Source organism: Thermobia domestica, chromosome 10 (genome assembly GCF_964235325.1).
Source record: "Thermobia domestica chromosome 10, izTheDome1.hap1.1, whole genome shotgun sequence".
In the NCBI taxonomy this organism is placed as follows: Eukaryota; Metazoa; Arthropoda; class Insecta; order Zygentoma; family Lepismatidae; genus Thermobia; species Thermobia domestica.
This window is the reverse complement of record NC_137463.1, coordinates 70116462-70188550: the sequence shown is the minus strand read 5'-3', so window position 1 is coordinate 70188550 and position 72089 is coordinate 70116462. Positions and strand designations below refer to the sequence as shown.

General features: G+C 36.6%; 2 protein-coding genes across 8 annotated transcripts; both read right to left on the bottom strand.

The window, feature by feature from the left end:
- Positions 1-21386: 21386 nt before the first annotated feature.
- Positions 21387-29445, bottom strand: LOC145662485 (uncharacterized). The gene is made up of 4 exons (XM_081728094.1): positions 29184-29445; positions 26794-26978; positions 24025-24190; positions 21387-22432 (listed from the first exon to the last, which is right to left on the bottom strand). Exons 1-4 carry the CDS (start codon positions 29443-29445, stop codon positions 21942-21944), a joined length of 1104 nt encoding a protein of 367 aa, XP_081584220.1. The 3' UTR covers positions 21387-21941.
- Positions 29446-29462: 17 nt separating this feature from the next.
- On the bottom strand, positions 29463-50916 carry LOC145662486 (uncharacterized). Of its 7 annotated transcripts, none has more exons than XM_081728096.1 (5): positions 50765-50916; positions 37442-37526; positions 33474-33625; positions 30510-30743; positions 29463-29599 (listed from the first exon to the last, which is right to left on the bottom strand). In XM_081728096.1, the coding sequence occupies exons 1-5, from the start codon at positions 50831-50833 to the stop codon at positions 29483-29485; spliced, it is 657 nt and encodes a 218-aa protein (XP_081584222.1). In that variant the 5' UTR covers positions 50834-50916; the 3' UTR covers positions 29463-29482. The 7 variants fall into 7 exon arrangements, with proteins under 7 accessions (XP_081584222.1, XP_081584221.1, XP_081584226.1 ...); XM_081728095.1 differs by having other exon boundaries at positions 37442-37580; positions 50765-50915; XM_081728100.1 differs by having other exon boundaries at positions 50761-50900.
- Positions 50917-72089: the final 21173 nt, after the last annotated feature.

Sequence of the window (72089 nt, the reverse complement as noted above, 5' to 3'; positions counted from 1 at the left end):
GGACGAAGATAACATTGACAATTACGATATTCTCGCCATATAGTATATCTAGAGTTACTAACCGTCACTTTAAACGATGAACTAATTAAAATTGAATTTGAGCTTATTTAATGCAAACAATCCAACGTTTTCTGTTTCTTAACACATTTTAAAACAAGATAACTGTTTACCACAAAATTTAATTAACTAGAGTAGGCGATAAAGCTGGTTGGGATATTTTAAAATGAAGAAAAACCAACAGCACTTTTCATACATTTGGGAGTGATGCTTCCGTATATAAAATGCTAGCATAACTGTAGCTCTGGTACTGTGAGAAGTTATCCACATTTCCATTCCACGGATAATAACAAGAATCAGATGCAGAAGAAACATTAACTGTTGAGTTTTCCTTCAGCTTATAAGAATATTAACTTGCAAACTTGTCTCTCTCCATTATGCGTCTGCTTGACAACTCGTTTTCTCGAGAACAAGAAGAGAGAAGAGAAAAAGAAGAAGAAACAATTTAACTGGTCTTTTGTTCACAGTAACTTTGTTGCGGCAGAAACACATTGTTGTTGTTGTTTCTCGGTCCTTGCTTCAAGCGTGTAGTAGTAACGTCGAGGGAATACATATATAAGAGAAAACAAGAGAGATGGAATGATTTTTTTCTCGAAACACAACATAGAAAAAAAACTCGACAAGAAGAAGATGGAGACAAATCCAACAGCATGGCCGGAAGCAAAGTTTCTATTTCTACTGCTTTTGCGTTCCCTACTTAATGAGTGTTGTCGTGCTGTGCAGTTTAGCCAAAAGGACCATATTTCGTTCAGTTTAATTAAAGTGCATCCATTTTCCAACACTAGTGTATATAGTTCAACCTCTTTTTCTCTCTCTCGGTGTGTTGTGAAGGATCTGGGATGTTTAACGTAAGGCGTGGTTTTGATGAGAAGGGTTTTTCCTTAGTTTTTTTCTACCCTCATCTTTCGTTCTTCTTGGTGTTACTGTTTGGTGATTGTAAAGATGCTACAAGTTTTGCACCTAACAATGTTGCCAACCTGATTTATGAAATAGACACACTTTACAATAGTAATTAGTAAATGTTTTGCTAAAATTTCACTGGGTCCAAACTTCAGAATCGATGGTACATAAGTCAGTGGCTAAGGGTCTCTACAGAAAACAGTTTTATGATCTACTGTCATACCAAGTTCGCTCATGATCAGATTCGTTTTATAGACCGCGTAAGACATATCGAAATTTCTCTAATTTGACAAAGTCCAAATCCCAACTTGCTAGTCTATCACTCGGGATCATATTAGTTATCTAGATAGCGTACAGCATATAAAAACTGTCATAATTTGACAAAGTCCAAATCCCAAGCTTGATAGTCTATCACTCGGGATCATATTAGTTCTCTAGATAGCGTACGGCATATAGAAACTCTCTTAATTTGACACAGTCCAAATCCCAAGCTTGATAGTCTTTCACTCGGGATCATATTAGTTCTCTAGATAGCCTATAGCATATAGAAACTGTACTAATTTGACAAAGTCCAAATCCCAAGCTTGATAGTCTTTCACTCGGGATCGGATTACTTCTCTGGATCTCGTACAACATATAGAAACTGTCCTAATTTCACAAAGTTCAAATCCCAAACTTATAATCTGTCGCTCGGGAACTAAAGGTCTGCAAGCAAAAAAAGATTGCTCATAGGCACTAAATAAGTCAATGTCTACCACTATGCTAAGTTTGGTTAAGATTCTCATTCGTGGATTAGCGGTTAGCTTACGCGCCTTTGGCGTTTGAGACCTGGGTTTGATTCCGGGTGGGAGCTCATGTGGTTCAGATTTCACGTTAATCAATAGGTCCACGTCTCATATAGTCTCGCTGCTGAACGGGACGTTAAACTCAAAATCAACTCAACTCAAGCTTGGTTAAGATTAAATGGGTTCTGTAGATCGCGCACGACACATACTCTGTTTGTCATTCCTATAAAGTGTAGAACGAAAGTTAAACTATCTAGCATTACATCCCATGAGAGTTATGGTTAGGAAGACTGTACAGATTACATTAGATTAGCATGTTGACTATAAAATACTTTATTTCGTGGTGTCGAGACCGGAACTTGGTATCTTTGCAATTTAAGTAACTCCGTACAATGTTAGATCAACATTGAAAATAGAGTTAAAAGAAACCAGAACAATCTTCAGAAAGTTTACAAAAATATGTATTTCTTTAGAATCATATCATTTACTTTACAATTTCGATACCGTGAAATGAAGTAGGACTTCGATCCTCCTATAGGAATTAAAAATGGGACTATGTTTACTGGAGTTATGTTGATCTGTCTACTTGGTAACTTATTAGAATTTGTAAGTAAAAAAAATAATTATATTTGAGTTTGAAGAAACACCTATTTCATGCGAAGTAAGGTAAAAAAAAAAAAGTTTCAGAGGCTACAACCAATCTGTTGCCATAAAAGTAGCTCCAACTTAATGTTCAACTAATTAAGTAATCTCTCACCTACAGTTCGAATTTTCTCATTCAAATAATGCAGCATATTTATTTGAATAAATCACACTGTTCAACAGTGAAAATACTTCGGACATAAAACTAACCAACTCTTCCTAATTTTAGGGTGCTGATAACAAATATGAAATTAGTTTTTTAAGATTGGTTCGGGTTTCAAAAAAATACTTTATCACCCAATGTGCTCTGCTGGGCGAATTAAGGGTTTGTGGCAAGAGGAGCTGCCTACTTATTTCAAAGAACCTCCATTGTTTGACGGTTAGTTTCATTGCTATCCTCAGGGACATACGCAGGGGTGGGTCCTGCGGGTCTTGACACCCCCCCTTGTTTGTAAATTTAGTCTAATTTCAGGTGCAATTTTACAAATTTTTATATAATTTAGCTTCAAATTGTATTTGGACCCCCGAAAAGCTTAGGACCCCTCCCGAAATAAATTCCTGCGTAGTCTCTGGCTATCCATATTGCTCACACTTCATCGCTAACAAAAAAATATCAACCACTTCACGGTTTAGTTTGTATTGAAGAGTTTGCCAGAGAAAACATGTTGTGTAACGTTCTTTTGTAGTTACAATTTGCCATCTCGAACGTAGTCGTGGTGAGATAATAGGTGGGTGGGTGGGTGTTATTATTATTATTATTATTATTATTATTATTATTATTATTATTATTATTATTATTATTATTATTATTATTATTATTATTAATCATTCTATGACTATACCAAGCAGAAACATGTCGCGTAAATGTGTTTGCAGTGCAGAGCAATTGTTGTTTTTAACGAAGTGAAGCCAAAAGTAGAATTTCGCTCCTATCATAAGGAAAGCATATCATTTGTACTTTGGCTGTAAAGTGGGAGATGTGGACAAGAAGTGAGCACCACATATATGTTGTAATACTTGTTCTACAAATTTGCGGGACTGGCTACACGGAAAGAGGACATGCGTGCCATTTGCAGTTCCAATGATATGGAGAGAACCGACAGATCATATTTCAAACTGCTATTTTTGCATAGTTCTTCCAATTAAAGGTCTATTCAAAAAAGAAAAAAGTGGACTGCTACTTATTCAAATATTCCTTGAAATGTTCGTCACTGTGCCACACTCTGAAGAACTAAAGGTTCCACAACTTCCCGTACCTTACTCCAGTGTTTCACCCGATGAAGAGCAAAAGGTGATCAATGTCGACCCAAATTGTCAAATTCTGCTGCAGATTCATTGTATTCCACCGATCCTAACTTCACAAGACCAAAATATCATTATCTATTCACTATATGATACTCAACCTAAATTAAGTTACCTGGGGTTGTCAAAAGTGGAGCAGAACTGCTGGCATCGAAACTCAAGAAGTGGGACGCTTATTCTAAAGATCTAAAAGTGTGTTTTGAACACGTCAGAATCACGAAACAGTATCTTCAGTGGAAAGTGACATATTACGTTGCAACAATGTAGGCCTAACTGGTCTTATGAGTAAACTTAACATAGACGATAATCTCGATGAATGGCGGCTATTCATAGACGCATCAAAACTATTCTTCAAATATAGGCCTATTCTGCGTAAACTTCCACAAATTGCTGAGACTAAAATAAGGTAAGAACACTTATTAGCACTCAAATTCGCTAACTCCTCAATGATCCTGAATTTGATGCAGTGTTAGAAAATGAGGAGAGGATTGCATGAGATTCTTTCCGAAAAGTGGTGACGAATGTTTTGGGAAACGAGCGGTCTCAGAACTATAAGGAAGTAGAGGTGCACCTAATACCTTCTAGCAAGCAATAGGGTGTAAAGTATCACTAAAAATGCATATGTTGCACTCTCACATAGAAAATTACGGAGTAGTCACTGATGAACATGGGAAACATTTCCACCAAGTTATATCTATGATGGAGAAACGATATCAGGGCTACTGGAGCAACTCTGCTCTTGCCGATTGTTTGGACAGAAAATTCCCAATTTTACCCCAATTCCCCCTTTTCTCGTACAACACACACACACACACACACATTATCATGATACCATTTGAAAGCCTGTTTTATCCTGAAGAGAATGACGTATAAGTCATGATACTCAAATAAATAATACTGTTCGGATTCATTTAATTTTATAGTTATCTCACTTTTTCCTATATGAAATTTGGTATTGTCTAGCAGAACTGAGAAATATTTTTTCCGTCACAACTATTGTAGGTATTCCAATGAAACTTGGCACATGTATTACTTATAAACTACAGTAGTTTTAAAGGTATATTATATTTGAGTGTCTTTAGTCGGAGATATACCAGGGTGCTACATTTGAAAAAGGGATTTTTGGACGGGAAATTCCCAATTTTACCTTAAATTTTCCTCTTCTTATACATCATGTACACATGCGCATAGTACCATTTGCAAGTTTGGTTTATTCTGAAGTGAATGACATATGAACCAAGATAATCGGATGAATAGAATTGAAGCAATGGCTACTTAAGTGAAAGACCAAATAGATAATTCAAGAATCTGGGTCAACACTACATAACACACATTTCTATCTATTACACTTAAACTCGAACCAATTCATCATTTTTATTTTTATTTTCGTATTCAGCATTCTCATTTGCATAAGAAAATGTACTTTTCTTTTCCGAAGCATGAAAAAAGTTCAATTTGTTGTCCAGTGTTATTTGAAGAATTAATCTAATGGTAATTTGGTTCGAATAGTTGAATGTTGGGTTTCTTGAAGACTTTATTGAGCGAAGCTAGTAAGCTTACTTTGCAGTCGAGATGTTCCAGGTTGAAACTCTGAGAACGAGAGTTTTAACATACGTTTCCTTCAAGTTTTCTCCTCAATTTGCGCATTCATAACCCGTGATATCTTTAAATCTATGTTCTGGATGATTTTCTACCTCTTTCTAATGGTTGTTGTTATCATTATGGATTCTTAACTATTTCGATGTAAATCGGTCTTGGAGGTTGTACCTCGCACTTAGTGTATTTACATTTTAACATTGTAAAGCAAGTTAAAATGACTCACACTGTGTTCATAGCTTCTTCAGAATTCGATGATCACCTTATTGACGATAGATCTTGGGTAAAGAGTCTGCATGTGATTACCATTCCTTTTCTTTCTTGGAATAGCATATGTTGTTCTTTTTGGATGTTTGTTCTTCTGTCATTTCTTCTTGTCAATGACAGAACAAATCTTGTTTATAGGAGAACCAGAGTACCAGTCGTGAATGTATAGAATGTACTTGTCTATATGAAGGTACTAAAGAGGGAAGAATTCCAAGAGATTTGCTTAGTATAACAAGACTAGCGTTGAATACATACTCATCTTTACGTACTTAGACCTTGTCTTATTGTGCAGAAGTGATGTGCATCTATTCATAGACATGGTAAACAAACGTGGATATGTAATCTATGTGAACAATACTCAAACGTATCTAAAACGTGTTTCAATCTTTTAAATCCACCGAAGTTCTCACACTATAACAGCTAAGTTCGAGAGAGAAAAAAAATATAATATTTTTGGAACAAGAATTCATTTGTTTTCAACAGGAAGGCAAAGGGAAGTTTATTATCGTTTTTGTGTACATTTATGCAAGTAATCGCTTATTGCTCCAAGTAAGTAAGTAAGATGAAATTTATAATCATCTTTTCATACCTGCTGTTTTACATTAGTGAGCGATCAACACGCTTCAGCATCGTACTGTTTTGTAAAAAAGTTAAAACTGTCAAAACAGACAACGGAATAAAAGAATGTAATTAAGATATGCGTTGTTGTTTTATTGATAGAACTAAATTCCTTAATGTTATTTCAGAAAAGTTTTGCTGAGGAAAAAAAAATAGTGGATGTAGCTATGCTTTATCACCAAAAATCACTGTACCAAGATAATAACCATTTTAAAAGAAAATCCTAAATAACGTCTCTAACGTTAAGGGATTTCGAGATGTGGCAATCCTATTACAGGAATTGTAATTCCCATTCTTTTTCTTCTACCCTTTTCCCCTTGTAAGAAAAATATCAAAACACGCTGAAGCATATCTTTAAATATTTTAAATGAAAACTCTAAATACTAAATTTCATGTCTAACTACTAAGAGATTTAGGGATACGCGTATAACCAGTTTATTTTAATAATTGCAACCCTCACCTCTTTTTCTTCTCGCCATTTTTCAATGCAGAGAAAGTATCAAAATACACTGAAACACATCTTTAATTAAATCAAAACTCCAAATTCTAAATTTTTCGTCTCTAACCTTAAGGGATTTTGAGATATGGCCACTTTATTGCATGTGTCAGCAGTGTCGCAAAAAATTGATGCATTTGGAAAACGAAATTGAGTGATACCATTTTTGCGTCCTGTGTCAGCTCCGAAACTATATAGGGCGGGACCTATAGTTTAAAGTGGGATCCGAACCACTATGAAAGAGAAAGATAACAATGAAATGTAAGGTGAAAGTACGACAAAAACTTATCCAATGCGGTATTGAAACTAGTGATCCATAATATGCCAGTAGTCTAACCTCCTAAACCACAAGGCTATTCGGACCGAATAAAAGGAAATGACGTAGTAATAAAATAATCATATTTCCAATGTGAATATGGTAATATTACAAAGTAGAGATGCAAAAAAGCCGGCTTTTTTGAATCGATGTTTTTTTTCACATAAAAAGCCGGCTTTTTTGAAAAAAACGAGAATTTTGGAAATTTTGGCTTTTTTCATTTTCATGATTTTTCTATCTAAATAGCTTTCTTATGGTATATTCTATAGTTAGATAAGAATTCCATGACCTAAATGCCATATTTCGCTCTAAAAATCACCAGGAAGGTGGTTGGAGCACATGCTTTACGAATTAAAGCTAACGTGAAGAATGTAGTATTTGAGGGCAATTTTAGAGGCTATTTAACTTTATCTTAACTTTTGAGTTATCGACATTTTTTTCTTCTCGGGATCATTTCAGTTTGTCATCCGTGTTTCATTTCTAAGAGCTTAATACTCTAGCTTCTAGCGCAAAAGTTAAACTTAGGTTTTTCTATATATCCGTCAAAGCGTACGTTTTTCAACATATCCGTCAAACCGTACTTCCACATTTCTGTTATACTGTAGCTGTGCAACGATTTAGCAATAATTTTCCGGATACAACCTTGAATACTAATTTATACAAATAATCAGTAGCGGATTTAGAAAAGTACTTTCGGGGGGATTTCTCTGATTGTTTCGTTTTTTAAAATGCCCTGATTTTATTTGGGAGCAGCTTGAAGTTTATGAGAACAGGCATAACTAATATTTCGTTTCGTTTATATATTTAGCGATAATCTTCCGAATACAACCTCATTGAAGATCATTTTATACTGAGAATCAGTGGCCAATGTAGAAAAGTATTTTGGGAGTTTTTTTCTTACTAATGTTTATTTTTTCTAAACATTCGTAATTTTTATTTGACGGCAGCTTAAAGTTTATGAGTAAAGGCATAACTAATAGATATTTCGTTTGTTTTATACATTAAGTAATTTTGGGAAACAGGCTTCAGTCCGAGAGACAGCCCCCTAACCTTCGCAAAACCGTCACTGCTGGTAATTAGCAATAATGACGATTTAAAAACAATAAGAAAGGAAGTCGGCCAACTCACAGTACACGCACTATTTCTACTTCACAGATGGAATGAAAAAAAGCTTTTTCAGAATGATCGAATGCTGAGTTGAATCCCGGACTTTCCGATAGAAGCGCAAAAGCTCCACTCAGTCATGTTTGTTGTGCAGTTGTATTTATCTTAAGTTAAATATATGGTCGCTTACTCTGAGGGAAGAACATAGACTGAAAGTATTTGAGAACAGGATCCTGAGAAGAATATTCGGACCCAAGAGGAACGAGAATGGGGAATGGCGGAAGCTTCATAACGAGGAACTACATAGTTTATACGGTTTACCCAACATTGTTAGGGTCGTCAAGTCTAGGAGGCTTAGGTGGGCGGGTCATGTAGCTAGAATGGAAGAAAGTAGAAACGCTTTCAAAGTCTTGACTGGAAGACCAATCGGAAAACGACCATTAGGAAGACCTAGGCGCAGATGGGAGGACAATATTAAGATGGATCTCGCAGAGATAGGAATACAAAGTAGAAACTGGATGCAATTAGCTAAGGATAGAAGTCAGTGGAGAGCTTTTGTGAACGCGGCATTGAACCTCCGGGTTCCATAGGCCATAGAGTTAGTTAGTTAGTTTTAAATATATTCCGTAGTCCTTTTTTTTGGTGGGGTGCTGACTGCCACGGGTGCTGACTGCCACAGCCAATTATTGGTGCTGATTGCCACGACTGGCGCAGATTGCCAATATCAAGGTGCTGACTGCCACGATGGCGTGCTGACTGCCACGAGCCTGAGAGAAAGTTGCTAGACGTAACATTACCGGACGCCAAGAAGCATGAAAGAAACTAGATGTTCCTTAGGATCGTGTTGTTCAGACCAACACCTAACAAAGATAAACAGGTCTCTGTATGTACACTCATGTCCAAAATTATTATTACATGATTATAAATATGTTGTTCTAGTAATATAATTTGATAACGAATTCGCCCGGTATTTCTTATAATGTTAGTATGTGTATAATCGGCAAAGACAAGTATGTGGTAAATTTCATGTCAAAAGAGCAGTAAATAAGAACAATAAAACGAAAATAAAATTTTCTTGTCCATTTAGTTACATTTTATTTTACTCATTATGATTTTCGTATTTATAATTCTTTTCCTATGAAATTTATCACAAATATAAATTTCCTGATTATACACATAATATACGTAAGTATTAAAAGTACTCTGCAAAATTATCAAATTATATTCTTACAAGAAGACAGTTATAGATATGCGACAATAATTTTGGACATGAGTGTACTTTCAGTTTTGTCAGGGAGCGGTGCGTACAAAATTGGTACGATTTATGTATTCTCACTTGAACTCCCTGTGTCAGCATGAACTGTGTACAGCTGTGCAAATTGTTTCGAGCAGCTCCTGAAAGTTCCATCAAAAAAGCACTGCTGGCTGTCCCTCACAAGGGAAGTTCAGGAGAAAGCACTCGCTTGCAGAGAAACTAAGCATGCCATTTGAAGTCCCAATTCATGCTGATTATAACAAGCTAATAAAATTCCTGTACGGTTGAGAACGGTTCGAGATATTCAACTTGGAAGTTTATATGAGAAAATGAGGATATACGCATTTATACGCGTTAAGTACAACATAATTAGTAACGAATATTGACATACGAATTGAAAGCTATCGGAAGTAGCAGAAAAAAAGTGTTTCGCAATAACTAACGGGTTTGTTAGATACAATTAGTCATTACATTGTTCACAATAATCATAGGTTAGATATGAAAATTGATCACTGTTGTTCTGTTTTATGAAGAAATGACGCAGGCAAAATACTCCCTTGCACCATGAACATTTTATATGTGCAATTGTGTTGCATCCGTCAAGAGAACAGTTCGCAGAACCAAAGCAAAAACCAAATTCGACAAGTGATTCAAAAGTTATAGGCCTATAATTTGTTCGTAACCTGCCTTGCAGAACGCAAACTGAAACAATCCAATGTATCGCGGTGATCGGAAGTGATTCGTATGGACACGAACTTTATTTGATTGTTTCGTTAGTACATTATAACGTCCAGATGAAGAAGATTCATACTATGTACAAATCTCCTGCCATAATCTTTGATCGGAATCAAAACACATCAAATAATTGCACAAATCGTGTGCAATTCTTTGGTATCTTCTCAAGCATTAGGTCTTTGCCATCCGTCATGCAACTTGTAATGGACAATTTGTCTGTGAATGGACCCCAGTGGTCAAGCAATAGCAAGTTCAAACCATCAGGCTTCGCCATGGGTGAGAATACTTAACGCATTGAAACGTGCATCCACTCATTTTCTCATATAAATTTCCAAGCTGAATATCTCGAACAATTCTCAACGTACAGGAGTTTTGTTACCTGTTGTAATCAGCATGAATTGGTCCTTCAAATGACACGCTTATTTCTCTGCAGGCGAGTGCTTTTCCCAAACTTCCCTTGTCAGCTGGCTTCAGATCATCAAATCAATTAAATAATACAATAAAACAATTAATATAAACAATGAAATGTGCAAATTGTACATATAACAGAAAAGAAAATCCCTTTATAAACATGCAAGTGTATGTCGTTCCACTTAGTGAGCAACTTTGTAACTTATAGGATGCCACATAACCCTGCGATGATTATTAAACCCTGCGATGATTATTAAATTAATCCCTACTTAATTAATTAATAATCATAAATTTAGTATGAGGGATTAATTCCTCTCTTTCCAAATACAGTTTCTCCCAGGCTCGTGGCAGTCAGCACGCCGTCGTGGCAGTCAGCACCTTCATATTTGCAATCAGCGACAGTCGTGGCAGTCAGCACCAATAATTGGCTGTGGCAGTCAGCACCCGTGGCAATCAGCACCTATCCTTTTTTTTGGGTGGTGGTGGGGTGAGGAGAGTTCCATAATGATATGAAGGGTGTGAGTCAAGAACATGATAACTAACAAATTTTCAATTGCTGAGTTATGCAGCACCAGATAGACAGCAACGCATACAGCTTCGTTTAATCCTTCATGTATAGTTTTATGTGGAAAATTAGCTTTCTGACTTTCAAAATGGATTGTGCAGCAGAAAATTTCTAATTTCTTAAAATAGTAAAATTGTGGGTTGCCATGATCTTGCCTCATACCCTTCATATGTTGAATCCCTCTTGTTAAAAATTCAGAAAACTTGAGGACTGAGTAAACCGTGATGGTGGTTATATAAAAGTGTAGAATTTCAAGAATATATAAAACCAAAAGTTCTAGATGTGCAGCCTTTAAGTGTATCATATAAATCTAAGTATTTTTCTTATGTTTTATTTTAATTTTATTTTGTTCCATAAAGAGAGTATGGAATATTTTTAAGTAAAAATACTACATAGAATTTTGCTAGTTATTTGTGCATTTTTTTAAAAATAAGTAGTTACTTTTAGGGTTGACTGGTTTACACCAGCTGTTTTTTTTCTTTTTTTAAATAACAACTGGTTTAAACAAAAAAAAAATAAATAAATAAATAAAAAGAACGAAAAATGTGAATCGTGTGAAGTTCATGGTGACTTTTCCCCACATCAAACCATCTGCATTAGTTTTATTTCCTTTTCACCTTTTAATGAAGGTGTCCCATGTTCAATATTCGGTCGAACCACAACCCTTCTTTCGTGCGTAAACAAAGTAGCGGTTCGGATGTCACTTTCAGCGAGTCTTCTTCTTGATAACCTCGGTACTACGTAAGGATGTTAAGCCTGAACATACGAAACGAAACCAAATTGTATATTTCTGCATGCCTGAATGCCTGTTGTTTTGTAAAGAAGCCAAGGTTACTTAAATATATTGATATAAATTGGTAAAATTTATCGATTGCCTACGTAGCTTCCAACATTAGCTTAGATTGGACTTTCAATCATATGTACGTACTAAATTTGTAATTTAATACCTCAGTTTTAGCGTACTGATTATGATATGTTGACCTTTAAATTTTACATGCAGAGCAATAACAGGATTTTTCCGTTATTGTTTTACATTTAGAGTAATGACGGGATTTTCCCGATGGCTAGGGCGGGAGTTTCCCAATTTAAGAAATTTGCTGACCGGACTTATTTAAGCTTATGTGACCTCTTCCAGCATAACCCCGTTGTTGCATAACAATACCAAGGCGAAACAAACTTATTTGTCAATATGTAATATAAATGCATAAAGCAAAATATCTAAACTCAAAAAAGCCTGGTTTAAACCAAAAAAGCCTGGTTTAAACCAAAAAAACCTAGTTGAAACTCCCCCCCAAAACGGGGTTTTGCCATTTTCAAAAAAAAAAAAAAAAAAAAAACATGGCTCTTGCCAACCCTACTTCCTTTTGTATGTAGGAGGTTAAAAAAAATCTTATTATAACATTGGTTAATCCTTTGGAATTCATAATGTAGGCTAAATATGTTGGGAAGTAAAACTGTTTGAAATATCTTTTCGAAATTCATGGTTTATTTTCGAGGTTTTATATTATTATCGACATCAACCACTAATTAAATGACTTTTTGTGTTATAGAGAAGCGAAACAAAATCTCGTTTATCAATTTAAAGCAGAATTTTGAAAAAAGCCCAAAATTTCCCAAGCAAAAAAGCGAAGCAGAAAAAACCGAGTTTTTTTTCCAAAAAAGCCGGTTTTTTTACGAGCCCTTGCATCTCTATTACAAAGTACAAACATAATCATATGGCATGTAGGAGTGGAAGTAAAAGAATATGCCACTTAACACAAAAGACATAAACCAAGAAGGCACACTGAGAAAAAAAAATGTAGGTAACGTACTTAAAAAGATAGGTTACATGCGTAATTCCTGTAGTTTTTGGACTTAACGTACAAAAGACGTATAACTGAAAACGCATGTTTTATAATACTTTCTGTATAAGTGTTCCATCTATACGTACTTTCTGTATGAAACAATGTAGGCAGTCAGGATCTCACATACAAATGGACGTATATAACATACAGCTGACGAAGGTAACATAAGTATATGTATGTGATATACAGAAAACTGTTAGATGTCAGACATCCTGCAACGGCATGATGTAACATCTAAGGACAGTGCCTATGTAGCATACGGATAACGTATGCACCGTACTGATTTCTATAGTAAGCAAGAGGATACCGTATATTTGTACAATATACCGCTGTCCGGAGAACAGATTTTTCTCTGTGCACACTTCCAAGTATTGATGAGATAATCTGGAGGACCAGTTTACAGAATTAGAAAACACGTGTTTCTTTCCTTGCGTGTATCATTTTATTTTCGCGAGTTGTCTGCTTATTCACCGGTGCTACAGAAGTATGATGCCAAACTCTCAGATTTTGAAATTTTTGTTCATTTTAATCATAACTTTGGATAATTATATATACATATTTAGGGCCCCCCTCCAGAATTACAAAGTAAGAATGAGTAGTAGCCATGATTACAAAGTTAAGAATGACTGGTGTAGTCTTTCCACCATGGTTTTGCTATTGTAAATATCTTCCTTTGAATTCACTTATCTTAACTATTGATTACATTACGTTTATATAATTACTGTCTGTACTAAAATTTTCACTTCGCTAAAAATCACTACAAATACAAGAAAAGATTGCGTGTGGGATACCAGCGAGCAAGCGCTTGTGAAAAGTTCATCCGCCTCTCGTTGGCCACGTCTGCGACCAAGATGAGGTCATGCGCCAGAGCGACAAGAATGTAGCACTGCATTGCATCCACCTTGTAGTCTTTCCACCATGATCTGAAGGTAATTAATTATATCCTATACGTAACAAGGATTGTTTATGTCTACAGTACATAAAATCATTACGAAAATGAAGAATACTTTAATTAACTTTGCTGAAGAATTAATTAACTTTAGTTAATGATGAATACTTTAATACTTTAATTAAAAATACTTTTTACACAAAGTACCAACGATGATGTAACAATTGAGTAGCATAATCGTATATTGTATCATATAGTTCTCATATTCTAAGGATTCAATGTCTCTCTTAGCAACTTGCGCCTAAAGTGTAACAAAATTGAAAGTAGGCTATGAAATTCTAATATCAGTTTTAATTTTTATCCCCTTAGTTTATTCAACATCTTCCTCTCCTTTTCCATCCTATTTAAAATCATTGCTAGATGAAGATATTTTCAAATCGTATTCACATTTTATTTTTCCGAACTACTTTGTATGATGACTTTCCCTGGTTGCATTGTCTCCTGGTATCCAGTCAAGATTGCTTTTGTCCGTCATTCCAAGTTGCAATATTTCTAGCCGATTAACATTTCAGTATTCATTGTCATATAAAGACACAACAATCAGTTTTTTTTAGAGCGTTGAACTCACGTCCTTGTCGTCCCGAGTTCGATTCCCGGCCGGTACTTCCCAATTTTCGGCGTCCATCCAGCGTCGTGAGGCAAACTGGGGAGTCATGTAAAAAAACCGGTTAGTGGCAGGGCAACGCAGCACACTGACCACGTGCTCGTCGCTAGGCTAGATGTAGTTCAGCCAATTGCTGACAGATGGCGTTGGAGCGTCTCAGTTCCTCAAATGGACTGTTACGCACAGTGGTCCATTCATTGTCATATAACACTAGTTAACAAATTTAAACTTTTTGTTTGTTACATGAGAAAAATCACCTGATCTTAAAGGAACTTTTTGCGCTGAATTCGAATATGCACTCGGTTTCTCTCCATCACGTACAGTTTTCCCGTATCAGAGGAATTTTCGGGAAATTCCCTCAAAAATTTCCCTTTTTCAGATATTTTATTCCCCTAGCTCCTGTCCCCTTACATATAGTAACATAGAAATTATACCTAAGTATACCTTGATTTATATTTAATAAACCCTAAAAGTTTCGTAAAAATCGCTTTGTTCTTTCTAGAGAAATAAATATATTTGTATGTATACTGTGTGCACTGTTTATTGCACCTGATAGTAATGCTTTCAGATCTCCTGAGTTGGGGTAAAAACGATTTGCTTTATTACTACAAACACAGACATAAAAATGAATATTTACAATAGTCAACAACACACTTGTATTGCTCTCTGTAAATTAGAAACGTGTATAAAAATAGAATGTACTTCCAACGTATATTTTTTTAAAACGTACACTATATGTATATCTTAATACATATATATACAATTCACCAAGTTTTTTCGTTTTGTTCATGAAATGGTTATCAATATTTGTTATCAAATGTAACAGAATGCAAAAGAAAGAAAGAATGGAATACAGACTCATTTTGACAACAATGAACTAATGCAGTCTGAATTTTCCACTACGGTATCGTTTCCCCCCTCCCCCGCGCATTTCTTTCTTTCTTGTGTTCTTGACACCTGGTGAGGGAGTTTTGTACATTTTTATATTGACGTGTGGTTTAACACTACTTAACTTTCAAAGTTGTCTTTGCTGCTAAGAGTGCTTTCATGTTTGATCTTAACGGCATTATACCCACACTGAGAAAAAAAAATGTAGGTGGCATACTTAAAAACGTAGGTTACATTCGTAATTCCTGTAGTTTCTGGACTTAACGTACAACCGTATATAACATCCTGCAACAAACGTATAGCTGAAAAAGTATGTATTATACGTACTGTCTGCATAAGTGCAATGACGTCATTCGTGTGACGTCATCTACAGTAACAAGTATATACGGAGGTGATATCTAGCTTTGTGACGTCAGGACCATATACAGCATATTAGTTAACAATGATGACACACACTGACTCTCAGGACGAAGCATAATTTCAAGAAGTATGTATTATACGCTGTGTACCTATGTTTCTTGCGTTCAACCCCGAGACAGCATCTATATTGTACTTATGCCCCATACGTACGACTAGATACAGTATACGTATTGTACGTATGTATTATACAGATTTTCCTTATGTCGCACACAGCTTGTCCAGATACAGCATACAGAATATCCGTATGCACCATACAGAGTGCACATATGTAGCTTACAGACTGTCTGCATGCAGCATATAAATGATACGTACGTCGCGTACAGGTTGGCCATATGTAATGTATGGATTGGGTGTATGTAGCTTATAGGTTGTTTGTATGAAGTATATGGATTTTACGTATGTCGCATACGTTTTGCCTTTTTGTAATATACGGATTGGACGTATGCAGTATATAGATTATACGTATGTTTCTTGCGTTCAACCCCGAGACAGCATCTATATTGTACTTATGCCCCGTACGCATGACTAGATACAGTATACGTATTGTACATATGTATTATACAGATTTTCCTTATGTCGCACACAGCTTATCCGTATGCACCATACAGAGTGCACATATGTAGCTTACAGACTGTTTGCATGCAGCATATAGATTATACTTATGTCGCGTACAGGTTGGCTATATGTTATGTATGGATTGGATGTATGTAGCTAATTGGTTGTCTATATGAAATATACGGATTTTACCTGTATCGCATACGTATTGCCTTCTTGTAATATATGGATTGGACATTTTTAGGATCTAGATTGTGCGTATAGTGCACCATTATTAAAGAGCTGCAACATACTGCAAAATGCATGATACATTCTTACTGTAATGTTGTCAAATATTGTTTTACACTGCATGAAAACAAAAGTAGCTTAAAATATGGTTGATCTCCTTTGTGCCAATAATAATAAAATTAACAATACTACACTTTTCAAATTTTAGTTTGGAGCAGTGAAACTGTCCAAGGAAATGTATTTGCCTGCAGGGTGTCCTATAAGTATGGACTTCCTGCTAATTCGTTGGAAAGCTACTGCGAAGCCAAGTGTTGAAAAGTGACGAGCGTTAATTTTAGAAATATTCGCAGAAAGGCGGTTAACCATGTTAAACTATTTTAGTTTTCATACAGAGTAAATCAATATGTGACAATATTAGACCTACTGTAAAAATTTATCATACGTTTTGCAGTAAGTTAGTTGCACCACTTCAATAATAATGCAAAATTCACAACAATGTATAATTCTATATTCAAACTCAAACAAGATTTACGTACAATCATTTATTAAGCTGCTGTTATCCATTGCTTGTACTATATAGAGACGACTTCCATATCTTCTTTTCCATAATAGTATCTTCCAAAATACAGAAGTTATTGCCACAAGAGGCCTGAATAGAATTTCAGAAAACTTCTCTGTACGTTTTAACAGATAAGTTATTTTTTTAAATATAGATATAATTAAAAATATGAGAGCCTAAAACTTATTCGCTCACATGATTCCTACACAGTGCTCGCCATTAAAAATGCAACACCAAGAAGGATACAGGGTAGCTGCGCCAAAGTTCCCATTCCGATACCTAATAGTAAGTGTAGAATATGCTTAAATTTACCGCTGTATTCGCTGTGTGGCAACGTGGTGACAGCGGAGCAGAACTGGAGCCCAACATTGATAGCCAGAACGGCTGCAACACGGCAAGGCATCGAGAATAGTTTCTCTTGTAGTATGGTAAGCCATGCATCTTCGATCCGATGCCAGAACTCCTCAACTGTAGCTCGAGAAGTTTGCAGGTATGAGAAACATTATGGAATCATCGATCTGACATGTTTAAGCGGCGAGAGGTGGGAGGATCGCGCTGAAAAGAAAGCAGAGCAAGTGTAGTATATCCAGTGAGGTAGTGTAGGGAGTTTCCTGCAGAAATGAAATATCCGGCAGGACCTGAAATAAAGGGACTACAATAGAATCCAACACCTTGTTAATGTACCGTTGACTTGTCCAATGTCCGACAATGCGTAGGAGCCATAAACAGGCACATAACGACATCCCACACCTTAACACTGTGCGCCTGTTCAACGTGGCGAAGCAAAATACAGGCGTCATCCAGCTTAGTGCCACGGGCGAGAGAAGTGAATGCGGGCATTGTGATACTGCATACAGAAGCAGGATTCTTTTGGAAAGAAAATATCCAATCTCTTCATAATCAACTCTATTCTAGTATCCCATACCTACGCTCTGTAATCACTCACGCCACACCACCTTTCGCTTACCATTTAAATATGACTGACTGGTTTTCACTTGCTGTCACTATATGACATAACTGGTACTTCTTCGTGGCACTTATACTAATGAACTGTAACCTTCCATGCTCCACGCACTGTAAATTTGGACTTCCAACGATGTCGTCTTAGTGTTGCACTTTTAATGGAGAACAGTAACTTTCTCATACATCCTTAAAGAGTGATGATTCTTAAAGTTACGTGTAAGATACAAGTGTACAGCATATATACGCAAGAATTTGAAACTTACATCAAACTGCATCTTCAAAGTACGAAATAAAATACAGATTTCAGCAGTAAATGCAACATTGAATTCAGCCAAATGATAAATAGAAAACTCATGCACACTCAGCATTGGTCGTTGTGGATACTGCCTATGACTCAGACAATTGTATCTCATTTCGTGTCGTTTTTCTCACTTGTTTAATGCCAAGTACCATGCATAACAGAACGCACGTTAGTCATCAGGCTGCATGAGTGAAATCCTTAAACGCTCCTACTGACCTGCGATGATGGCAGCACTAGAAAAGTTACAAAGTTATGAAACGAACATGGAACACCTGATACAAAGTATAGCGATGTGCAAAGTACCCCATTCTCATGACTTGGATAAAGGATAATTCTGGATGTTGATTTGTTCAGAAAGTAAACGATAATTCTTTATTATTTATTTATATTGTATTATACATTTTGTTACAAATCTTTCCAGTTTACACAACTTTACCGTTAAGATTATTACCAATTTTACAAAGAATCTAACAAAATCTCGTTTCCTTGGGACATTTACATTACTTCAAAAATTAGATCTGAACACATTGCCCCTACCTGGAATTCGAAAATAATTCACATCTGGTGCCAACAAAACAAAAATAACTTAGACATTGACAAACTACACAAGCCAAAATACATTTTCAAATATCCTTGTCCTAAAATTCAAGTATTATACCTGCAAAAGAGTTTCCAAAAAAGATAACCAGGTAAAGAACAAATTAAAGAAATTGTTTATTTCCACAATAATCAGTACTGTGAACAAAGTTTTTTTTTAATAGGCAGCAAATACAGGGACAATGATTAAAAGGAATCAAAAAACTAAATGAAATCACTGAATAATTTCCAGCAATTGTTCTCTAAATAATGCAAAACTTAATAGATGTTAAAGTAAGAATTCGGTACCCGTAATAAAAATGGTGCTGACTACATATCTAGAGGAAGAATATATTTAACTAAAGTAATATGCAGACACAAGGTAAGCCACTTTTCTTACATATGTGCCCTATAACTTCTACAAGTAGATATGTTTCACTACCTTGTTATTTCTTTTTTCAATAGTTTACCTAATATCGTGTGTTTTGGATTCCTTCTTAAGTGTGGTCTATTCCAAGTACCATCGTTCCTATTAGTTACTTAAAAATGAACGGTAACTTTATTCGTTTTGTTCATTATGGTATGTAAACTAGTTTATAGGCGATCTAACAGTTACATAGAGACTATGATCGGACATAACTGTAAATGTGTTTGGTATGTACGTCATCAGATCACTATAACGAAGCCAAACAGATTCATTCTTTTTTGAAACTTTATATGCAAAGAAGTGTAGGTCAAAATCATTAGTTTCGAACAAAGAACATAATAAAAATATTCTTTCATCGTCAGTAACCCATATATCCGTTATTTGGGCAAATATAGGTAAACAGTTTTCAGTGCACAGATCAACAGTAACAACAGAATAAACATCTAATTTAACACCTTTAATTCTTACCCAGGCTACAGAATATATCACAGGATTCGATGTCAGAAAAAACTTTTGTTTCAGCAAACTAGTGATGATAGTTTCCACTTTTCGCTTTTTTCCACAAATGAAAGAGCACACAGGTTTATTTTTTAAAATCATGTCGTTCAATATTAGTTGGTTTTTCATTGCAATTGTTTTGCATATGTTCACACGGCTCGAAGACGCCCTGGCAGCAATTTTAGAAATTTTATGTTTGGCCTCAAACCTCATTGTCCACACTTGGGTCAAAGGTCCAAACTTAAGAAGCATACTAGGATAGTGTAAAAGAAAATGGAATTTTGGTTTTAGCGAACTTTTAGTAAGGTTGCAATATGTCTCATTAAGATCTGTTATTAAATATGTCAGTTGCTCAGACGTATCATTATAAACCCTCTTATTTAACAATCTATCCAAAATTCTACGTAACGCTGTATACAAATTCCACACTTCATTTTTTCTTGGAACATAATAGCCAAAAAGTAAACCAAAATACCTAACTAATGTAACCATTTCAGAAGCAGACGTTCTAAGTTTCAAGTTGGATCCTTCCACTGTTAATGCATTCACAGGTTTGGACGAAGAATCCGGACCGTAATCAAAATTAAACAATCGAGCTTGTACAATATTCAATGGAACTAGTTTCGTCTCTTGGACTAAATAAGTAATAACAAAATTCATTACGTAACGACAACAACCTTCTAAGTAGTCATGTAAAATATCTACTCCTACATTATCAAAAAGTTTAAATCCATTTAAATTAAGGAAAACACATTTCTCCTTGATACCTGTTCTCAACGTATCATTTAAGAGTAAATGTTGCTCATAATTTTCTATGCTCCTCAATGACGTTTTATCTTCATACAACATACTTTGCATCTGCTGTTTGCTACAAGTACAGATTCTACAGTAATAATTTGCCACAAAGTTCTCCACAAAACCCAATATGCCATTTAAGGCTAAATTATCGCCACATAAACACACAACATGAAACTTAATAGCTCCGCTGAAAACATCGGTGGCCACTGATACACCCGTATGGTTTAATTCATTGAGTATTTCAATTATTTTTTGGAAAACTATGTTGTTTCCAAATTTGTTCCTGTCAGATGAATGGAACAATGCGAGAAGGAAAATGTGATTCAAAAGGGAAGCGTAGTGAGTGGGGAGACAGGGCAACGACAAGTAAATTGCACCTAATTTATGAATAGTAGCATGACTACCAAGAGGATTCCCAATCTCAAAATCGTCGAAATACAGTATCATGGGAAGGTGAAGGTAATTTTCTTCACTTGTGTTCAGTACATCTTTCCAAATTTTCGCCTGCACAATGTTTTCTAAACAGATTGCATCATTTTCTAAATACTTTAAATATTGTAAGGTTTCAAATAAGACTTTATTAATTGAAAAAAATTTTTGAAGAACAACATTGATAGGTATAAGCTGCATTGTACAAGGTATAGATACAAAACCGACACCATCTCCTGAACGTTTGGACTCCATACGTTGCCCAATTGTAATTTCTATGGGAGCAATGTACGTTTCCAAACGTTCAAAGAATTGAAGACGTTTATATTCTGAACGAAGATCCGTTACACATGCAGCATGTGATGACAACACTTTTTCGAAGCATTCTTGAATGTATCTTGGAACATTATCTCTACCAACCATATTATAAAATTCGGTTTCAAGAATATTTTTTGAGGCATGTAAAAAATTATTCAAGTTTTCCACAATGAACTGAATTGTAGAACGAGGAATAAGTGGCATTGCATGCAGTGATGATACAAATTGTGCTATAGCGTTTTCTTTGGTTATTTCATGAACAAAATCTTGCGTGGGTGTAGAAGGGGTATCAGAAAGTACAATATTTAGGTTTGATTGGGAATCAATGACTGATGGGGACGAAGTACATGTTGAATGGACTCTAACTAAGTGTCTTTTAAGAGTAACTCCCGATGAAAAGAGGCGAAAGCACCTTCTTTCACCGCAACGGAAATCCCTCGTACCAGTAGTTAACTTCCTGCAGTAAATTCTCATGTGCTTTATTAAGTTAGATACTACAGGGAATTTCTTCGCACATCCGTAACACGTATACATTTTATGTAATAGTTAAGAGGCAAAGATCCGCTAGTAAGTTCCTCACTGCTTGATTTATACGATCGAATTTTGTTTCTATGTTGTAAAATCCTCTCTGTATGACGAGCCAAATATCTGATGCTTCTTCTGGGTATTGAGCACCAACGGACTGAAAAATTTTGAAAGCAACATCTACAGCTTGGATTACACTGTGCATGGAATAATATGTGTTATCCACTACAACATACACTCCCTTCACTTCCGTAAGATTGTCACCAACAAGTAACACAAGGGGCTGGAAAGACCGTCCAAGACGTTGGAGTTTGTTCCTTCGGGATTCAACGCACACCTGTACGTCATCTCCTGATGCAACTTGAGTTATGAATCCATCTCTTATTTCTGAGCGCGATGGTTTCCATGTTGTCAATCCTCTCTTCCGTCTGCAGGGCGGAATTCCAATTATGTAAGGAATTAACAAAAGGGCCACTAGACTCCTTGAGTCAGGATCTTGATCTGAAAAGAACAACAGTAGTTATAATCGGGTCGTTCAGTGTGAAAGTAAACTAGAGCTAAATTATAATCGACACTTCTGAGTATTTCAGTTACCGGTAACTGACAAACATTGGTGATAACTAAGAGGGAACTAATTGAAAGAATTAAATAAAATCACTATTGAATGATGCGAAGAATAATTTCAGAAATACGAAGATAAGCGACCAGCTGATATTTACTGATAACATCAGTCATAGTAAAGAAAAATTACACGCTATTATGGTTGGATGTCGAAACATTTTCTCCTTCTATTTTTTACCTACTATGACTAATATGGTTTTATTATTCAATGATTTCAAGCCAAGAGTTCCAATGAGTTATCTTAACACTTAATTAACAACTAGCTTCAAAATATATACCAGTGTATTGTTTAGGTCGAACTAAATCCTAGTATTATTTGATAATATTCCTTAGTCTATGAACATGTATGTGAAACTAAGCTATTTTATTGTAAAAGTGAAGGTTCACTAGTTTTCTGTTTAATTTCAGTTCTCAGTCTCTTGATTGCATTACGAATTCAGCACATGCTAAATAGCTCATTATGAACATATGTCATCCCTAGTTTTAGCTTCTAAAATCCATTCAATATCCAAGTTAGTACTTTCTAAATATATATAATTGTCCTTATTTTCTACTCTGCTGATCAAGATCGTAAGTTTTCATATATGTTTTATTTACATTTTTGTTTAATGTTACACGGTAATGTTCATTAGGGTAAAAGACAGAACGACGGTAAACGAAAGTGAATGTTAAACTAAACTTTTTTGTGTGCTCTCACTGGGAATTGAACTCGAGACCACGTGCATCAAAGACGCACACACTAGTCACTAGATCAACGGAGAGGCTCTCGCCAAATGGCTTTGTGGTGAGCAGTGTGCGTGGGTTTTCTCGACTTCGTAAACAATTTTACCATTTTGTTCACCACCATTAGCACAGTCTCCTTTAGCCTTGGTGCATAACGTCGAAGCCAATATCAACAGTACTGCTTCAATCAACGAAATTTCATCTGGCATCCAAAGCCTTCCTTAGAATAGAAATAATGTGACAACGAATTTAATATAAGTTCCGTAATACAACAGAACGATTAAACAAATGCCATACAAATATGGAGCAGAAACATAAGTGTACATGATAAGGAATAATAACTTTCGCATTTTGTTTTAATTTAAGATGAAACTTCATTCCTTTTCAAAGAATGATAGTTACTGGTCTAGTTGGAAAACTAGTTTATACCGCTATGGGCCTACCAGTACCTTACCCACTCTGTCTAAGAGAGGAATAATTTTTAAACTCTTGTAAAGTACCCAGAAACAAATATATTTCGTGCTTAGGGAGCCTTTCATGGAAGCCTTTGAACAAAAATAAATAAATAAATAAAAATAAATAAAAATAAAAAATACAAAATACTACCTACTTGTGATATGACCCACTTAAGCTGTATTAGAAATATGTAGTGTTAGGACAGAGTGGGTCCAGGTAACGTGATTGTCTATGCTCGAAACGCAACTTTCAGAGATACTTCAAAATTCAAAGTAAAATTGAATTTGCATTACCTCTAATTTGTCCTATGTAATTTGAAATTTGATGCTTTAATTCTGGATCCCTGGAAGTCTTTATGCGTTCTTCAGCGATATTGATTATTCTATCTCGTACTGCCACTATAGTACTGAAGAAACAGTTGTCCTTCTCTGGATAGAGGTACGAAAAATCGTGTAACAGCTGAAAAGAAAATTGTAAACATTAAAACACCAATGGAGCAAAAAAAAAAAAAAAAAAGTACATATGTTCAACCAACAGCGATACATACACGTACCAGTTGGACAGTCTTACGATTAATTTTTGCAGCTATTTCACAAATATTTTTGTTTATTATTGTTAATCAATATGAGATTGAAGGTAATATTTTGCAAGAAATTAATACTGTAAGAAATCCACCCACAGGTGCAATGTTGTAAGCCACAAACTTACCCGGGGATCAAACTAAGAACCCATGCACGAGAGTTAAGTACTACTGAGCCACCTAACCTAGCAACAAAACAAGTTTTAGTCTCAAGACCTGTAAAGTATTACAATCATTGAACATCTTAAAACTATTTTATTTACCTTGATTTGCAATGACTTAATGCACTGACTATGGTTAATTCACTTATTTCATATGTAATTAGCATAATATTTTCTATCGTTTTATGGTTTTATTGTATTCTATAGGTTTATATTCGTATCATTGAATTACACGACCAAGAGTTGTATTATTGATTTTAGTTCTAAGCACGTTATTAAAGATTATTATTATTATTATTAAACAAATTGAGTCACACATTTATAAATTATTTATGTCAATTAAAATGTATTAAAATATATTATGGCACAAGTACATGGATTTTAGTTCTGTGTGTATGAAGTTATACTTCAGAACACACAAAATAAATATACTTTTGTTATAATAAGTTAATAAATAATTCTAGTTATACCTCCAATGTGACATTTGTGTCTGTTTCACTGGTTCGTGGAGGAATAGTTGTTAATGCAAGTCATTTCTTCATTGAATGGTTGAAGTCTCCTTTTTTGACGCTTTAATTTCAGGCTACGTCTAAAACTACAACTCTCACAAATACAATGGAATTGGAAATGAACTCTAAATAATTTCAGTAGAGAAGAATGTTTCAAATTTCACTAATAGCTGAGAGAGGTTATTTTCATAATATCCTTGCAGGAAGCATTAGCAACGTTACGGATATTGTAAATGGGTTCTTGGCCTCTGTGATAATTTGACTACCTTATCACTAAATTCCGGAACACTTTGCGAAAGACATAGTATTACAGTCATGCAAGTTGTTTTAATCCAACAACTTTCGAAAAAAAATTACAGGAAATTAAATACTGTACAAGTATATGAGGAAGCATCAACAAGTTCGTACAATCACCTAGAATGACGAACAACAACCCCCCTTGGACATGCATTTTATAGTTAGGTCCACGTATGTGAACCATGAACATGGACTAGTTACAACTTTTTCCAGATAAACCTCTGAATGTGCGATGATTGGCAAGCTTGAAGCATGAAGCGTCATTAAATTCCTCCATCTGCAGGGGAAATCACAAAAGTAGATTCATGAAGAGAAGTCTGAGGATGAAACCCCATCCTATGAAAGGATCCAAGTGGAAACCAATTCCAAACTTACAAATGACCACCGCGGACGTCTGTAGATCTGGAAGAATCTTTCATGAATGATGTCGCCTTGATAGAGAAAGTTGAGATAATGGAAGACAGGAGGATTACCATTGAAAATGTTCTGTGTGCATAGGTATGGATATGGGTCTACCTGAAATAATACTCACAACCAGCTGCATTTTCAGGAAGTGTCAATACGATGAGTGCCACGACTGCTCATTCCAGAAGGGATCGCGACGACGCTGCAAAGAAATGTTGCATCGCTGTGAGATGAAGAGGACCTTCTAGGCAGACTAATGACAACTGACGAACGCTAGGTTTATTTTTATGATCCATAAGCAAAGGAAATGAGCAAACAATGGAAACACCCCTCCTTCCAACCCTTAAAAAGACAACACAGAAGTCGGCCGCCAAAGTGATGCTTTTAGTTTTCTGAGACTGAAGGGGTCATCACGAAGATTACCTACGACAGGAACTAACTATTACTTATTATTCCCATCTCCTGACTAAGTCACGAGAGGAATTGAAGAAACGTCGTGGAGTGGCCACACAAGGGGTTCTACTGTTGGCAGACAATGTACCAGCTCGTGTCCATGAAGGCAGTGGAATTAGGATATGAAAGGTTGATCCACCAAAGTGACCTTTCTCTTCTCACAAATGAAGCATCCACTCAGAGAATGTTATTTTGACAGTAGGAAAGACGTTATTTCTGAGGAACTATGGTTTCAAAGCCAAACTGCAGACTTTTACAAAACAGGCTTACGGAAAGTGCAGAACCGCTGGCAAAAATGTGTCGCTAGGCACAGTGACTATGTAGAAAGGTACTAATACCATCCTTGTTGCAGTTCTCCTAAATGGATTTCTTTTAGGTGATTAGGTGATTGCAGTTCTCCTGAGAACTTTGACACCCCCTCGGCACGCAGAAACAGGGATAAAGAGTTCAATAATGTCTTACAATAGGTAAACGTTTACGTGACAGTTTTCACCTTGACAAGGCACATTGGTGTGCCGCGACACACTAGTTGCTGAACACTGCTCTAGAAGAATTTAGAATCGTATAATCATCGTATTTTGATAAACATCTTAAATGCTGAGAGTTGGGGACACCCAATATTGATTAATTTCTCATATATAAACGTACAACACTTACTAATTGAAATCCTTGAGGTTGTTTTAGAGCAGGATATTTGTTAAAATAGTCCACGACAGTTCCTGCACCATCTTCGACTTCCCGCATGCGATTGAGGACTGTGTCGTTCCAATTTATTTCAACTAGTGCCCATGGATCGATACTGTTCTGAAGCCACTGAACTTTTTCATTCACAATTGGCTCATCTAGAAAAGAAAATACACAGTATAAATGACTAAAATATAAAGATAAGGAACTGTACGGTCTACTGGAGTTGACTTTGGTATTTCAAATATTTCCAGTATTCTGACCGAAAAATGTTTAGAAAACTATGGTGAACCAAAACAACGTGAGTGCCACATACGACTGTATGCTATGGTATTGAATGGCCTGTAAAATGTTACACAAGCAGTCTTCTGTATGCTAATAGAAAAATCAAACTAGTGGACTAAAACAACAACCAGAAGAGTTTTCTGGACCTTTTTTCCACTCAGAATGCCTTTCAATCCACTTTTTTGGTGTGTTGGTCCTCCACTCCTCACAGCAAACTTTTCTCAGCTAGTTCACCGTATTACATATTTTTACAGTCTCATTACATTTGTACAGAAACAGTCAAGACCAACTAATTACAAATATCAGAGTAACGTGTTTAATGTTCACATTTAGGTGTGCTACTGTCTTGATACTGCAAAAATATTACATGAACGTAACTATATATAAAATATATATTTGCTTTCTCGAACTAGCTAGGTTTCTGATTAGGTTACCAGTTATCTCTATCACTACCTACACCCAGATGAAGGGGCTGCCATCTTGAAGCGTCTCAAAAGGAATTTTCCAATATTACACAATTTTCAATTTATTTTCAGTATTTTCGTTATCGATATAAATTTCCAGTTGCTTTCCAGTATTGCAAGTATCAGTAAACACCCTGTATACTGTAGCTCGAAAACTGAAGAGGCCGCAGTGGCTCAGGGGTAGAGCATTCATCTTCTGTGCGTGAGTCCCAAGTTCAACCAAGCTCGCGCCTAGTGGGCTTTGTGTTAAACACTGAAGAGTTCTCCAGCTTCCTACCACTTTCTTCACTTCATTTCATTCATTCTTATTAGTGCAGTCTCTCTTAGCCTATGACAACTGTGGAACGTAAAAAAAAGATTTCTGTTTTGAAGATTGCAGCCAAAAACTGAGCTGAACAACGAATTCTCTCAACCATCCGAAAAGCCTCATTAAACATCTTAGTACTACTAATTAAGCAGACGTTTATATCAGTTCTGTCAAGTTTACAGAAAAGTACTGAAGTTAACATGTTTTCTATCAGGTATGCCGCAAAGCCCAGCGGCATATTATGTTGTACCTCTAAACAATGAACAGGGAAAAACCTATAGCACAAGTGAAGAACTAATCGATACTACTAACTACGTTCTAAATCCTGCCATTTAAATTATAAAAATGATTTTAGTCATTAACACAATGTTTATTTTGTGTGCTGTTATGCTAAAAAACACCATTTCTTACTTTCGAAAAATATTGTTTTTCCTGTAATTGATTAGTAGTGATTAGTTAAAAGTGTAAAGCGAAATCCAGTAACTATTTATTGATCGAGTGATCCATATCTAGTCATATTTTCAGGTAGAATGACATGCAAAGTTAGATGCCAAATCCGCCTGACATTGCTATTACAAGTTTATCAATCACTGATTAGAGCTGAATTTTAATAAAGCATATTTCCCTACACCTGTAGATAATACGAAGTTTTAAAACTAATTTTATCGCACATCATTAGTTTAGATACGCCAGTGAAAGTAGTTTATGCAATAATTCACCTGAGTAGGCTTCACGGTATAAAAACCAGTAATACTGTACAGTACCCGTGGGTAAGAAGTTTGCGTACGTGCCTCTGGCGTGGGAAATCCGGGTTCGATTTCTGGCGGAAGTTCGGATCCTACTTTAAACTGTAGGTCCAAGTCTCATATAGCCCCGCTGCTGAACGGTACGCTAAACTAAAATAAAACCAAAAAGCTCCAACTATACCTGGTTTGCACGTTCTATGATTTATCATAGAAGTCATTTATTCTTTAATATTTTAATGATTGGTGTAATATCATTAAGTACTCACTGCATGCAATTTAATAACATTTAGAATAAGTTCGCGTTTCTAATGTCTTGTTACCATGGGAAGATAATAGCTTAGTCATTTCGTTCAGTATGTATTCGTTGACAGAAAATAAGAGTATGTAAATCTAGTACCCAAAACCCATGCCCTTTTAAACTACAAGCTCTGTATGAGCCCTTTCCAGGACTAATTATTATTTGTCATTATATACTTGCTTTCATGTAACAAATTACTTTACATACTATCTAAACTACATACTAGCATGAAACGAAAGCTAGTAAATGTAAGATCTATATACCTTCATTTTCTTCCTCTACTGTTAGTACTGAAGATAAATTCGAAGACGTAGAACGCCTTGATGGACAACTCTGAGGTGAGGTGGGATCTTTTAACTCCCGAAGTTTCCTTCTCCGTGTAATGTAAGCTTCGTATAATATTCCGCTAGCATTTCTCTTCGTCTGATATCGTGTTGCAGGTAGCGACGCTGTATAATAAAGAGATGCAGCTTCCTTAGGAAATAGGTCTACAATTTGCTTTGCCAAGGTTGTGAAGTCAAACATCTGGATTTTTCTGTATGGGTTTTCAAAAAGGATGTGCTTATTCAAAAGCCGTCCCTACTTCTTTTCGTTGACTTCCGCGCAACAATCCATTGTTTTGTGTTGATGAATTTATTATTGTCTTTCCATCAAGTGTTTCGTTCAGAACATTAAAGACCTGAAACAAAAGATCCGAAAACATTTTCAGTGTGCACTCAGTGGATGTGCTTAAGGAAACAAAGTATTTGAGATTAAATAGACAATATGTTCATTTCTTCATATACAGTATGAGAACAGGAAGGTCGTCCTGTTCTTTCCTAATCAAGACCACAGACCTTTCTAGCACTTATTATTATTATTATTATTATTATTATTATTTTGTTTTTAGCAATGTATCGTCTTTTTCCCTTCAAATGGTGAAGCAACATTTGCACAGAAGGAATGTCTTGACATCCTTCCTCTTTTTTCTGTATTTTAAGACGACAGAACATGGCAAGATGGTGCACTGCTAAGTTACATGGTTGCTACTCTCAATTTTTCTACTGATCGTGGTCATATGTGGCACCAATTGAGTGATGCCATTGGGGGGAAGTATGAATGAAATGAACTATGAGTCGTAACATTCACTTGTAAACTCAGTACGTTACCTGAAACAAACCCCAGATATCAAGAATATGTATATGAAGGGAGGAAGCAAGTCTCAGAAAATGTCCTAGATATGAAAGCTGTACATTTAAAAAATAAATAAAAGAAGTTAAATGCTCGGCATTGGTAAGTAATTTATAAGTGTAGAGTGAGGGTAAATAATAGTATACAAAGACAAACCTTTGATAGGATAATGTAACTAAAGTGAACATAATATGAGTGAAGAATGTGGAGGGACACACCATAAACTTACATAATATAAATGAAAAGCATAAAGAATTTAATTACCATTAGTAAAAGTATGAATTAAAATGTGTATCCCAATATCCATTTACTTTTGAAACTTGTAACAGATGTTTTGTTTATCCAATCCTATTTACTATGATAAATATAGCAACAATAAGCAAAATAGTAAGGGAAATATCGATGGTATTGATACTTACATATAAAGGGTCAAAAGGCTTCCAACAATTTCCATATATCTGGGATTGACTTCCATCTAAATTGGAGGGGGCTTTATTTACACCCTCGTTATGTCCTTCTGCTTCGTAAGTATCTTCAATTTGTCTTCTTTCTACAAGGTCGTTGTCTGTTGCACTTTTAGCTCCTGTAGCTCTTAGAACAGCATCAGATATATCCACTAAGCAGTCTCCATCATTATAGGAATGAACAGAAACCTTAAGGAAATTAAACATTTCCATGTTCAATAACAGATCTACGTTAATGAAAAGATTTCATTTATTATTGATTATACTTCAGGTACACATAACTTCAACTCTGATCTTAACATCATACAAGCAACCTAACATTACCTATACAAAACCCTTAGATGTGGGCCTCAGTTCACAATACGCTGCCTGAAGCTGCTGTGACCAGTAACCAGACGAGAAACCTCGGTGTCGTCTGGAATTAAAGTTTCCCTTTATTTCCGAAAATAAACTGAAATCTAAGTTTTACGTCCCACGATTATGCCGGCTAGACTAAAGGAGACTGTGATGAGAGATGAGTGAAATGGTGGAATGAAGAAGTTGGGAGGAAACTATAGAACCCCGAGAAAACACACGAGCACGATGTTTGTCCACGACAAAGTCCACACGGCGCGAGCTGGGATCGAACCAGGGTCCTCAAGCACCGGAGGTGAACGCTCTACCACTGAGCCACCGCGCCCCCTTTATTTCTGAGATCCGGGATGCTGCTGTGACTGCCCCAGTTACCTATCGCCTCTGATTACTTATCCATTAATTTGTATGGTTTAGTTTAATTTGATTTTGTTTCCAGTTTAGCGTCTCTTTCAGCAGCGAGGTTATATGAGATGTGGACCTACATCTTAACATGGAATCTGAACCACATGCGCTCCTGTCGTTACATCGTCAGTGTGCACAGAAAAACAGAACAAAACTATTTCCTACGGCTTTCATTGATGAAAATAGCAGTCAAATGACTATCTTTATTTTTCTTTTATTGTCTTGCATGGCGGTGTGGACAATCTTACTGATGGTGGATAATAGGGATATTAATAACTGTCCACCCAGAGCGAAGTGTAAATGACGTATATGAAAAATCTAGATTCCGTTTAAGGAAATTATACAAATGTAAGGCATGTTGCAAAATTATGCAGAAGATGCAAACGTGTTATGTAACTTTAGAAAACTTATGTCATGGATGGAATACATGATATGTAGAGATGGACAAGGAGAATATATATACAGATAGTTCACTCATTTCACGGCTAGGCAAACTGAAAAAAACAGCCAAAATACGATAATGACTATAGCAAAATGAAACGAACGCAATACAAATGCCAGTTCTATGAGCAATTGCTTAACACCATCTTGAACACCCGATCAAACATGCTGTCTAGCAGCGTTTACTGCAGCGTTACATCAATTTGATTTCATGCAGCGATGATGGCATCCTGCAATTCGCAAACACTGTTGTACTGGGTACCGTTGGCGTATACTGAGCGACACATTTCCCATAGGTTATCCATCGCTTTTATGTCTGTGGAATTGGAAGGCCAAGCAAGGACAATCACGTCTTTCTCACGAAACCAATCCCTGGTGGTTCCAGCAACGTGGGCAGTAGCATTGTCCTGTTGGAAGATCCACTCGGTACCAGCAATTCGCGCGACAAATGGCAACAAATTGTCTGCAAGTACTGTTTGGTACGTGGTTGATGTCAGAATTTTAGAATATGCGAAGTTTGTAGTACCATAATAACCAAAGTCCTCCCATATTACAGACTCATCCGTACTGTCGCTTAGAGAACATTTGTTCCTCCTTCCGCAGTAGTACAGTCAGCCATCGGAACAACCCAAATTACATTTATTTTTGTCACTGAAGATGACACGACGCCAATTCTGCTTCCAGGTCACATGTGTTTTGGTCCAGACCAGCAGTCGCTCCTTGTGATGCACATTGGGTCGTGGCTGACGCTTGTGTTTCTTATATCAGAGATGATTGCAGCATTTCACAGCTCTTGATAGGGCAGATTTATGTACATGAATGTTAGGGTCTCTTGCCAACTGTGTAAGAGATATTCCACCACAACTTAGCTTTCAAACAACTTGTCTTTCCTGTTGTGGAGTTAGTGTATGCGGCCTTCCTGATGAGTTCCTTACTCCATACCGCATCCCAAGTTTAAGAAAATTGTTCACGACACAAGCAGTCCGTCCACTTCGACATGCAATTTCATTAACATACCTTCTTTATATGCCACTATTTGCCCCTTTTCGCACTCAGACAATACTTTGTTACGGACCATTACGCTTCTTACTCGCCACCTCACACAAGCGTCCTCGTCGTAGCACTCACTACCTTAACTTCTATCACTCGTTTGCTAAACATCTCGCATTCTCGTCCAACGCCCTCTATGTTCCGTAGCAGCGACCAAACTACGTGATATGCTAAACATGTCTGCGTTCGTATCATTTTACAACATTTCTCTTGGGCTATTATTCATTTTCGTTTCGCCCTGTCGTCTATACGTATCTATTCCTGCAATACCTGTTTTCGTGTAACAAATACAACAGTGTCACTTATTATACCTCTCATTTTCAGTTTCCTTTATGATCATATAATATGACGATATCTTGTACGGATCGTGTCATTTTGCAACGCACCTTACAATATACAAAATATAAATCTAAAGATGGTATAAGATTTAATCCTAATTACTATTGTTAGTATCATTGAAATTATAATTATATAGTACTAATATTACGTCAACTTAGTATACTGACCATAGATCCGGTTGTTAAACTATTTGAATGGCTCCACTGTGCAAAAGTTTGAGAAAGCTTAAACTAAGTCTAAATGGCTGTTAAGAAATTATGTTATTTAAAGTGTTAGGTCCTCTTTTCAAGTAAAATTGCTAACGTTTTTCAATCACTTATTCAAAATACATACACTTCCCACCGAAGAGTTATCAGTAGCATTCGATGGGTTAACCCACGCCTTCCACTTCTCCCGAAACTTAGCTCTCAATCCAACAAGGGGTATCAACTGATTCAAATCACTTTCTGTTAACAGCCGCAAAGCGGGTACATCGACGAGATTTTCTATTTAAAAAAATGAAATTAAATTTACATTTAGTCATACATACAATCAAAACAAACTAAAGTACACACACACACACATCTATTTATCTTTTATATTATATATCTATTTATCTTTTATATTATATTATATATATATATATATATATATCGGGTGTTCTAAAAATAGAGCCCACGGAACACAGAGCATTACTCTACAAGTCAAAATAAAGCACAAAATATATATATTTGTATACTTTTGGAGTTATCGTCTGGAGTCACACATTGCACTATCTGCCAACGTCGCAAATAAAAAAAACTAATTAGATCTATCCAGGGGCGGATCCAGGGGGCGATCGCCCCCCCCCCCCAGAAGAGGAAAATTTCTTATTTTATATATATAAATAAAAATCATCCCAAAGTTTGGAGCCCTTAAAAGTAGCAGTATGACAATCCACCGCCCTCCTCAGAAGTCGGTCCTGGATCCGCCCCTGGATCTATCAATCTATCAAATAGTTATATCGATTCTTTCCAGATGGCAGCTAAAGTCGATATTGACACTAGTATCACTTATTAGTGTAGTAATCGATTCAACTGCTTGTATTCATAGTGTAATGCTAATGGCTCCAAGTTAATCTGCGACGTTGCCACATTGTGAAATTTTGATCCCCATAGCGGCTGAAGGAGGCCCCGCAGGGCATTTCATCATACAACATTTTCGCTTTATTTTGATCTGTAGGAGAGTGATCTGTGGTCCGTTGGCGCCATGTTTAGAACACCCGAGATCTTATATTACATATATATATATATATATATATATATATATATATATATATATATATATATATATATATATATATATACAATATATATATATATATATATATATACAATATATATATATATACAATATATATATACATATACATATATATACATATACACAATATATATACACATACAATATATATATATATATATATATATATATATATATATATATATATATATATATATATATATATATATATATATAACCTTCTTTCTATACTGTTATTGCTATTTCACTTTTTTGAACATTCAGTTTGTTTCCTGCAAGTTCAAAACAATTTGTAATTTATCTTTAGATATTACCTACAAGTTAATAGCGCAGAACATGTTTAGTAATATACTCACAAGCAGCAAAATTAATCCTGTTCATTTAATCACAAAAATAACCAATATAAAGGACGAATAGAAAACTGGAAGCAAGGTACCAGTGAGCAGAAAATTAGTTTTTTTTTTTTTTTTTTTTTTTTTTTGGTATAACGTTCCAAGATTGTGCTCTTTAGACTAAAGGAGGCGGATGATTAATTGTAAAGTCAAAGTAGTGAATGATCAAGGAGTGAATTATTGTGAAATAAAATTATTTGCTTTCCCAACAAAAATAGATTCTACATTGCCCACGTACACTAAAGGGAAACGCACTGGCCAGTAGACCAGAACGGGGGGTGTGGTTCAGTGAATATTGACATTATTCCTACGAATTCCTCAGTATTTGACATTATTCCTACGAATACAGCGTTTTGTGCACAACAATTGTCCCGGAACTCATATAAAGCGTATCACTTTTATTAGGGTGTCTGCATGCAACGATTTGATTGTTTAACTTCATTGGCGTAGTCCTTAAAGTAAAATGTATGAACATTTATGTTAATAGGATACAATGATGCATTCTATTTCAGAAAGAAAATAGCCAAATATTAAAAGCGGAAAGGCAAAAAAAGGTTAATCCAAGTCGGAGTAAACGAAACTAACGCTCTATGACGTAACATGGGAATCCTGAAATTCTTCACACCACACTTTCAACAATTTTAAAACAAATATATAAGGTACCATCTCTACTTCTAATTTACATGTTAAAAATTAAACAAAAATCAAAAACTCACAATACTCTACATAAATCCGGAAAACCCTCATGCTACACATGCGCACTGAAAATGCTCTGAAGCAATGACAAATGAGGTGTACGTGAGTGGTTTATGCTTACGCCACCACCACAGAAAACACGTATCATACATTAATATTACGTCAATCAACTGCAATAAAAAAATCTCATTACACAAGATAGGTTAGTTTGCAGTTTAGCATCCCTTTCAGCACAGACGGCATATGAGACGAACTTAACTGCTTAACGTCAGATCCTAACCATAAGACTTTCCACCGACAATTGAACTCAGGTCTTCTACAGCTAAGGTGCGGGCACTAATAGTATGGTGACGAGGAAGTTATACACAAGCGTGTTAACTCTACAATACCAATCAAAGCCAGCCGTACTGTAAGTATGCGCTATCTGAAGATCAAATGTTTAGTGGAGCAGAAGAAATAATACAAATATATTATGTAAAGCAGGGCAAAGAGTTTTCTGGCCGTTTCTGATTTGTTAGTTGTATATTTTTTCGAGACATCTGGAACAAAGTTATAAAGAAACACCACTCAAAGTAATAGAACACAAAGAACCAGTGTGGTTTCAGACTGCTTAAACTATCATTTATTAACACCATAACTAATTAATGTTGAATATCTTCACAAGAGTAAGTTCACAAAAGAGACTAATAAAACGTAAGATTATCAGTTTTACGTCTCACAGTTATACCAGGTAGGCTAAAGAAAACTGACGCTGACAACAAATGCAATAGTGAAAAAGAAAGTGGGAGGAAACTGAGAAAACCTACTCAAATGATGTTTGTCCAACACAAAGCCCACTTGACGTGAGCTGGGATCAAGCCAAGAATCCAAGCGTCAGAGAGCGCTCTACTACAGCTCCGCGGCACCCAAAACAACTGAAAACACAGGACAGTACATTTACTTAGAGTAACTGCTAGTCTATTTACTAATTATCTACACTAATGAAATTCACACATATCATGGAACTACTTATTTCACATCCCTCCAAAACCATCCCAATTACAAATTAGGCTTGCTTTGTCCACATGTTCGAAGTGTAGGCGGCTGAGCACGAAAGCAGGTAAGCAGCATACAGATCTACGAACTTATTTTATAACTACAGAGAAAATTCATGGAAACAAAAAGAAAATTGTTTTACGTACTGCTATTCTATGTAGGCTGAAGTTCACAAATGATTAATGAAAACCTCGAGGAACTCCACGGACAATATTGTCCACAACAAACTCGTGACGTTGGATAGAACCAGAATCAATCGCAACAGAGGTAAAAGCACTACCACTAAATAGGTAAGATAAGCTAGTGAATTATAAATAAGCCTTTATAGTGATCAAAGAAAGGCTGCGTTGTTTTTCTTGAGGTAACTCCCGTTTCCTCTCCCTTCATTATTCCCCTATTATCCATCTCACCATTCATTCATTAACATCGATCCTAATCGCAGGATATCAAACTCCCTGCAAATAATTAAAAACAATATTCTCGGGCAAATATTCTGGTAAAAGTAGCTATCAGTTTTCTAGAATATACGAAACGAATTTCATACAGAATTTCCCCACTTTCTTAGCTAGGATGGTAACTAAGCCCTGTACTAAAACTCCGAGGAATGGACTGTCGCATGTACAGTACAATGTTCGAAAGTAATAACATTCGATTTTGTGCGAAGGTGTGTGAACAACTTTTATATTAGTAGCTGTATTATTATTCTGCACCGACTGTCTTACCAGCAGGAAGTTAATTCTACAATGGTATTCCGTACTCAAATGACATAGCTATGTTTCTTAATATTCTGTGCTAATTTTCATAGTGTACAAAATCATGAAATTAGGGATTGATTTTAAACACAATAGTAATAAATAATGATAGTAATTAATAAAACAAAATATCTAATTTGCGTACCTTGAAACGTGGAAAGTAACGATTGTAATCCCCAGCTTTCCAATAGAGCTTTGATTTCTCCACAGGAAGATTTGTCCATCTCTTTCTTCTCAAGCAATAATGGGATTATAATAATCAGTTGCAGTATAATACAAACCCACTAAGTTAATCATGAAGATAAAAGAATTTGTATTAAATATTAAATTGAATAAAATAGAATTCATTAGTTACAGACAAAGTTGCATCGAAAATCCCGTAAGTCAGAATCTGCTTGTATTAAATGGTAAATTTAAACGAACTACATTATACTACAGTAATAGTGACATCAAATATGTCATAAGATAACGAGTTCAGTAAAAGTATATATAGGGGGATAGGGGTATAACTGTGGAATTAGAGAAATCCATCTGTACATTTTAAAAATATATACAGGGTGTATCAGAAGCCCTCTACCACTCTAACCTACATGGATGAAGGTTTATTGAATGTGAGTTGGGCGATACACTCTAGACCCAGTGAAATACTTGAGAGTACAGGGTGAGGCATAAGTCTTAACACCCCTGTAGCACAGGAACGACTTGGCGTTCACACTTGATTCATGGTATTGTTCGTGTGGGAAATGGACCATAGTGCATGACATGTTGTCCTGGCGGCCATCTTGAAAGCCGCTATCTTTGATCCAACTGGATTTTTAAATGGGAAAGGGGACATGGGTATTGGCACGATCTCAATCTCAGCGAAACAGTGGTGCAGTCCATTTTCACTTACCGTTATTGATTAAGAAGTTATTGCGTCACAAAGGGTGAAAATTTGGCATTACAGCATATTTTTATCTGTTGTTCCAGGTGATGGAAGATGTCGCTAACAATTCCAGAACGAATCGAGACCGTGGAGAAGAGTTGTGGACGATCTGCCAGGGTGAATGTGGCTGAGTTTAATGCATCCCACCGAAAGGGGATAACATCTCATACGTAACAGTATTCAAGTTGTTTAAGTTCCATGAGACGGGCTCTGTGATCGACAAGGATCGTCGTATGGCATCTATAACAGGAATCAGTGATCCGTGCTACGATTGCTGCGTGTGAACAAGTGGCACCCATACAAGCAACAATTCCAGCAGCGGTTAACAGAGGGATCCGAACAGACTGATGCCGTTTGCTGAATGGGCCACAGAAAGGTATGATGAGGACCCCATGTTCCCACAACGTGTTCTTTTCAGTGATGCATTATTTTTCGTTCAAGAAGAGGTCAATGAACAAAAGCATAGATACTAGAGTGACCCAGATTGACACCAAGACAGCAAAGAGATTGGTGGGGAAATGGCTATGGTGTGATGTGGAATCTGGGGGATTGGACCGTACTTCATCCACGACACCCTGACTAGTGAGAAATATCGTGATCTGCTCGAGAATGAGGTTTTCCCTGCTCTCTTGAAGGAGGATTGATTTCCCCTCCTTTTCCCAGCAAGACGGGGCTACACCTCGCTATGCGTTATGTTCACGCCAATTGTTCGATAGACATTTTTCGGGACATTGGATAGGGCGACGGGAACCGATAGAGCGGCCACCACGATCTCCAGATCTTGCGCCGCTAGACTTCTTCCTTTCGGACCATCTGAAGAACCTGGTTTACCAAGAACCCATCCGTGATATCCACTATGTGATGCAGCGCCTTCTGTAATGTTGTGAAACCGTCGATCCGGACATGCTGTTGCGAGTCAATAAGGATTGGCAGATGCGTCTTGCAGTGCCTTGCTCAAGAAGGACAGCACATAGAGCACATGTTGTAATGCCAAATTTTCCCCCTTTGTGACGCAATAACTTCAAGAACGATAGGTGAAAATAAACTACACCACTGTTTTCCTGAGATCGAGCTCGTATCAAATGATACCCCACATGCCCCCTTCCCATTTAAAAATCCAAAATTGGATCCAAGATGGCCGCCAGGGCAACAATGTCATGCAATATGGTCAATTACCCACCCGAACAACGTATACCATGAACCAAGTGTGAACGCCAACCGTTCGTGTGCTACAGCGGTGTTACCGCCTTATGTCTCGCCCTGTATATCATGCAGACGATCGCCATCTTGGATTCGCTACTTGAATTCCCTAGAACATGAATTGATCAACGTAGGCCAGTTGAATGGCCTGCCCAATTATCAGACCTAACGCCACTTCATTTCTACCTTTGGGGATATGTTAAGTCTATGGTTTGTGCTGTAGACATTTGCAATCTTTGTTATCTGGAACAACGTATCGCAAATTTTACTCGATATTCTGCTTCGTGTCCCAGCAATTGCTCAGCGTGGACATGTGGAACAGGTAAACATATCTTTCAGTTGTCAATAACTTTTCACCAAATTAAGTTATATGAAATTTGATTGCATACTTGACAATCCATACACAATTCTAACTCATGGTCATGTACAGTATCACATTATCCACCTATTGTTAATAATAACACTTTTGAAATCTGGATAGCGGAATGGATAGCGGCCGCGGCCGTCCGCATGACATACTTCTAAAAGTGTTCCCCTGGACTTAATGTGTATCGCCCATTCCACATTCAATGAAATTATATCCTTATAGATTTTAAAAAGGATGGTAAACTTTTAATACATCCTGTATATTATACAAAATAGTTCTATCAATAGTAAAGTCAAAAACACGTCATATGGTTCGATGTTTCGAAGTAAACCTAATTAGTCCTTCTGAGAAGGACACTGCACTTTTTAAAGTTTAGTATCTTCTTCAGTAGCAAGGGTATATGAGACATGAACCTAGGAATGATAGAACCCGAATCACAATTTTATGTATACTCTACCAGCGAGAATCAAAGCTGTCACCAAGTGTACATACGCGGGCGCAATAGCCGTTAAACCAGTAGATAGTGCTATGTGAGGTACCAAAGCCTCAGATGCATATCCGCAGTGATTTACAGTTCATTTTGAATAACGGAAATGGTCTATTAAACGCCATCTTTACACGAGGCTGGATCGAGCCATAGATGGAGTGGGTCAGTGAGTCGTCGGTCAAGTGGGTGAAGATTTGTGAGTAGATTAGTAGGTCGTGGGTCATCAGGACGTGACCCACTGTGACCCACCACCCACCGTGACCCACCATTATCTTCCTTTTTCATTAGTTTCTATTTATTACCTGAGGTAAGTATATCTAAGTGAAAATGAACTTCAGCCACGTTTGGATATTGATATTTGTAATTGTAATAATAGCAATAGGACTTACTACTTGACATTCGAGACTAGCTGTGCGATTTTAGAAGAGCTGACTATTGGAATAAATATATTTTTAATCACCTGTAATATATGAATTATATACAAATTGAACATCTCAGGAGCCGTTGAACTTACTGAGAGCTGAAATTCAGTATATTAACTATTAAACAGAGCGTGTCCTAGCATCTATTGAAATTCTCTTTTAATGGGGATCGGCTACTATAGGTAGGAAATTCGTAGTGGGTTGATATGTAAAAATAATCGAAAACGATCGATATTAGTTGAGAAATAAATTGAGAAACTATTGAAAAACAAAAACTGCAGCGCTCCGCAATCGATATCCATTGCTTTCTATTATACTAATTGCTGAAGCTTATGTTTATTATATTGAGCGTTCAGAGCACTAGGCAATCGAACCATAAAATTGAGAAAACTAGACAATTTTTTTACTTTAAGCTTAATTACATGGAAATTTTAAATTTGTACGGCATGCTTAATTATATGGAAAATTTTACTCTGTTTCGTATTTTCCTTTACGTTGGTTTACTTTACCTTGATTTAAGATAACTTTCATTCTATTTTTCACTGAAAAGTATCTAATTCAACAAAGAAATAATAGTATATGATAAATTGAAATTCACCGTATGACCAACACTTCACAATTTTATATCATAAAGGTCTGGTCCATCGGTATTGTAACAGAGCGATACTTCAACGATTGACCAAACAAACTCGTAGAAATTCAAACTTCGATTAGTGAATTTCAAAGGCTTATTTTATTACAAGTGTAATCTTAGTAAAGTCTATGGAAACGAGACTGTGGATTATGAGGCAGAGTTGATGACAATGGGTTTTGGTGAGTGGTTGATCAGAGTGGGTCACGATGGGTGGTGGGTCAACTTTTCATTGACGCACACAATCTCTGGATCGAGCCACTCTTACCACGCACCAACGAGTTTTGTCAGTTTTCGAACGCCTTAATACTCGTATAAGAAAATTTCTATTTTCAAACAGGGTATTGGTAAACTTGACAGGCGAATAGCCTGGCTAACTATAAATTAGATAGCTATGTTGGAATGAATTTGAGCGTGAATTAAAACATGTGTATTTTCACTTTAGGGCGCAACAATGGGCAAGTTAAGCAAGAAGCATGGTATTGTATTTTCTTCCTTTTTACATACATTTAGCACTGTATTCTAATGCATCTGAAGTGGACAGATCTTTATATATAGGCTAAACATAAAAGTAAAAGAAATAGCAATAATGTAAATTACACACACAAGGTTAAATTTAGTTACATTTTGCATATTATATCTTAAATTTTGTATGATACCGTCATTAAAATAGTTAAGAGTAATTTTTTATTACTTTGCAGTGTACGTAGAAACCATTTTATTATACATATATATATATATATATATATATATATATATATATATATATATATATATATATATATATATATATATATATACAGATGGTGATCAGAAAAATGGAAACACCTGTAGTTGGCAACACGTCAGGCGCAGTGGAACAGCAGTGTCCAGTGGCTGCAGCAGACGGAGGTAGTGTAAAATGGGAGACCTCTCAGATTTTCAAAGAAGGCAAATTGTTGGTGCGCGGTTATGTGGAGTGAGAGTGACGGCAGTGGCTACTGTGTTAGGTGTGTCGCGTGGGACAGTGTCGAAGGTGATAACGGCCTACACAACACGGAAAAACCACATCGGGGAAGCGGAACAGTGGGCGGAAGAAAATCATGAGTGACAGGTCACGCCGGGTATTAAAGCGCATTGTCACGCAGAACTGTCTTGTGACTGCGGAGCAAGTGACGGAGGAACTCAATCAGCACCTCCCCCACCCTGTTTCGACAATCCCAGTCCGCGGCGAATTAAATGACATGAACTTACGGGGTCATGTTGCACGGGCCAAACCGCTCATCAGGGACCATAACGCTTTCGCACGCCGCAAATGGTGCAGTGACCATGCAACTTGGACCGTTGAGGACTGCAAACGTGTGATATAGTCGGATGAGTCATCCTTCACCCTATTCCCAACCATGGGCCGTGTTTGTGTGTGGAGAACGCCCAAAGAAGCTTATGATCTGCAGTGTCTCCGCCCAACTGTGAAACATGGCGGCGGCTCGGTGATACTGTGGGCCGCCATATCATGGTTTTCATTGGGCCACTGGTCACACTTAGCGGACGAATCACTGCCAACTACCATGTCGCAATTTTAGGAGACCACTTGCATCCTATGGTCCGGATGTTGTTCCTGGACAATGACGCCATCTTCCAGGATGATAATGCACCCATTCACACAGCTGGCGTTGTTGCAGCGTGGTTTGAGGAACATCGGGATGAAGTTCAACGCCTCCCCTGGCCCGCCCAATCCCCAGATCTCAACATAATTGAACATCTGTGGTCAGTCTTGGAAACACGACTCCGGCGACGATTTCCACCTCCATCTCCTCTCACAGAACTGGCCGACGCCCTGCACGAGGAATGGTGTAAAATTCCACTTGCTATCATTCACGACCTCTGCCTCCATCCCACGTCGCATCAAGGCTGTTCTGAAGGTGAAAGGTGGCCCGACACCATATTAATCTGGTAAGTTGCAATTTCGTTCAGGTGTTTCCATTTTTCTGATCACCATCTGTATATTGTAGTGCTAAAAAAAAGTAATGGCACTGATTTACTGTAGATCATGTACAATCTTAATGTAATTAGCAATTCATATTCCCTTACCGACCCACCAATATTCGCTGTTCATTTGTTTTCCCTGGTTTTCGAAGTCGTGAGCTGATATAGGACTTACAAATAGGTGTATTTCATTTGATTTATAAATATTATAATCAGAAAGGATCGGAATATATGATTAAGTTGTTGAAAAGGGAAACTCAAAGAGCAAATAAAGATAAGATAGAATCTTAGTTACATGAAAAGTGAAACATACACCGACCTATGCTTTATCTAGCGTAGGTATTGTTCGGAACCAAAAATGTGGATTTCATATCCATGCAATTAGGTTGAGAGTGGAAGCGATGAAATTACTTGACGCATCCATTAAGATTTCGGAAAGTGCACACTCCTGCGCCGTAGGCGCAAACTCCACGAGCTAATTTTCTGCCTTCGCTCTCTACAATGACCGAAGAGTAACTAAGCTAATCCTCATCCCAACATACCTACTATTTAGTGAGAGGTTACTAATTAGTAAGATTTAAGACATTAAGTGGTGATTTATGCTGAGAAAATTTTATAGTCATATCTCGCATGCCTCCCCTCAGCTTCATCTACACACATATTGCAAACGGAATACAGTAGACTCAAGAATATCCGGGCTAATGTGGCGGAAGGGCAGGCCGGATAACAAAAAAAGCCGGATAGGCCGGAGTACAGTCTACATGAAGCATACCCCAAGAACAATTGACGTATACAGTACCGTACAGTTATAAGCAGGTATAACTGAAGCGTACTGTATTGAGGTCCGTTACATATTGACGAAACAATGAACAAGGAGCAGAACGCTGCTCTTTTCCTGTCACAACTTGTATTTTGCACATGACACGTAGGAGGATCGTAGCAAACGCCTGCTTCCAATGCCTTGGCAATGTTGCCAATGCAACGCCTTGCCTTCCTCAATTACGATACAAGAAAACTAGGCTGGATAGTACGGAAGTCGAATAGTCGTGAGCCGGATACTTATGAGTCTACTGCACATGTGAACTTCCTTAATTGGCATAGTTCGTTAAGTCAGTGGTTTTAACCAGTGTATCCCGAAACTTTAGACATCACGAAGCATTTAGTTAAAATCTATTTGGAGACATTACCAGTTAACGCCTCCAGAAGCATCAACACTTAAGATTTTAGTACTACATAGTCGGTACTTTATAGAAACTTATAGGCTTACACTAATATAGTCTATATTATTAATACAAAATATGCATTTATTCCGTTAACTCGTGCCGTGTTTCTGACAATGAATTACGGATAGGTTAGGTTAGTTCAAGTTTGGTTTGGTTTAGTTTACTTAGTATGCCTACCTTGGTTTGATGAGACTGGGCTTATCGGAAATTAACCTAAAAACAAATATATCGTGATGTCGTTGGAGTTTAGTCAAGAAGGTTGCGTACCATTACCTTAAGTAAGCAAAACTTGTAATCGGTTGTGGGAATAGGACACGGTGACGAATTAGATTTCGGAACGAAAATAATCAAAATTAAAAACTGAAAGAAAAAAATCTCAAAGTCGCGAAGTAAATAAATACACAAGATTGTTGCATCTTGACGATGTAATCCCTCACATTCAGGGACGTAATGAATCTCACACTCAGGGTGGAGTGTATACCTACTAAAAAATTTTTAGCATTGCGTCACTGATTACGATTTCATTTCAACGATTTCCTACAAAACATACTTTATACTCTATTATCTCAATATTCAAAAAAAAAAAAAAAAAATTAATCTGCCTTTTAAAACTAAAATACGTAAATATTAAAAACTCAATTCTGTAAATATATAAGGTAAGTTGGCGAGGGAGATCGGGGTTCGCTTTCTGGTGGGAACAAATTTGATTCAGATTTCATGTTAAAACTGTAGGTCCATATTTCATATAGCCTCGCTGCTAGAACGGACGCTAAACTAAATAAATTCAGAAAATTCTTCTACTACTTTGTGGCATAAAAAAGAGAAAACTATGCTCGTAACATAACCTTAAATGAAATATAAGGGAATGATTTATACTAGCGTCATCACAGAGAAAACGCAACCTTCCCAGATGACCTAATGGGTAGCACATGTGACGTTGCACGTGATCCCTGCTTCGATCACTTTCACAATCACTCACTTTCATTAATCATCCGTCACCTTTAGTCTAAAGTGCATAATCCTGGGACATTAAGATAAAAATGATTTAACAAAATACATATAGTGTACATTATAATTACATTACATTACCAATCTTTCGCAATTAATAAACCACAAGTCATTACACAAGCGTTGTTAGTAGTAAGTTTAGCGTCCAATTCAGGTCCGAGGCTATCTGAGACTTGGTTCTAGAGCTTTAACGTGGAATACGCATCACATGAGCTTCCACAAGATCCGAATGAACGGAGAGGGATGAGGAAGATTTCCCCTCTCCAAGTAATTTAATATTGTTCACTCTAAAGATAAACCGTATATAACTCTCAATCTTTGCCGTTACAGGGTACTAGTTTGAAGTGAGGTGATCCTGAACAAAAATTGACCTGATAGAGCATTTTCGTATTATGATTTATTACGATATTCGGCAAGGGTAAACACAGCAACAATGTGTTCGTCAGATAACTGCTACTTTTCCTGATGAAACCCCATCTCAGACAATTTACAGGTGGTTTCAGGAATTCACGTGTGGCCAGCTCAGCCTGACTGATCGGGATTGTGCAGGTCATTGTGCCAAAAAACGTTGCTGCTGTTCGTGAAATTATGAACACTGATCGGCATGTGACTTATCGCGAAATTCAGGAAATCTTAGGCATTGTTATGAGCCAAATACAAATAATATTGCACTATTATTTACGTGTGAAAAAACTTTGCACTCGTTGGATTCCACACAATTTAAGTCGCGCACAAAAGACGCCCGTGTGAAGTGGTGCAAAGTTATAACGAAACGGTTCAAGTCTGGATCATCTCGGTGTTTAACATTGGAGCAGGTGATGAAACTTGGATTTATACGTAAGAACCGGAAACAAAGCTGTGTGGGTGTTCCGCGAGAACCTAAACCAATCAAACTTGTACAAGCACACTGTGCCTCCAAACAAACGATTGCATAAATTTCTGATAAATCAGAGCATATCGCAACTGTCCCACTGGAGAATCGCAGAACAGTCAATGCAGAATGGTACACAACCATATGCCTATCAGAAGTACTGAATGTGAGCAAACAGTTCAACCGCCGTATCATTCTGCATCACAACTATACCAGCTCGCACACAGCAGCTACCACAAGTGATTTTCTGGACCAGGAAAGCGAAGTCATGACATCCGGCTTATTTCCCTGATTTAGTTCCCAGTGATTTCTTTTTGTTCCCAACAATAAAGAACATGTTGCGTGAGAAGCGCTTTTGCACCTCCAGAAGAAGCCATCGAGGCATACAAACTGCAGGTTTCACAGATACCAACCTCGGAGTTGCATACCTGTTTCAAGATTTGGTTTTATTGCATAAAAATGCACTGCTACTCAGGGGGAATACTTTCATAAACAAAAAAAAAAAAAAAAAAAAAAAAATTGCACTTTGATGTTCTTGCGTTCTATCATTTTCCGAAACTTGCAGTGCAACCCTCGTAGAAAATATTGCATCACAGATATAAATAGCTTTGATTGTATATCTAGAAAAGTCTCTCTCGTAAGAAGCTTCATTTGAACCCTTCGAGTTACTGCACCTCCCACCTGGATACAGCAGGGTAAACGTACAGTCTCAAGCAGGCCCGAAACCAGCCAAATATGTTTGGAGGGACCATGAATATATGGGGGGGGGGGTAAGTCATCAAAACTTACTTTACAAATATCTAAATTGTGTTTTCCGTATTGAGGTCTGGAGGGGCCACGAAAAGTTTAGGGGGCCAGTTGCCCGCTAGCCCCCCTCTAGTTGCGGGCCTGGTCTAAAAACAAAACACTAGAATGTGCGCAACTGGGGATCAAAACACATTAAACGGAATAGGAGAAATAATTCAAGTGAATCAACGCTCAGCATAGCGAGTTTTTGCATATTAGTTGCTTTGTTAATACCTAATTCCTTCTAGAAATAGTGAAACAAAACTATGAAGAAAAAATAACCGAATGAATCTCAAGGAACCGGAATAATTTTCGACTGATTAAACTAGTTATAAATTCTATAACTTACTGTTCCGTTGAAGTTCTCAACTCCAGCAAGTAGCCCTACACAAAAGCCAAACTAGGGAATTAAAAATTAGTTTTCTTTTTTCATGTCGCACAGCTACGACTTTAGGCCAAAAGAGACTGATGATTGATAGAAGTAAACGCGTTTGTGGAAGTAACTTAATTTGTTTCCACCCTCCCACCGAGAATTGAACGAGGGGCCACGTTCCCCAAGGCCACACGGAAATCACTAGACCAGCGGGGAAGACTACTAAAATACAATGTAACAATATATTTAATGTAAAGTAGAAATCAAATTAGTGTAAAGAATTGAGAAGGAATATTATTCTAAATGCCAACAGGGTATATAATTAGTATGCTATTTAACGCAGTTCATCTGAAATGGTGAGCTGTACACACCAATATCACGAAACGATTTTTATGACAGTGCCCTTAAACTATACCAACTAGAGAATTAGACCCAATTATCTTCGTGACATTAGGGAATGCAGGCAGGCGCATTAGCCCAGGTTGGGCACAGCTATAAAGAAAACACATGGAAACAAAGTAAAACATCTTTCAGTTTTACGTCCCGCTTGTAACCAGAGTGTTCTAGAAGGTAAAATCTGGGGGGATGCCCCGGGCTAGATCCGCCACTGCTTGTAACGTAATAAAATGTAATAATACAAGTAGTTGATTGATCAGATCTGGTTATACCGTGAACCACCACTCGTAAAACAACGAAAATACAGTTACCAACTGCAACTATGTGGTCTTCACGTTGCTGTTAGTAACCACATTATATCTTTACTATTACTTATCGATAATAACTGAATGTAACATGCTCTGTCTCATAACATCTATAGCATCTGTCCAAGTTAAAATTCAGTTGTTTTAAGTTTTTACCAGCCACAGAATATGAACCCAGTCCAATCCTACAAATGAAATCTTTAAGTTTTACGTCCCACGGTTATGCCGGTTAGGCTAAAGGAGACGGTGATAATGAGAGATGAGTGAAATGGTGGAATGAAGAAAGTGGGAGGAAACGGGAGAACCCCGAGAAAATCCACGAGCACGGTGTTTGTCCACCACAAGGTTCACTTGGCGGGGGGTGGGATCGAACCCGGGACCCCAAGCACCAGAGGTGAACGCTCTACCACTGAGCCACCGCGCCCCCTCCAATCCTACGAGTCTCACTGTGAAAGGTGAAATTAAAACTGCCTGGCATTCGAACCCACGTCAGGCATTTGTTTTAATGTCCGTTGCAGACTCTCGTGGCGGCTTGCGTGCATACCCATGGCTTTCAACTATGGTTTAATAATCAAATCAAGTGCGAAGACAAATACAAATCGCAAACACGCCAACTCTCCATATCAAGTTAACGCAGATGGGAAGGGAGGAATGTATACCTAAATTCCAAATTTCTGTATCCAAAATGATGAAAACATGTTTTAATTTTGAAAATTACGTTTTCTAGACCAAATATGAACTAACCAGAGATTTCAAGGAACCAGTTCGTCATAAGCTAGAACCATCGCACATCACTAACTATTCAAAATTATATTACTAATTTCTAGTATTTCAAACTACTAAGGCAAGGGAATGAGTTAATTTTTGTGGAAGCTAATTTGAGCTCACTTTACTTTCATATATACATACCAATAAGCTAAAAGTTTCAAGAAGGCCTGAAGATGGTCGAAAAGGGTTCTCAAGCCCTCCCCCCTGGCCTACATCTTAGCTACGGACATGACCGTGTTATACTACTCTATGTGAAGATACGTTCCTCTAACATAGGACATTTTTTTCGATTACTTACGTAAAGAAAAAATATTTTATGCAACCTATATACACCTTTGAGTAATTTCAAAATGCTCCAAGATTTCAAATGACTTAATCCAAGAAGTTATGAAATGAGAGCTCGGACCACGGTGACTCAGTGGTAGAGTGGTCACTTCTGACGTCAGGGATTCCTCTCTGTTCAATCCTTGTTCCAAGGTTAAGTTCCATAAACTCCGTCGGTCCAGACCTACTATGTAAGTGAACGGGCAAAAATGCACTTTAAACAGAACATACATTGGAACCAATACTAAACAAAGCCCTGCGGGGTGTGTAACCCCGTTCGCTTGCTGTCACTCGCTTAGTTATATTTTGCTTAGTAACACTGGAGATCTTATATTTGCAGGATTGGGGTAGAAACTAAAAGATACCCAAAATCACTTGTTCTGCTCAAAGTGCACTCTTACCAGTGAACGAAAATTAAGCAAACCTAACCAAAATATATTTATACGTAATTATGCCAGTTTTTTTTTTTTTCATTTTTAATAGAACCACTGAATCGTAATAAAATAATCACCCTGGCTACTACTAACTAATCTTGACTCGCTATCGCTCACTTGGCATTACTATGTGAATTCGAATATTGAGCTTTGATAAAGAAAGTAACCATCCTGGGTACCAAATCTCGTTACTTATATGTGCGGACCAGCATTCTAGAACCTTCCCCGTAATTACTGTCAAAGTTGAAAAGCTGTTGGGGCTTAACGGAATAAATACACTATTCCCAAGTGCTTTGTGATGAACAAACACCATGCCCCTTTTTTCGTCAGAGTTCTCTCGTTTCCTCCCACTTTCGTTATTCCATCATAATCATTCATTTCATAATCAGTCTCCCTCAGCCCCAGTGCATAATCGTGGGACATTAAACGGATATAGTATACATGAAGCTGCATCAGTTCCCGAAGGAGCAGGACGCTCATACTTTTAGGGATTATTCATTATGTACGAACTCACAAAGGGGGTAACAAAGCGACTTTTATTTACTTATCGACTGATACGAAAATAAAAATGAACGTACCTGTACTTTATATCTGCATGTGTAGTGCCCTTATACTTTATCTATGACTATGTGTGTGGGGGGGAGGGGGGCGTTTAACGCATATGGTATGTCTTGCGCACATGGACACTTCTCACTATTGCACTACGAAGAAAATTTATGATATTTCATGTAGAAGTGGTAATAGAACACAGAAGAAACGCAGATAAGGGGGTTCTCATGTATACTATTACCCATTAAACTTTTTTTTAATGAAAGATTAACGTAGTCTACACAAACTGCTACTTCTACAAACATACCTTCATACATTTACGTAAATAAAAAAACAAACGAGCTTACGGAATCTCGCAGCACTGAGGTGAAAGTAAAACAAAACTAATTGAAATGTAAAATAGTAGATCTTCTAGTGCAGGAAAACCAACCTACTTGAAATCCTAGGTGAGTGACCACGATCAAAAACGCTTCCACTCTCCTTCTTATACTAATTTTGCACATCAAATGTCAAGCCAAGACGAAGCTAAGTCACTTCTATGCTACTGAATTCTGGGTAATACAAACATAATGACAACCCGCCCGCTAATGCTACCAATGAAAAAGATCCACCAGTTAGTAACCCCTACGGGCAATTTTACTATTGGGCAATGGAAATAAAAAAAAATGCTTTTTACGTCAAGCAACTGATAGCAGACACTGATATATTATTTGTTTTTTCTGTTGTTTTTTTTTCAAACCTTTCAATACCCACGTATTTTTTCTGTAGTGGGACTGGGTTGTCAGTACAAAAGATATACATGGAAAGATACAACACCGAGGCTACATTAGACGTAGATCCGTAGCTTTAATTCAAACCACATTAGAGAGCACGGTGGCTTAGTGGTAGATCGCTTGTCTCTGTGGCGTGAGGTCCCTTGTTCGATCCTCGACCAAGTAAGTTTGTGGTGGGCAACATCGTGTGCGTGGGTTTTCTCGGGGTACTCCTTTTCCTCCAACATTCTCATTCCATCAATTCTTCCCATCCATCATTCACTTGCTTTGTTCATCGTCTCCCTTACCTTAGCGGACATAAGTACGGGACGTTAAACTGAAAGATTTCATTTCAATTCATTTCATTTCATTTTTCAAACCACAGTACCTACCATCGAGAATCAAACCTGGTCCTCTGCATAGGCAGCGAAGTTCTAACTACTTGGCCACGAGGAATCCCATCGATGTATGTTTGGTTTGGTCAACAACATATTTTCCTCTTTTACTTCTTTCTTTAGTGGTTGAATAATAATAATAATAATAATAATAATAATAATAATAATAATAATAATAATAATAATGAGTTCCTTCGTGGTTAAGCGGTTAGCGTACGCGCCTTTGGCGTGAGAAACCCGGATTCGATTCCTGCCGGGAGCTCATGTGGTTCGGATTCCACGATAATCAGTAGGTCCCGTCTCATATAGTCTCGCTGCTGAAAGGGACGTTAAACTCAAAATCAACTCAACTCAATAATAGTAATAACATACATCCAGAAATGCTTTAACGGTGGCTGCAAATCGCATGATTAATATGTATGCTTCATGTGCATAAAACAAAACCTAATAGATGACTAGTTAGCTTCCATGGGCACGTTGTACGTTACAGAAGGATCGATATTATAAACGTAATTTGGAAGATGGTATAAATATAAAGAAGAAGGCAACAATGTAAGCCTGGTATCTTATGCGTTCATCACAGGGATGATACTGCATTGTAATATACATGGAATATAGGAATAGTCTATAGTTGTTTTGAGACATCGGAGAACACCAGTATGTGACGTAAAATAAAGTGATAAACAATTCCGCTCTTTTCGCCTGTGATCAGTACTCCAACTAAGATTTTTTTAAAGAAAAAAATATACATTGGTACGATGGCGTCAACTGCCGTGTCTCCGTACGAATCCTTCCATTTAACACAATGCTTCTTCACGAGTGCCGGGTACTAAGAGTTGTTCGAGACAGTTGTTCCAAAGCTAACGGTGGCGGCGACTGTTTTAGAGGAAGCAACTACAGTTGCCCCGTACAAAAGCTCCAATTTAAGCAATACTTCACAAGCAGTAACATAGCTCGGTGGTTGCGTGTTAAAAGGACATTAGAAGAACTAAAACGCTAAAATGACGTAATCGAATTTTCCGAAGAAATAAAATAAATTTCGATGATTTTTTCCAAACCAAACTTTGACTTTCCGCTGAATAAAATGAAATCTTTAAGTTTAACGCCCCACGGATATGCCGGTTAGGCTAAAGGAGACGGTAATAATGAGAAATGAGTGAAATGGTGAAATGAAGAAAGTGGGAGGAAACGGGAGAACAACGAGAAAACCCAAGAGCACGGTGTTTGTCCACCACAAAGTCCACACGGCGCGAGCTGAGATCGAACCAGGGTCCCCAAGCACCGGAGGTGAACACTCTACCACTGATCCCTCCTCCCCGCTGAATAAAGTCGAAGTCACTACTCCAAAAATGAAATTAAATGAAATCTCTAAGTTTTACATCCCACGGTTATGCTGGCTAGGCTAAAGGAGACAGTGATGATGATAGATAGTGAAATGGTGGAATGAAGAAAGTGGGTGGAAACGGGAGAACCCCGAGAAAAAACATGAACACATTTGTCCACCACAAAGCTCACTTGGCGCGAGTTGGGATCGAACCAAAGACCCCATGCACCAGAGGTAAACGCCCTACCACTAACCCATCATGGCCTCTATTAATAAAATTGCAAACCTTTATTCATGTTATAAGTGTACAGCATACAGTACATATATACATTGTATTATTTATACCTTTTATAAACCATGAGTTGTGAATAATGCCACGGACCTTCTAACGTCGTAAATATATTTCACGTGAATTACTTTTCTATATTGAAAGTATTTATGACGAAAACCTATCAACATAATATTTTCAGATTTGAAACGTCCAAAACTTGAATGTTACGCGCTTAAAAGTAGGTCAGATAAGCTAGCAAATTTGCATGCATAGTAAAACTAAGTAAAGTTGACTGATAATAATTTCCGCCCCATCACATTTGGTGCTTTAACTCTCTGTGCTACTCGCCTGTTTTCACAAATTGATTCCCTCTCTTCACAGTGTTTCACGAAACAAATCTTGGACTCGGTAGAATTCTCACCTCTGACGCGTTGGGTCCATGGGTCGATTCCAGCTACTGTCAAGTGAGCTTATGGTGGGCAAACACTGTGTGCGTGATTACTCTTTAAGATTCTCCCGTTCCATCCCACTTTCTTTTTGCAACCAATATCACCTATCTCATCATCACCTTGGTGGATAATCGCAGGACGTTAAAAAAAAAGCTTTTGTGAAAATATTCTAGCAAAAATGGCTAACAGTCTTTTAGACTACACGAAGTCGCTATTCGCGCTGAAAGCGGTTTCTAAGCAAACATGTTATGAAGTTATGAGATTTACTGTGTTATGTTATAGTAAATCTCCTCCGAGGAAGGGACCGTCTAAAAAGAAATAAATAAACACAACATTTACTTTGTGCACCTTGAAATGTAGAAAAAGTTTATACGCGTCAATGTTCAAAGAATTCTCAAAATTCAGATTCGCCCATGCCTTTCTTCTTAACTAACGGGTTACAATAGGAAGATTTGCAACCAGAAGTCACGTTAACATGTTAGTAATTTATTAAGCTTAAAGCGAGTTATACTAAAGTAATCGGTAATTAAAGTAATATTTAAGTAATGTTATACTTAACTATTGTACTTACTCAGGCTCTTGTTTCCTTCCTTTGTTCTTTTTACCTGTAAACAAATCTCGTTCAGTAAATGACTCTTCTTCTTCTTCTTCTTCTTCTTCTTCACCAATTTAATGCCCGAGGCAACAAATATCGTTGGATAGTTAGTAAATATATGAAGCGTATAATAAATTAATAAGATCGTGTTACGTAGTAAAGTATTAAAAGTATAAGGTAGAAGATATAAAATGAGGGGTGTTACAACCTCCACACCGTGACACGATATGCATAAACCGACTCGCAAGAAAACGACAGTTGTTCTTTGTTCAATGACATCACTCATGATGAAAGAAAGAACTGTCCATGGGCGGTCAGAATCTCAAATACAGATGGATGGATGAAATATATAGCTGACGTATATAATATACGTATACATATGTAATATACGGAAGTTTGTTCGATGTCAGACATCCTGCAGCGACATGATGTAATATCTAAGTGAGAAAAAGGCAGTAGTTATGTAGTATATGGATAACGTATGCTCCATACAGATTTCCGTACTAAACGTAAGGATTCCATATATTTGTACAACATACCGCTGTCCGGATAACGGATTTTTCTCAGTGCAACTAAGACCAGAAGTTTAGTTTGCGATCAGTACAATGGCGTCAAGAGGACGGCGTTCGTGTGTTAACTCACCAAATAGCTTTTGTTATGTGTGTGGCCAGTTTGTAGTTAAAGGACAGTGTAGATCCATTACGCCATCGGTGAAACTAGCATATTATATATATTTCGGATGTCGTGTGGGAGATCAGGACAAAACTTGGGCACCCAACATAATTTGTGCGTCGTGCTACGTCACTTTACTTGCATGGGCCAAAGGGAAACGGAGGTTCATGAAATTTGCTGTACCAATGGTGTGGAGAGAACTCACCAACCATATGGATGATTGTTATTTTTGTCTCACAGTAGTTAAGGGACATTCTAAAAAAAGCAAATACACAATAAGTTATCCCAACGTTAAATCCGCAATTAGACCTATTCCGCACGGGGATGAACTTCCACTTCCCGAGCCCCCTACCAACTGGGAAGAGATATGGCCAAAAGACTCTGATGATGATCATGACCTTGATGAACCATCGACATCAACATGCACATCCAAGGATCCAACGTTCATCCCTGACTGTGTTCGCGAGCCACATTTCATCCGGCAATGTGAACTTAATGACCTAGTCCGTGATTTGCACCTGACAAAACAAGAGGCGGAACTTCTGGGATCAAGGCTCCAGCAGTGGAACTTATTGGATGCAGAAACGAACATATCAGTGTACAGGAAAAGGCATGTTCAATTTTCAAGCTATTTCTCAATGCAAGATAATGTGTGCGTATGTACGGATATAAATGGGTTGATGGCGGAGCTAGGAATTCCTTACGTTCCAGAAGAATGGAGATTATTTATCGACGCGTCAAAGGTCAGCCTTAAAGCTGTCCTTTTACATAATGGAAATAAAAAACCTTCTATACCACTTGCGCACTCAGTGAAGATTAAGGAATCCTATGACACCATGTCAACTTTGCTAAATCTTATAAATTACAAGGACCATTGTTGGCAAATATGTTGTGATCTCAAGGTAGTTGGTATTTTATTAGGACTGCAGTGCGGTTACACGAAGTACCAATGTTTTTTATGTTTATGGGATAGCCGAGCTGATGACAAACATTATGAAGTGAAGGAATGGGAACCTAGAGTGAATTACGTACCTGGAGAATGCAACGTCAAATACGCTCCTTTGGTAGATCCTAATAAGATATTACTACCGCCACTTCATATCAAGTTAGGACTTATGAAAGAAAAACATTGTCAAAGCCATGGACACATCTGGTGAAGGTTTCAAGTATTTGCGAGATAAGTTCCCTAACCTGAGTGATGCTAAGGTTTCAGCGGGAGTGTTTATTGTTCCCCAAATTAGGAAATTAATGCTTGATGGTAGCTTTGACAGCAAGTTAAACAGTGCTGAGCTAGCTGCCTGGACAGCATTTAAGTGTGTTGTGCGCAACTTTCTGGGCAATAACAAAGCTGAGAGTTACACAGAAATCGTACAGGACATGATACAGAAATACAAAGAGTTGGGTTGTAGGATGTCTTTAAAAATCCACTTTTTGCACTCCCACCTCAGCTTCTTTCCTGCTAACCTAGGTGCTCTCAGCGACGAAAAGGCGGAAAGATTCCACCCAGATATAATGGCAATGGAGAAAAGGTACCAGGGACGATGGGATCCTTCAATGATGGGGGACTATTGTTGGGGTCTTGTTAGAGAATGCAACATTTCTTACAAAAGAAGGAAGTAGTGTACGTTTTTGTAACCCAATGGAAGTTTCATATATTGTGATAGTTTTGATTGTCTTTTCATGACCTTTTGGTACATTTGTATTATTGTTTATTGTAAATTGTCACACTTGTAAATTATATTGTATTATATTTTATATATGTGTTTGTGGTAATAAAGCAAAACGTTTTACCTCAACTTAAGAGATCTGAAAGCATTACTATAAGGTGCAATAAACAGTACACACAGTATAAATACAAACATATTTATTTCTCTAGAAAGAATAAAGCGATTATTACGAAACTTGGAGGGTTTGTTAAATATGAATCAAAGTATACTTAGGTATAATTTCTATGTTAGTATATGCAAGGGGACAAGATCTTGGGGTGTAAAATAAACGAAAAGGGAAATTTTTGAGGGCTTTTCCCAAAAATCCCTCATTTACGGGAAATTCGTACGTGATGGAGAAAAACCGAGTGCATATTCGAATTCAGCGCAAAAAGTTCCGTTAAGAACAGGTATTTCCTTTTATGTAACAAAACCTTTGTTAACTAGTGTAATAACCATATAATAACGGTAATTTCTGTCATCTTCCACATTAGTGGTATAAGCAAGAGGGAGGAGAAGCTTGATCCCTGCTCCCCTTGACGAAATTCTGTGAGCATTACTGTTTGAGATTCAGTTTTTCCCAAATAGTTTGAACAATTCTCACAGTAAATTTCTCTACGCTTTATATCAGGGCGTAAAATTTCAAAGACAGGCGCTCTCGCCAATCCAAAAAATGATGGTCGCCAGTATCTCTCACGTATAAACTATGAGAGCCGTACCTCGCGACCTTTGGTTTGACAAAGAAAGAGATTACATCAGAGCATAAAATTTCGAAACCAGACAATTAGATTCAGGGTAATCAATTTTGAATTGGACAGTTCATATACATGTTAAAAAATATCTTACCTTGAGACTTCATGTTTGTATAACGCTCTTTCTCTGCACTGAAGTACCAGTTGTCGATTACAGTTTTCGGATCAAAGTCCTTAAGTGCAGGGCCATTGATGGAAATTGTCAACAATCATTTAGCCCTGTGAGTTTCGGCAGAAACCATTTCTACTGAACACTGGTCGCCAGGTCCAAATTTCTAGTAGGCAATATCTACCTGGCGACCGGAAATTTTGCGGCCTGGTTTATATTGTACTATGAAGACAGTAAAATACTGGTTTTTAATATTTACGTCTTGGATCTATACGTCAAACGAGCAGAATATATTCATTGAAACACTTTTTTTTTTCACGTTTTAATGTGAAGCTGTACTTTCCGAGCAAACTTCAACCCAGCTTAAGACATAGATTAGTATTAGCTTATTGGGAGACACGGTGGCTCAGTGGAAGAGAGTTCACCTCCGGTGCTTGGGGTCCCTGGTTTGATCCCAGCTCGCGCTGTGTGGACTTTGTGGCGGACAAACACCGTGCTCGTTGGTTTTCTCGGGGCTCTCCCATTTCCTCCACTTTCTTCATTCCACCATTTCATTCATTTCTCATCTTCACCGTCTCCTTTAGCCTAACCGACATATGCGTGGGACGTAAAACTTCATTTCAAGATTTCATTTCATTTCCTTTTTAGTATTAGCTTAAGTTGGTCTTTAATGTTGCGAAACCTATAAATCTTCTGTCACAGGTAGGTGTAAGTATGAAACTCTTATGTATATAAGTACTTCAGTAATCTCTTTGACAGTAAATTCTAGAAGTACGAATTTATTTTCTCTTTTAGTAGTCTCTATGTATCTACATAAACAGGTAGCAACGCTGTTTAAAATTTCGTAAGAACAAGAATCTCTTGTTACGGTATTTAAGGCAAAGAGTAGTAAAGTCTTGTGCTAGCTTGCGTTGACGCCCTCGTTGTGGAGGTTTGTTGTCCAGAAGCTCTGATGGTAAATCTGCCAGAATATTCTTCTTTACGGAAACTTGGGTAATTCGTTCGAGAAGAGGATGAGAGGGAGTGTGTTAAACGAAGACAGACACAGAGAGAAAGAACAGTAGAAAAAAATCGAGCGAAGAGGAAATTCATAAACGTCGAGGACGATGCAAACTCATAATTCACCAGGTGGAGAGAGAGAGAGACTCTCCTATATAAACGCTAATCTTCTCACGCCCAGCTCAAAGAAAACAGGAAAGTGCGGGTTACTCATTTATTTTAATGAAGTGACAGGTTTTTGTGAAAACAACTGGACCAGTATTTAAAGTGTATAAACTTCCATATATGATTCTCTGACTCTTTCCCTTCTTGTATATACGTATCTGTAACCAGCATTACAATTCTTCTCCAAAAACATAGATACATTCTGACTTATATTCAGTTCTGCAAATCGAGGGGTCCACAATGCTCCCCAGGGGAAATAAATGGGGAACCAGTCTCCCCCAAACAATATCATACCCCTCCCAAGTTTGATTTGCCTGTTATATGTTTTTAAGCTTATCCAATACTCGCAGCAAATGAACAATATATATAACAGAATGTCAAAGAAATATATTTAGAAAAATATTTTAAACCACTTCAACACGTTAAAACAACTGTAATAAAGCATCCATTTTATTACTCTCATTTGCTTAACTTCATGTAATCAGTTACGAATTTATTACCATGTTTGCCTTAACGTAATCTGAGGTTATTTATTTATTTATTTATTGAATCAAAATATTCAATATATTATAGGCAAAAATTTTCTTTTAAGCCGTATATCTGGAGAGCTACATATAGTGAAGCCAAAACCATTTAGCTCAGTATAACGTGCTTATTCTGTGCTACATCTGAGCTTATTCTGAAAACTGGATTTAGGGGCTGTTCAAAAATTTTGTGGCCTTTTATCTAAAAACTAATTATTGGCCAACATCACAATCTTTGATGCAGTTTTTTTGGATTATTCCTAAAATTCTTAGCCAAGATCGCAAAGTGTTGATCCATTTTTTTGATCATTCCTAAAATTCTTGTTTTAAAAATCATTTGTACCCATATAAACGCAAAATGAAACTATTTTACTTCTGTATACAATTTTTGTTTCCTCATGAATAGATTTTGGTACATTCCCAACAACTTGTGGTTCTAACTTCACATAGTAGCAAGACATATGCTTCAATAAGGCAGAATACTGAAAATCTAATAATAATAATAATAATAATAATAATAATAATAATAATAATAATAATAATAATAATAATATATTCAATATATAATTTTGTGTGGAGAGTTATTAATACTATCATATCCTGTTCTGAGAGAAGACGTTACACAAGACGTTATATGCTAAGAGCATATATAACATTTTCGTAAATGGTCTTAATGATTTTCAGTATGAATATTCATTAAACAACACTACAATATTGTGCAAGTCATTTTTCTAGGAAAAATACAGAAGGGTATAGTACTATTGACTTATATTATTTACAAATCATTTTTTTCAAGAACGAGAAAGAAGCTATTTATTTATTTTTCATAAATGATGTTTCTTTAAAAATCTCTGAACAGGATGGACCATTCATCTTGAAAGTCATTTGTAACTTTTAAATTACTCGATAGAGGACGACGCGACGCTAATACAGTGTTTAGAGAAAAAACTTTAAAAGTGTTAAGGGAGTACAGAAGGGATAGGCAAATTCATTAATAAAAAAATAAAATAAAGTAATATCTTCTCCTGAAAAGGGGCGCGGTGACTCAGTGGTAGAGCGTTCACCTCTGGTGCTTGGGGTCCCGGGTTCGATCCCAGCCCCCGCCAAGTAAACCTTGTGGTGGACAAACACCGTGCTCCTGGGTTTTCTCGGGGTTCTCCCGTTTCCTCCCACTTTCTTCATTTCACTCATCTCTCATCATCACCGTCTCCTTTAGCCTAACCGGTATAACCGTGGGACGTAAAACTCAAAGATTTCATTTCATTTTTTTCTCCTGAAAACCAAGATTCGCAATACTGTATTCAAAATCAGAAAATATTACTTTATCTACCTCCCGTAACTTGCATCCTGCGTAACATCATTTCGTGGGTAGAAATATTTCTGATCCCTTTACTTCGTGGGAGATGTGACATATGCTGCCGTAGTAATGGTAGACACATTCCAAACACGAGATCATTCGCTTCTTCCTGCAAGAAACACGGATATTTACCGTAGACTTACCTTGACTGAACCCAGACAGGAACATTGAATCTCAAAACCCCTGAATGTGTTGAAATAGTCATTTATTGCGTCCTGTAAACGGAAGAATGAATTAAAAAGTATGGCAGTCCTACAACTAGCCACTAGCATTTCACAGAAATACTACAAAACTTGGTACAATATTCAACCAGGAGTTCACTTGTTAAAAAGTATAACCACTGGAACCCATTGAAGAACGCATAACATACTTTAGTTTCAGAAACTTATATGGTTACTATCACTTACTCTTTCTCTCTGAAGTTCTACTTTATGTCTAAATGCCAAGTTCTTGAACCCGAGACGAGGGTCAAAATTAGATGTATGACCTACACAAATACTGGCGGATATGTCCACCAAGGACAGACATATTGTTTTATATGGCATTATTTATATCCTAAACTGTAGATAATTTTTTTGAGGGAAGGGAAATCATGGTATCATTCTTCTTACAGAAAGAGAAAAACGAACACGAAATTAATAATAGGAAGATCACAATGTTGTTTTTATTGGAGAAAACGCCACAGAATTTAAGATTGGGAAACCCACGACGTCATTGTTCCTGGTGGAGAAACCAAGTGCTTTAGAATGAGGGAGATATCACGGTCACGAAAAGCTACGTGCACTTACTCTTCTGAGTGGTCAGTGCATTAGTTTCCAAAACTACAGTTTCTAGTTTTCTAGACCAGTTGTTAGAAGTAGTTCTACATTTTCCCTGCAATGGGAAATTATTATATACAATTTTGTTATCATATGTATTAGAATCAAAACATTTGCATTAATTCTTCCGATATATGGAAACAGATTGAAAATAGACAATATTGTCCATATCGAAGATTGAAGTAACGCTCTTCACTCCCCAACAGTTTTTTTTTTTTTAAAAGAAATAACAGTAACGTTTTAAATACAATTGGATCTGCGAAAGTGCACAATATTCTTTCATGAGTTATACGAAAATTAATTTTTGATGTATATTCAATTAATTTTTCAGTCGAAGTTAATCATTACGTATAGGGCAACCCAAAAGCATAAAAAGCGTAAAAAGCAAAATGGCATTTTACACATATGATTGGTATCTAGAATATGGTTGTGGTTGTCTAAGGGTCCAGAAGAAACTAATTTTAAAAGCATAATAAAGCATAATTTTAGAAAATAAAGCATAAAGCATAATTTAAAAGATATAGCACAATTCTTGCAAAATTGTGTTTAACTGTAAGTTTAACATACTCTATTAATATTATTTAAAACTAATATTTATAATGAAAAATCATTGACAACATAACAGTGCAACAATGAAAAGCTTATTTTTTATTTCTGTAGACTTTTCGGTGTAATCCTTTGATGTAGAGTAAAGAAAAAAGGAAAAGAAGAAAACTTTTCGCCAACAATGAATAGTTCACAAGAACTCGACACTATATTTTTATGTGTACCTCTTGAACTTGAGCATTTTCTGTGCTTTTTGGTGGCATCTTTTACTTTCCCTTTCTGTATATATGCACCTCTAAGGCGCACACAAGTGATAGAAAAAAACTGACTCAAGTAAAGCATATCTCTTTACAGTGCATTAAGTAGAAAATTCTATGAAAGAAACTAGTTGCATGAAATATTAATAAATAGATCAAGATATTTAGAATATTTAATGTATAGTAAATATTATACATTATACACGATTAATGTAAAACAATGATTGAAATTAACAATAAAGCATAATAAAGCATAATTTGGAAAAAAATAAAGCATAATTAAACAAAAAATAAAGCATAACGTGGGTTGCTCTAATTATGTATTTCCCACAGAAATGTCTGTAGTTATATTGCAGAATCAATTTGTAGGTTTAAAATAATTCTATCAGTTTAAAATAAATCTAATGGATGTCTCTCAAATATTCATTTCTTTATATTCATTGCTACGACACTATGATTATTCACAATATTTCCTTTATATCAACCGATAATCTATATATATTTAATGTTATTTAGAAAAATCCAGATCTGAGTAAATAAACAAGAGAATATCTTTAATTAGTCACAAGTTGTGAATTCGAACAAATTTATATTATTAGTGTTGTTATAAATTTGCTTGTGTCTTCGTCTGTGATGTTACCTTCCATGTTGGCTGTGATGTTCTTTTGGTCTCATTCGAAAACTAATATTTTTTAAAAGGCACGAATCAGCGAAGTATGCTGGTGCCTTGAAAATCAATTGAAGAAATAAAAAAAGTTTTCCAATAGTGTAAATTAATTATACATGTTGTCAATATGTATATCAATTAATTATCCATATTAATAATTTGTATTTTGTTAATTTGAGACATTTTGATGATTTATTACTTACCTTTATAAATAAACCAATCATAAGGTGTCCATATTTCACTAAGATGACCATATTTCGAAATTCATTAATTTTAGAGAAATGATGTTTAGTATTTAGTTTTTTTTAAATTTAAAATAATTAATCTGATTTCGCACTTCTTTCTATTTGACACAACAAAAGGGAAAAAAGGAGTGGAATGCAACTCAAATTCGCACTGCACCACCACCGTACAGGACCCACTTCTCATCACATGTCAACACCTTGTCCAGAAATGGCTCCTTCCTCAGACGAGACAGCAAAGAAAAACATGTCTTCTCATGTTGCCTTCTGGCCCGGAGTCAAATCATGTGCGACCCATTGACCCAACTTGTAGTGCTTGTAGTGCTTCCCAAGTTGATGCAGATGCTGCTGAATGGTTTAGTAGCATTCACCACTTACACTCAATTGTAGTTCCAGTTCCTCACATGTCTTGGCACTGTTCGCCTCAATTGCTACCTGAAGATCTTCATTATGGACATGTGTTGGTCTTCCGGCACACGGTGCGTCTTGGAGTGTTTTGTCACCGTTCTTAAACTTGTTTAACCATCGCTGCACTGTCCGCGTAGTCACGACACCTTCAGCAAAGGTTTGGCATATCTTCCGTCCCGCTGCAACAGCGTTCGACCCCAGTTTGAACTCGTATAGTATACACGTTCTTTTGACGCTCTGTGGAGATCCCATGTTTACTCTATCCTTACGCATGTTCACGGTGTAACTGAACTGCCACAGACAGGTAGCACGTTGGATATACCCACACCAAAAACTGACCTTCGCTTTATCTCTATTCGCATTCAACTCACCGTGTGAGGGCCAATTGAACACCGACCTCTACAAACAGCGACAGATCTTTCTTGATTGCCTTTATATAATTGGCGTGGTACTCATCGAAAACATTGTAACACACTTTATTCTATACAACTGCTACCACTAGTGCTTCTCTCTGTCATTCAACTTCATGTCCAAAATTCAAGTTCTTGGACTGGAAACTATTGTCAAAATTAGCTGTCTGATCTACAGCCTACATTTTTCTTATATATATATATATATATATATATATATATATATATATATATATATATATATATATGGGTAGTATATGGGTATATATATGGGTAGTATATGGGTATATATATGGGTAATAATGCGGGAGAACGCGGAGGGAAGCCGTCCCCACCTCCAAAAATATGTACAGCGTACCCCAGTTTCTAGAAAGGTACAATAGTCAAAGATAGGCAGGAGGACGGACTGCGTGACCGTCCCCATTCCTTTTTAGATCCACTTTAGTCCTTTATACAGTCAATCACATAAGTACCTGGACCCCTGACTGTTATAATTCCATTACTTGGAGTCCAGGTCATTTGCAGTTATGAGAACGCCTAGACAGATACAACCTAACTTACACGTACCTTTTCTCGATACTCAGCACTGAGTCAGGTTTTTATGCAAGTAAAATTGTGAGTAGACGACGCACGAAACATTTCTCCATTTTGAGATGAATCTTTCTGGTCAGAGCGTGTTGTCCAATGAACATCATATGTTAATCTCAATATTGCTGTGTATGTAATGTATTATTTCATTATATACTGTATACTCAAAGAAATAAAAACACTGATCACACATGAATAAGAAAATGCTTGAAAGTAGACGAAAATATCAAATCTAGAAACAACTGCTGGAAATAAGTTTGTAAATGACTGTCTCCATTGACAGACCTTCTCCAATTCTCCTTATTCCAACATCTTTCTCTTTCTAGGGAAGAGAAGATCTTGCTTGTTTACACTGAGTATGCATTGAAATTGAAACAGAAACATTTGAAAAAGTATAAGCCTGGCCGTGATTCGAACCCGGGTCTACCGAATAGAAGTTCAATGCGCAAACCACTCACCTACCGCGCTACTTCATCTTCCACCCAAACTAAAAACCTAGTTAAAATCGTTTCATGGAAAAATAGGAAAACAGATACTAATGCTTGTGTGAGTGTCTTAATGACTTATTCGAGATTTCCTTGTTTAACTCAAAAACAAGTTATATAGACATTCCTCAATGAGGAAAATATCATGAAACATTCTTCAAGTTGAGGCTACGTCATCGGTTTCAGGGATGGTCCCGATTTACATTACATTTCTTATTTACCATAACTTCTTATTTCCAAAGAAGGAAAGACGACAGAAATTATCATATTTTCACATTCTTTGAATTGTATCAACACGTGTAGAAATAGACAGTTCTATGTTTATGTTCCATAACTACTAGTTTATTTTCTTATATTCATATGATTAATTTGTGGCAAATGGAGCTGGTGGCACTAGCCGAGTGATCTCGGGCGTTCGGCTTCTGATCATGAGGCGCAATCCACTAGGGGTTCGAATTCCTCTGTAGACCAAGGTCGAAATTTTCACTGTCCTCAGCATTTCTGTGTTCGTGTTCCTGTAGTATTTGGAATACGTCGAAAGGGCATGAGGTGCCAGTGGCGAACAATACTCCAGTTGGGGCAATTTGTTTTTAAAAAATGTGAAAGCAGGAAACCTCCATTGCAGCTACCTGGGTTCAAATCCCGTCGTGGCAATTATTAATTTTTCTGTATGGGAAGGTAATGTTTATGTAATTGGTATTGTAATTATGTTATTCCTTTATATTATTATTATTATTATTCAGGGGTGCCCACTAGGGGGGCTATGACGCAAAGTGCGTCATTGAAATATTGGGGGGGGTTAAAAAATCTGTATAAATATGTTTGAGGGAGTGTAAAAATTAATCGAAAAGAAGATTTTTTCATGGATTTTTTATTTTTTTCACTACGGGTAGACAATTGGAGGGGGGTGCGTCATGGACGTAAGGGGGGTGAGCACCACTGTATTATTATTATTATTATTTTATTATTATTATTATTATTATTATTATTATTATTATTATTATTATTATTATTATTATTATTATGATTACTATTATTATTACCACAGAAGGAAAAAATAACATAGTCGAAGGTATTCATAGGAACAGAAAAGATATATAGCATGTCAGATGTTTCTTAGGTTTACACATGAACGCAATAATATTATTATGTTTATGAATTTACAGATAGAACTGTCATTTTATGACAACAAGAAATGGAATATAAATATTTGTTAGCTGATAACAGTAATGCATTTTGTTTCGCCCTTCTTCTAGGTAGAAAGGTGAGGTGACATCTTAAATAAGATCATTCTCATGACTAGATTTGTAAGTTCGATCACTATTTACAATTTGTGCACAGCTACGAACAGTTCCTTGGAACTCATTTTTGGCTCATACTACAGTAATAAGGAAGTGTTTAGCCCTTATGTATTCATCAATTCTTGTCCAAATACGTTACATTCCCAGACATTTACGAATGAAAGTTGATACGAATGACGAAATTGTGTGTTGTAGGCATTTCATCTGTGAAGGTAATTGTAATCATCAGAGAAATATAATAATTTTCATGTTAGTATACATCAGAATTATCAATATTGCAAATTATAAAAATCTATAATTACCACATTCGAAATCGAACCCGCGACCCTAACATTTTGAAACTAACGCTTAGGCCACTACTTTAAGACATCACTGCTGTTGAAGAACGAAAAAACTGGATGTGCAGTGAATTCAGTATTTACGATTCCAGTGTAATAATGCTGAAACTGTGTGATTTCAGTCATGATAAAATAGTAAAGCATTATGAAGAAAGAATAGTCCAGAGAATTCAACTTTAAATTGACAACTCATATGTACGGAGGCGCAGCCGTATGCTCTGCTGCTGTATGCTGATATTTCACGGCACGGCATTGGACAGATACTCATAGTGATTGGAATTGGTGTTTCAGGGCACTGAATTATTTTGTTTAAAGTTAACTAATGTAACGAACTTTCCTCAGTACCTTGTTTCCTATTTTTACGCGTTTTACTCACTTTTACAGTTTTGTTTACAGTAACTCTTTAAGAACAGGGACAAAAACACAGAAACATTGAGGACACAAACCCTATTCGCGCGTTCTTCCCTTGCCTGAAGTAAAACAATAAAATATGGTGAACATGCAATTTTTGGTCTTCCATCTTCTATGTGTTGTTAAATCCAAAGTTGGAGTGGGTCAGTGGGTCCAATGGATCGAGTTTTCTGAGTCATGGGTCATGGGTCAACAGCATGTGACCCACTGAGACTCATCATCCACCGTGACCCACTGCGATCTACCACCCACTATGATCCACTCTGACCCACCGACCCACTCTGCTCACTGCATTGTAGACAGTATCTTTTGAACAGCATATTTTTCTCACCCTCGGCCCTAGCCATAGAAACTAAAAACACGTTTCTGATTGTTGTTTGGAAAACACGCTCCAAACCATAGAGATTCATCTTAGAATGGAGAAATGTTTCGTTAGTCACCTACTTTACATTTTACCTGCATAAACACCTGGATCAGGGCTACCAACTGCTGTCAGTGCCGAGAAAAGTTACGTGTAAGTTGGGTTGCATCTGTGTTGGCGTTCTCACAACTGCAAATGACCTGAATCCCAAGTAATGGAATTATAACATTCAGGGATCCAGGTACTTATGTGAGTGACTGTACATGAAAACAATGAGAATGTTATCTTTAAACACGGGTTACTATATGCGAAACGCAATAGCCATCACTATTACTCACCTCTGCACTGTGGTGACATCTGAAAAAAAACTTCTACTAGGCTGGGTGGATGTGTTAATGCACATACAGTACATACAGATACAAACATTTACGAACATTAGTAAAAATACAATAATGCAAAAATTACACTAATAGCAGGTTATAATTTTCCATGGACAATATAGAATATATGTACAAAATAATCACATGATAACACATAGTTGGAGAGAAACACCATTGTTTCTATGTCCGAAGCAGTGGAAAGTACTTTGTTCTATATAACCGACATGTCCTTTTCGCTCGTAACCAACCAAAGTGTTCTTCATTGTAAAAATAAAATAAGGAGTTTTATAAAAGAAACATACGGAGATATTAGAAGCGATTTTAATCCAATTCGGTAGTTTCCCATTGATTATAAAGACTTTAGATGCCTGAAATTACTATAAAGTAAGAATTAATGGTAAGTCACCCCTTTCCACCTCCCTTGACGAGCATTAATAAATGAGTTGGCTATCAAATCTCTACACATCTGTGTTTCCATGGTTGTCTAAAAAAAAAAAAAAAAAAAGTCTTTCTTCGAAGCTCTCATCTTCCAATATATTCGTTAGTGAAACAAAGTATGAAAATTTCTATAAAATATGCATGATTCGAAGTAATAATAAATAATTCATGTCTATATCAGCGTCTTGTTGCATGGTCGCTTCTTGCCCCTTGTTGTCCTAAGAATTAATAATAAACTTTTTTTTTTAAAATTAATGCATTTAAATATATTCCTCGTCCTCCTACATTAAAAAGCAATGAAAAGTTGAAATCTAACACTGGATAAGTACAATCATCTGTCATCATTCTTCTGTAGTATATAAATATTTCACAAATGTAAGTCAAGAATTTAAATATTAGTTGGAAATTTCATATAAATTTACATACTAATATACAGATCTTACTGCATTAAAATATTGATATAAAAAATATTTTATAACATCTTCTGCACTTCACACCAGCAACTCCTCACACCTTTCTTCCATTGAGCTATCGTAATCCTTCAAACCGTGGCTCTAATCCCGAAGAAAGGAATATAGAGACACTGATGATTAGCTAATCTTTTCTTGCCTTATACAGTGTATTTATTTTCTTGAAGTGTAATTCATTTTCTAACCAAACGGTAGATAAGTTTTTGAGGGAAGGAAAATCATTTTTCTTAGAGGAAGTAAAAAACGAAACCCAAAATGTATAACACGGATACCACAACATGATTCTTTTTGGAGGAGACGCCACAGAATTTGAGATTGGGAAAGCCACGACGTATTCTTTTTGGTGGAAAAAACAATGGTTTCAGAAATGAGAAAGACATCACAAGCATTAAAAGCTACTTGTACTTACTCTTTTGGGTGAGTAGTTTTGAGGTTCCCAACACTATAGTGTTTGGTTTTCTGAACAGATAGTTAGAAGTAGTTCTATCATTTCCTCAAGATGCTGAGTCTAAAATACAGTTTTGTTATAGTTTACTTGTATTATGTGTTAGAATCAAACTATCTGCATCAACCCTTCCGAGATACGATGAAACTAGGCAATAACATATACATAAAAATTGAATTAAGGGTCTTCACTTCCGAACACTTTTTGAACAGTAATTTTTTGAATATAATTGGATCTGCGAGAGTGCATAAGTTTCTAAAGTTTCTCCAGTGACAACAAAATCAATTTTTTGGTGCATATTCAGTTAATTTCCTGATCAAACTTAACCGTTATGAATATCTCACTTTTGTGAACATAAACGTTGTAGGATGTATTAATTTAAAATGCAATAATGTCTATAGTTATATTGCAATATTAATTTGAAGGTGGAATATCAGTTTACAATAATGCTAATGGATGTCTCTCAAATATACATATCTTTATATTAATTTCTGTGACATTATGATACATAATATTTTCATTGCGACAGTGAAGAGTCTATATATATTCAATGTTATTTAGGAAAGCCCAGATTTGACTAAACAGAGATCAGAATACAATCGATTTGTCACAAGTTATCAGTTCGAACAAATTGATATTATTTAAACTCTTATAAATTAGCTGGTACCTTTTACTCATCCAAAATAAACTTGTATCTTGATTTCAATTTATCCTTCCTCGTATCTCCAATCTTGTTACTCCTCTGGCCCGAGAGAAGGCGTAACCTTCTACGGATGGGAATGAAGGACTTTGTTTATTATTATTATTGTCTGCCATATTAACTTCTGTTTTTTTCTACAAGCAAATCATAAATAATACTTTTTAAAAAGGCATGAATCAGCGAAGTATGCTGGTGCCTTGAAGATCAGTTAAAAAAATAAAAAGAGTTTGCTAATCGCATATATTAGTCTAATTATACATATTGATAATTTGTATTTTCTTCCTACTTGATTTTCCGGATTTTATTTATTACTTATCTTTATTTATCATACTCTTTATATGGTATCATTAGTGAGCTTCTCAATGACTAAGCGGTTAGCTTACGCGCCTTGGGGTGAGAGATCCGGGTTTAACACGCGGCGGAAGCTCATGTGGTTCGGATTCCATGTTAATCAGAAGGTTCCGTCTCATATAGCCTCGCTGCTGAAAGGGACGTTAAAGTCAAAACCAACTCAACTCAACATATGGTATAATTAGTTTTAAGTTAATAATTTTGGTTTGATGTCTGTTCCATTGATGTGCCATAGACTACGAGCACGTTTACATCCACTGTAATACACCCGGTGTATCAAAAGTCTGGCATCATACGCTAACCCTATTGTAAGACAAATGTACGAAAAAATGGAAAGAGAGGAAAATTGTTCATAATAAGAAATATTCAATCTTAAGTGGTGGATTTTTCCCAATCACACCAGCCGTTTATGCTTCACACTGGCAAGATGACCTATGTTAAAACCTTAGCAGTTAGGCAGACTGTTCTCTTGGGCCCTCACCAAAGCAGCAAAACATTATTGTAATGTATGGTATAGATATTGGTATATGGGTTTATCCTTCACCTTTTTTTTTTGATTACAAAAATCTTTAAACAGTATATATACTAAATTACAAATAAGTAATGTCTCTAAATAAATAATCCTTTCTTTGTAAGTTGGACCTACAATAAGAGCACCGCAGTTATTGTAGTTTGTTGTTTAGGAACCTCTTGCCCATAGCAGCGCAGACCTATGATTAGTGAGTCTCTCCTGCCCAGAGCAGCTTGGAGAAAACGGTAGGTATTGACCAGTTGGAGACTAATGTCTTCTGTCCCTATACGTTCTCTTTTATAGTCAGTTTCGTAGGTGGAGTCAGTGGAGGAGTTGTAGAGATCCTCTTTGTGATTCTTCGTGCCCTTCCCGTATTTCTTCGTGCCCTCTTCGTATTTATTCGGAGATGGCATCCATCAGCTGCTTGGTGGTGCTTGTGCTGAAGTACGCAGTGTACTTTGAAAATATGAGAGAATATTGCAAAATTGTTGAGAAACGGATTTGTGATGTATAGGTCTCCCCACAGTACAATGTGCATTGTGTCACCGTGTCATTTTTGCGTACCCTTACCTTTCGTTCCAACAACCTACTGAGCTAGAAACATTACTTTTTCATTTACCGTAGAAATCTTTAAGTTTCACGTCCCACGGTTATGACGGCTAGGCTAAAGAAAACGGTGATGATGAGAAATGAATGAAATGGTGGAATGAAGAAACTGAGAGGAAACGGGAGAATCCCTAGAAAACCCCCCACACAGTGTTTGTCCAACACAAAGATCACTTGGCGCGAGTTTTGATCGAACCAAGGACCCCGTGCACCAGAGGTCGACGCTCTACCACTGAGCCACCGTGGCATCCTCATTTACCATAGAGTCCAATACCAGTGTCTAATACAAATCGGCTGATACAGTTGAAAGACTCCATCATTTTACACTGAAAAACCACGTATTTTCACTTTTTGAGAAAATTTGCAGTTTTAAATCCAGTTGCTAGTAATCGAGTTTCTTTGTCAGTGTATAGAACACAAAAGTTCTTGACTTTTGAAACCGAATATTATTTGGCTCCGAAATAAAAGTTGTTTTGTGCAGTTTTGCGGGAAATTCACTTATCTTCACAGCACTATACTTGACATCTAATTATAAGGATTCCAGCACTGTTTACACATATATTAGCTTCAACTATCACTGACAAATGACTTAAGCCTGATCCGCTGCGACTCATATACAGTCAAAGTTTGGACATTAGTACCATCTCGTGCACAAAACGATCAATAATTTTTTGATTACTTTATAGTAAAAATCTCATATTTTTATTTAAGAAAGGCGATTTCACAAAGTTCTTTCTTTATCGCATAACATAACTCTTTTTGATTGCTTTAGTAATCATCAGTATTATGTCCTGAAATCATTAATCTGAATAACTGTAATTTCACTGTAATATCATTATTTTGTATGAGAATTCAAAGACAACAATTTACTTAGACAATAATAAATAATAAAATTTTCACATATATCGAAAACAGTAACATTAAAAAAAAAATACGAATAAGATTAATCAGTATTA

Bases quoted from the DNA above. Each gene is read 5' to 3' on its own strand.
- LOC145662485 (XM_081728094.1), bottom strand. From the start codon at position 29,445: ATGTTTGACTTCACAACCTTGGCAAAGCAAATTGTAGACCTATTTCCT. The intron at 24,191-26,793 runs GTAAGTGTTGTA...TTTTCTTTTCAG, and splicing joins AACCTCAAGGATTTCAATTA to CTGTTACACGATTTTTCGTA. The intron at 22,433-24,024 runs GTAATGCAAATT...TGTTCTTTTCAG, and splicing joins TTACATAGGACAAATTAGAG to ATCAAGATCCTGACTCAAGG.
- LOC145662486 (XM_081728095.1), bottom strand. From the start codon at position 50,833: ATGTGCAAAATTAGTATAAGAAGGAGAGTGGAAGCGTTTTTGATCGTG. The intron at 30,744-33,473 runs GTATGTATTTTG...AATTTCCTTAAG, and splicing joins ATAACTCTTCGGTGGGAAGT to GTTTCTGTTCATTCCTATAA. The intron at 29,600-30,509 runs GTAAGTATCAAT...CTTTTGTTTCAG, and splicing joins AGCCTTTTGACCCTTTATAT to GTCTTTAATGTTCTGAACGA.